The sequence below is a fragment of the Rutidosis leptorrhynchoides genome, chromosome 10, assembly GCF_046630445.1.
Source record: "Rutidosis leptorrhynchoides isolate AG116_Rl617_1_P2 chromosome 10, CSIRO_AGI_Rlap_v1, whole genome shotgun sequence".
Lineage (NCBI taxonomy): Eukaryota > Viridiplantae > Streptophyta > Magnoliopsida > Asterales > Asteraceae > Rutidosis > Rutidosis leptorrhynchoides.
The window spans coordinates 38,322,663-38,394,751 of record NC_092342.1 but is presented as its reverse complement, the minus strand read 5'-3'; the positions used below and the strand labels follow the sequence as shown (position 1 = coordinate 38,394,751).

The window sequence follows — 72,089 nt, the reverse complement described above, 5'->3', positions numbered from 1 at the left end:
CTTACTAATGTATCCTAACGACTTATCAGTTAGACACACTAATGCAAACCTGGTTCGCTAAGACCACCGCTCTGATACCACATGTCATAACCCGTCCTTAACCATAAGAACGTGTTAGATAACGTATGATTTCATTGCGAGGTATTGACCTCTATATGCGACATTTTTAAAAGAGAAACTGCATATATTATACATTACAAACCATAACCATTATTTTTGTTACAAACTTTAGACAATAAAAAGATGATTATCATTTAGCGATAATCTTCGACTTACAAACTTTACATATAATGATAACAACACGATTTCGAGCATATTTTACAACACAAATCCTTGGGTATGCAGTTTTATTTTTGACACAAATATGCGTACGCAAGATCCTGCTCAAATTCAACATAATGCAGCGGAAGCTTTAGTAATCACCTGAGAATAGACATGTTTTAAAAGGTCAACATAAAGTTGGTGAGATATAGGTTTAATGCCGGCAGCAATATATATATATAGACCACAAGATTTCGTATATAAACAGTTTAATAAAAATATTCTAAGTGGTTGAGCACTTGGTAACCATACTTAACATTTAATCACGTCGCATATTCCCTTTATTATGAAATCTTACTACACCGTACCAAGTGTAGTCACGAAACGAAGTACTGTGCAACCGTTGAATACTGGTCGTCCAGTCCGGTTGGGGTTGTCAGGCCCGATAGATCTATCAACAGGATTCGCGTTTACAATACCGCTGTAAATAACAGTTACCAAGCTACAGGGAAGTATGCCAGTGGTACAACTCAACGTAGAATATATTTTTCAGTTACTTGTGTCCATAACGTAAAACATAAAATACATGTATTCTCATCCCGAAATATTTAGAGTTTAAAAGTGGGACTATATACTCACTTTCGTCTTGAAGATATATATATAATTTGACTTGGTCTCCGGTTGATATCACGAACCTATCCATATATAATATATCAATACCTTTTCTTTTTAAACAAACGTCACATATATATACTTGTTATACTTTTAATACTTTGAATAATTCCTTAGTCCGTAGTTAGCAGTTCGTTGTTAGTAATTCAATTTTAATGGTTCATTTTTAGATGTTTAATATACCCGCAATGAAATAAATAAAACCCCCAACGAAATAAATAAAACCCCATCGTATATGTATTGGTCGAGATTAATCTTGACCCACGGTACCGGTGTTGTCAAATGACGTGTTGCGTACATAAAGTACCGGTGTTGTCAAATGACGTGTTGCGTACAATCATGGGATCTTATGATTAATCTTCTCGTGTTGTTTACGGGTGATCCTGAACCATATAAAATTGAATTATAAGTACATATATATAAAATATCATGTTAACTTAAAAAGATGTGATTTATTTAATTTTTTCCCAATTATTTTCGTGGCTAAACTAGTCTTGGATATCCGATTTTGTTTCGGTCATAGTTTCTTCGTTACAACTCCGTTTTCGTTGATTCAACTTGCCATCTCCTTGGATCGAGTCCCTCTTTAAGACTATGAACTGTAAATACCTTAGTTTGTATTCAAAATCACACGGCATAGGTCAAACTTTAGTGAAACTTATGAAGTTAATCATTTTCCATCATGTAAACAACCTTAAATGATTATTTTTCTGAAAATACTTATACTTTGAGTTAAATCATGAAATTTTTATGTGTTATCATATTCATAGTAAAAATCATTTTTCCAGAAAATAAACCTCCAATTCAAAGTTTAAGATGGTTTTTAATTATCCAACCCAAAACAGCCCCCGGTGGCACTCCGACGTCGTAAAAACAGTTTTTAAGATAATCTTTGAAAAACCAAGTTATACCTTGTTAAATTAGCATATATTTAAGTTATATTACAGGTCTTGGAGTATTTTAAAAGTTAAGTTAGAAGGATCTATTTAGTTTGCAAACAAGTTTGAAAACATTCAAACTATGTTCTTGTTGTTAAAATTTTATACCACAAAATAAGATAGCTATATATATATGAATCGAATAAGGTTATGAACATAGATTCTACCTCAAGTTCCTTGGACAAGGTTGTTGTAAAAGAGGAGTAAGAACCTAGAACCAAAAGGGTGATGGAAGTGGATGAAAGATTGGAAGTAAGTTGGTGTTCTTGGAAGGATTTCTTGAAGTGTTTTTGTAAGATTTTCTTATGAGGTTTAAGTGTTGTTTTTGAAGCTAAATGATGGGGAAAATGCTTGGAGATGATCAAGTATGAAGTTAAGAGTATTTTGAGAGAGAAATGGAAGTGTAAGTATGAGAAAATGGGGTGAAGAAATGGTGTGCATGCATAAAAACGTTTTTAGGTTATAAAGGAAAAAAAAGATACCTAACTTTGTTTTCTTGCTAAATAATTCATGCTACTTGACAAATGGTTGGTTCCACATGTTTCTTAATCATTTAAGGCTGCTAAGGAGCAGATTTTTATTGGTATATACCAATAGTAAATACATCTAGAAGCTGCGTATGATACGGGTACATATACCCTAGGTATACGTATAGAAATCTTTGAGAAAACGGAACGAGGACTCAAATATAGTTATCTTTTGTAAATATACTTATATTGTTTTATGTATTTAAGTCTTTAAAAGTGATTAAATACATTACTTATACGATATATGTATAAACATTATAGGTCATAAGTATTTAAGTCAAATAACGTTACGTATGGTTATCGTTTTGAAAACTTAAGTTAGTAGTTTCAAAATATACTTATAACTTATTGTTATTAATACAAAATGAGATATTAAAACATCCTTAAATCATGTTAAATATGTATATATACATATATATACACAAACGTATAATTATCATATATTGTATAGTTCGTGATATCATCGGTCAAACTAGACGGTCAAACGTTGTGTAAAACTCATTTCAAAAACATAAGTCTCAACAATTTGGATTGCTTATCATGTTGGTAAGGTTTAATTTATGTAAATATTAATCTTATAAGTATAGAATGATCGAAAAAGTGCGGGTCGTTACATCTTCCTTCCTCAATACTTCTAACACCTTTCTCAAATGTTCACCGTGTTCTTGGTCATTCTTTGAGTAAATAAGTATGTCATCAATGAAAACAATGACAAACTTGTCAAGGTATGGTCCACACACTCGGTTCATAAGGTCCATGAACACAGCTGGTGCATTAGTTAAACCAAACGGCATGACCATAAACTCGTAATGACTGTAACTTGTTCTGAAAGCAGTCTTTGGAATATCATCTTCTTTCACCCGCATTTGATGATACCCGGAACGTAAGTCAATCTTTGAATAAACAGACGAGCCTTGTAGTTGATCAAATAAGTCGTCGATTCTCGGTAGTGGGTAGCGGTTCTTGATGGTAAGTTTGTTCAACTCTCGGTAGTCGATACATAACCTGAATGTACCATCTTTCTTCTTGACAAACAAAACAGGAGCTCCCCACGGTGATGTGCTTGGTCGAATGAAACCACGCTCTAAAAGTTCTTGTAATTGGCTTTGCAGTTCTTTCATCTCGCTGAGTGCGAGTCTTTAAGGAGCACGAGCTATTGGTGCAGCTCCTGGTACAAGATCTATTTGAAATTCAACGGATCGATGTGGGGGTAATCCCGGTAATTCTTTCAGAAATACATCGGAAAATTCTTTTGCAATGGGAACATCATTGATGCTCTTTTCTTCAGTTTGTACTTTCTCGACGTGTGCTAGAACAGCATAGCAACCTTTTCTTATTAGTTTTTGTGCCTTCAAATTACTAATAAGATGTAGCTTCGTGTTGCCCTTTTCTCCGTACACCATTAAGGGTTTTCCTTTTTCTCGTATAATGCGAATTACATTTTTGTAATAAACGATCTCTGCTTTCACTTCTTTCAACCATTCCATACCGATTATCACATCAAAACTACCTAACTCTACTGGTATCAAATCAATCTTAAATGTTTCGCTAACCAGTTTAATTTCTCGATTCCGACATATATTATCTGCTGAAATTAATTTACCATTTGCTAATTCGAGTAAAAATTTACTATCCAAAGGCGTCAATGGACAACTTAATTTAGCACAAAAATCTCTACTCATATAGCTTCTATCCGCACCCGAATCAAATAAAACGTAAGCAGATTTATTGTCAATAAGAAACGTACCCGTAACAAGCTCCGGGTCTTCCTGTGCCTCTGCCGCATTAATATTGAAAACTCTTCCGCGGCCTTGTCCATTCGTGTTCTCCTGGTTCGGGCAATTTCTAATAATGTGGCCCGGTTTTCCACATTTATAACAAACTACATTGGTATAACTTGCTCCGACACTACTTGCTCCGCCATTACTCGTTCCGACACCATTTGTTCCTTTCGTTCTATTAACCCTTGGTCCGTAGACCTCACACTTCGCTGCACTATGACCATTTCTTTTACACTTGTTGCAAAATTTGGTGTAGAACCCCGAGTGATACTTTTCACACCTTTGGCATAGCTGGTTCTGATTGTTGTTGTTGTTATTGCGGTTATTATTGTTGTTGGGATGATTGTTGTAGTTTCTGTTGTTGTTGTTGTTGTTGTTGTTGTTGGGCCGTTTGTTGTAGTTGCGATTGATGTTGCGATTGTTGGGATAATTGTTGCGATTATTGTTGTAATTGCTGTTGTTGTTGTATTGGTGATTCTAATCACCGTTTTCCTCCCACTTTCTTTTGACTTGCTTCACATTGGCCTCTTCAGCAGTCTGTTCTTTAATTCTTTCTTCAATCTGGTTCACTAGTTTGTGAGCCATTCTACATGCCTGTTGTATAGAGGCGGGCTCGTGTGAACTTATATCTTCTTGGATTCTTTCCGGTAATCCTTTCACAAACGCGTCGATCTTCTCTTCCTCATCTTCGAATGCTCCCGGACATAATAGGCACAATGCTGTGAATCGTCTTTCGTACGTGGTAATATCAAATCCTTGGGTTCGTAACCCTCTAAGTTTTGTCTTGAGCTTATTGACCTCGGTTCTGGGACGGTACTTCTTGTTCATCAAGTGCTTGAATGCTGACCACGGTAGTGCGTACGCATCGTCTTGTCCCACTTGCTCTAGATAGGTATTCCACCATGTTAACGCAGAACCTATGAAGGTATGCGTAGCGTACTTCACTTATTCCTCTTCAGTACACTTACTTATGGCAAACACCGATTCGACCTTCTCGGTCCACCGTTTCAATCCGATCGGTCCTTCGGTTCCATCAAATTCCAAAGGTTTGCAGGCAGTGAATTCTTTGTAGGTACATCCTACACGATTTCCTGTACTGCTAGATCCAAGGTTATTGTTGGTATGTAGCGCAGCCTGTACTACGGCTATGTTTGAAGCTAGAAAAGTACGGAATTCCTCTTCATTCATATTCACGGTGTGTCGAGTAGTCGGTGCCATTTCCTTCAAAATAGTCAAATGGAACAAGTTAATCATACAGAATATTAAGAGTAGTTAATAGTATTTCGTAGCATAATATGAACTCATTTATAAAAGCTTTTTCTTCATATTAGCGTTTTATAAGTTTAAATTCGGGTAGTACCTACCCGTTAAGTTCATACTTAGTAGCTAATATACAATTCAACTACTACAATTCTATATGAAAAACTGATTATAATTATTTCGCGTTCAAACTTTTACACAATATTTTACAAACTTACAATACCGCTTATTTTACTTATAGCATGAAATATAGCACACAATAAATTTGATACAAGATGGTTGTGAAGATAATTCTAGCTAGTACACAAGTCGTTCAGCAAAGGCAATAAAGACACGTAATTCATACGTCCAGAAACAAGTCATGCATTCTGGTTTTACTAGGATTACTTCCCATCCTTGGTCTTGTGGAACATAACCGTTATGGCCGTTGATAAGACAGCGTGTTGTAACGTCGTCAAAGGGACGAGGGTTACGTAATGTCCAATAGTCCCGTAACAATCTAAAAAACTCATTTTTACCCCAATTACCGACTCCATCACTTGTGGGAACGTTTTGTTTAATAGTTGTAGCCCGATGTTCTTGTTCTCACTTTGGTGAGAAGCGAACATTACTAATCCGTAAGCATAACATGCTTCTTTATGTTGCATGTTAGCCGCTTTTTCAAAATCACGAAGTCCAATATTCGGATATATTGAGTCAAAATAATTTCTTAACCCATTGCGTAAAATAGCATTTGGGTTCCCCGCAATATATGCGTCAAAGTAAACACATCGTAACTTATGGATTTCCCAATGTGATATCCCCCATCTTTCGAACGAAAGCCTTTTATAAACCAAGGCATTCTTGGAACGTTCTTCGAATGTCTTACAAACTGATCTCGCCTTAAATAGTTGTGCCGAAGAATTCTGACCGACTCTAGACAAGATTTCATCAATCATGTCTCCGGGTAGGTCTCTTAAAATATTGGGTTGTCTATCCATTTTGTGTTTTTATACTGTAAAATAGACAAGAGTTAGATTCATAAAAAAAAATACTTATTAATACAAGCAATTTTTACATATATCATAAAGCATAAGCACACTATATTACATATATTACACCACACGAATACAACTATCTTATTCCGACTCGCTTGTTTCTTCTTCTTCGGTTTTGGTTCGTTTTGCCAAGTTTCTAGGGATATATGATGTTCCCCTAATACGAGCCGTCGTTTTCCACATTAATTTAGAAAAACCTGGTGGTTTAGAGGTTCCCGGGTCATTGTTACAACTTAAGGACTTCGGGGGTTGACGATACATATAAAGTTCATCGGGGTTGGAATTAGATTTCTCTATTTTTATGCCCTTTCCCTTATTATTTTCTTTTGCCTTTTTAAATTCAGTTGGGGTAATTTCTATAACATCATCGGAATTCTCGTCGGAATCCGATTCATCGGAGAATTGGTAATCCTCCCAATATTTTGCTTCCTTGGCGGAAACACCATTGACCATAATTAACCTTGGTCGGTTGGTTGAGGATTTTCTTTTACTTAACAGTTTTATTATTTCCCCCACCGGTTCTATTTCTTCATCTGGTTCCGATTCTTCTTTCGGTTCCGATTCTTCTTCCGGTTCCGACTCTTCTTCCGGTTCCTCTTCGGGAACTTGTGAATCAGTCCACGAATCATTCCAATTTACATTTGACTCTTCATTATTATTAGGTGAGTCAATGGGACTTGTTCTAGAGGTAGACATCTATCACATAATATCAAACGCGTTAAGAGATTAATATATCACATAATATTCACATGTTAAAAATATATAGTTTCCAACAAAATTTGTTAAGCAATTATTTTTCAAGTAAACACGGTCGAAGTCCAGACTCACTAATGCATCCTAACAAACTCGATAAGACACACTAATGCAAAATTCTGGTTCTCTAAGACCAACGCTCGGATACCAACTGAAATGTCCCGTTCTTATTGATTAAAAACGTTCCATATTAATTGATTTCGTTGCGAGGTTTTGACCTCTATATGAGACGTTTTTCAAAGACTGCATTCATTTTAAAACAAACCATAACCTTTATTTCATCAATAAAGGTTTAAAAAGCTTTACGTAGATTATCAAATAATGATAATCTAAAATATCCTGTTTACACACGACCATTACATAATGGTTTACAATACAAATATGTTACAACAAAATAAGTTTCTTGAATGTAGTTTTTACACAATATCATACAAGCATGGACTCCAAATCTCGTCCTTATTTAAGTATGCGACAGCGGAAGCTCTTAATAATCACCTGAGAATAAACATGCTTAAAACGTCAACAAAAATGTTGGTGAGTTATAGGTTTAACCTATATATATCAAATCATAATAATAGACCACAAGATTTCATATTTCAATACACATCCCATACATAGAGATAAAAGTCATTCATATGGTGAACACCTGGTAACCGACATTAACAAGATGCATATATAAGAATATCCCCATCATTCCGGGACACCCTTCGGATATGATATAAATTTCGAAGTACTAAAACATCCGGTACTTTGGATGGGGCTTGTTGGGCCCAATAGATCTATCTTTAGAATTCGCGTCAATTAGGGTGTCTGTTCCCTAATTCTTAGATTACCAGACTTAATAAAAGGGGCATATTCGATTTCGATAATTCAACCATAGAATGTAGTTTCACGTACTTGTGTCTATTTTGTAAATCATTTATAAAACCTGCATGTATTCTCATCCCAAAAATATTAGATTTTAAAAGTGGGACTATAACTCACTTTCACAGATTTTTACTTCGTCGGGAAGTAAGACTTGGCCACTGGTTGATTCACGAACCTATAACAATATATACATATATATCAAAGTATGTTCAAAATATATTTACAACACTTTTAATATATTTTGATGTTTTAAGTTTATTAAGTCAGCTGTCATCGTTAGTAACCTACAACTAGTTGTCCAAAGTTAGATGTACAGAAATAAATCGATAAATATTATCTTGAATCAATCCACGACCCAGTGTATACGTATCTCAGTATTGATCACAACTTAAACTATATATATTTTGGAATCAACCTCAACCCTGTATAGCTAACTCCAACATTCACATATAGAGTGTCTATGGTTGTTCCGAAATATATATAGATGTGTCGACATGATAGGTCGAAACATTGTATACGTGTCTATGGTATCTCAAGATTACATAATATACAATACAAGTTGATTAAGTTATGGTTGGAATAGATTTGTTACCAATTTTCACGTAGCTAAAATGAGAAAAATTATCCAATCTTGTTTTACCCATAACTATTTCATTTTAAATCCGTTTTGAGTGAATCAAATTGCTATGGTTTTATATTGAACTCTATTTTATGAATCTAAACAGAAAAAGTATAGGTTTATAGTCGGAAAAATAAGTTACAAGTCATTTTTGTAAAGGTAGTCATTTCAGTCGAAAGAACGACGTCTAGATGACCATTTTAGAAAACATACTTCAACTTTGAGTTTAACCATAATTTTTGGATATAGTTTCATGTTCATAATAAAAATCATTTTCTCATAATAACAACTTTTAAATCAAAGTTAATCATAGTTTTTAATTAACTAACCCAAAACAGCCCGCGGTGTTACTACGACGGCGTAAATCCTTTTTTACGGTGTTTTTCGTGTTTCCAGGTTTTAAATCATTAAGTTAGCATATCATATAGATATAGAACATGTGTTTAGTTGATTTTAAAAGTCAAGTTAGAAGGATTAACTTTTGTTTGCGAACAAGTTTAGAATTAACTAAACTATGTTCTAGTGATTACAAGTTTAAACCTTCGAATAAGATAGCTTTATATGTATGAATCGAATGATGTTATGAACATCATTACTACCTTAAGTTCCTTGGATAAACCTATTGGAAAAGAGAAAAATGGATCTAGCTTCAACGGATCCTTGGATGGCTCGAAGTTCTTGAAGCAGAATCATGACACGAAAACAAGTTCAAGTAAGATCATCACTTGAAATAAGATTGTTATAGTTATAGAAATTGAACCAAAGTTTGAATATGATTATTACCTTGTATTAGAATGATAACCTACTGTAAGAAACAAAGATTTCTTGAGGTTGGATGATCACCTTACAAGATTGGAAGTGAGCTAGCAAACTTGAAAGTATTCTTGATTTTATGTAACTAGAACTTGTAGAATATATGAAGAACACTTAGAACTTGAAGATAGAACTTGAGAGAGATCAATTAGATGAATAAAATTGAAGAATGAAAGTGTTTGTAGGTGTTTTTGGTCGTTAGTGTATGGATTAGATATAAAGGATATGTAATTTTGTTTTCATGTAAATAAGTCATGAATGATTACTCATATTTTTGTAATTTTATGAGATATTTAATGCTAGTTGCCAAATGATGGTTGCCACATGTGTTAGGTGACTCACATGGGCTGCTAAGAGCTGATCATTGGAGTGTATATACCAATAGTACATACATCTAAAAGCTGTGTATTGTACGAGTACGAATACGGGTGCATACGAGTAGAATTGTTGATGAAACTGAACGAGGATGTAATTGTAAGCATTTTTGTTAAGTAGAAGTATTTTGATAAGTGTATTGAATTCTTTCAAAAGTGTATGAATACATATTAAAACACTACATGTATATACATTTTAACTGAGTCGTTAAGTCATCGTTAGTCGTTACATGTAAGTGTTGTTTTGAAACCTTTAGGTTAACGATCTTGTTAAATGTTGTTAACCCAATGTTTATAATATCAAATGAGATTTTAAATTATTATATTATCATGATATTATCATGTATGAATATCTCTTAATATGATATGTATACATTAAATGTCTTTACAACGATAATCGTTACATATATGTCTCGTTTAAAAATCATTAAGTTAGTAGTCTTGTTTTTACATATGTAGTTCATTGTTAATATACTTAATGATATGTTTACTTATCATAGTATCATGTTAACTATATATATATCCATATATATGTCATCATATAGTTTTTATAAGTTTTAACATTCGTGAATCACCGGTCAACTTGGGTGGTCAATTGTCTATATGAAACATATTTCAATTAATCAAGTCTTAACAAGTTTGATTGCTTAATATTTTGGAAACATTTAATCATGTAAATATCAATTTCAATTAATATATATAAACATGGAAAAGTTCGGGTCACTACATTACATTCAAGGGTAATTGGTGTAATTGTTAACAAAGTAGTAAAACCTTGGACTACACGCAGTCGATAACCTGGTGTATTCATTAAACAAAGTATTAAGACCTTGTTACAATTCGAATCCCCAATTTGTTGATATTTACATGATTAAATGTTTCCAACATGTTAAGCAATCAAACTTGTTAAGACTTGATTAATTGAAATATGTTTCATATAGACAATTGACCACCCAAGTTGACCGGTGATTCACGAACGTTAAAACTTGTAAAAACTATATGATGACATATATATGGATATATATATATATATAGTTAACATGATACTATGATAAGTAAACATATCATTAAGTATATTAACAATGAACTACATATGTAAAAACAAGACTACTAACTTAATGATTTTTAAACGAGACATATATGTAACGATTATCGTTGTAAAGACATTTAATGTATATATATCATATTAAGAGATATTCATACATGATAATATCATGATAATATAATAATTTAAAATCTCATTTGATATTATAAACATTGGGTTAACAACATTTAACAAGATCGTTAACCTAAAGGTTTCAAAACAACACTTACATGTAACGACTAACGATGACTTAACGACTTAGTTAAAATGTTTATACATGTAGTGTTTTATTATGTATTTATACACTTTTGAAAGACTTCAATACACTTATCAAAATAATTCTACTTAACAAAAATGCTTACAATTACATCCTCGTTCAGTTTCATCAACAATTCTACTCGTATGCACCCGTATTCGTACTCGTACAATACACAGCTTTTAGATGTATGTACTATTGGTATATATGAAATGTCCCGTTCTTATTGATTAAAAACGTTCCATATTAATTGATTTCGTTGAGAGGTTTTGACCTCTATATGAGACGTTTTTCAAAGACTGCATTCATTTTAAAATAAACCATAACCTTTATTCCATCAATAAAGGTTTAAAAAGCTTTACGTAGATTATCAAATAATGATAATCTAAAATATCATGTTTACACACGACCATTACATAATGGTTTACAATACAAATATGTTATAACAAAATAAGTTTCTTGAATGCAGTTTTTACACAATATCATACAAGCATGGACTCCAAATCTTGTCCTTATTTAAGTATGCGACAGCGGAAGCTCTTAATAATCACCTGAGAATAAACATGCTTAAAACGTCAACAAAAATGTTGGTGAGTTATAGGTTTAACCTATATATATCAAATCATAATAATAGACCACAAGATTTCATATTTCAATACACATCCCATACATAGAGATAAAAATCATTCATATGGTGAACACCTGGTAACCGACATTAACAAGATGCATATATAAGAATATCCCCATCATTCTGGGACACCCTTCGGATATGATATAAATTTCGAAGTACTAAAGCATCCGGTACTTTGGATGGGGCTTGTTAGGCCCAATAGATCTATCTTTAGGATTCGCGTCAATTAGGGTGTCTGTTCCCTAATTCTTAGATTACCAGACTTAATAAAAAGGGGCATATTCGATTTCGATAATTCAACCATAGAATGTAGTTTCACGTACTTGTGTCTATTTTGTAAATCATTTATAAAACCTGCATGTATTCTCATCCCAAAAATATTAGATTTTAAAAGTGGGACTATAACTCACTTTCACAGATTTTTACTTCGTCGGGACGTAAGACTTGACCACTGGTTGATTCACGAACCTATAACAATATATACATATATATCAAAGTATGTTCAAAATATATTTACAACACTTTTAATATATTTTGATGTTTTACGTTTATTAAGTCAGCTGTCCTCGTTAGTAACCTACAACTAGTTGTCCACAGTTAGATGTACAGAAATAAATCGATAAATATTATCTTGAATCAATCCACGACCCAGTGTATACGTATCTCAGTATTGATCACAACTCAAACTATATATATTTTGGAATCAACCTCAACCCTGTATAGCTAACTCCAACATTCACATATAGAGTGTCTATGGTTGTTCCGAAATATATATAGATGTGTCGACATGATAGGTCGAAACATTGTATACGTGTCTATGGTATCTCAAGATTACATAATATACAATACAAGTTGATTAAGTTATGGTTGGAATAGATTTGTTACCAATTTTCACGTAGCTAAAATGAGAAAAATTATCCAATCTTGTTTTACCCATAACTTCTTCATTTTAAATCCGTTTTGAGTGAATCAAATTGATATGGTTTCATATTGAACTCTATTTTATGAATCTAAACAGAAAAAGTATAGGTTTATAGTCAGAAAAATAAGTTACAAGTCGTTTTTGTAAAGGTAGTCATTTCAGTCGAAAGAACGACGTCTAGATGACCATTTTAGAAAACATATTTCCACTTTGAGTTTAACCATAATTTTTGGATATAGTTTCATGTTCATAATAACAATCATTTTCTCAGAATAACAACTTTTAAATCAAATTTTATCATAGTTTTTAATTAACTAACCCAAAACAGCCCGCGGTGTTACTACGACGGCGTAAATCCGGTTTTACGGTGTTTTTCGTGTTTCCAGGTTTTAAATCATTAAGTTAGCATATCATATAGATATAGAACATGTGTTTAGTTGATTTTAAAAGTCAAGTTAGAAGGATTAACTTTTGTTTGCGAACAAGTTTAGAATTAATTAAACTATGTTCTAGTGATTACAAGTTTAAACCTTCGAATAAGATAGCTTTATATGTATGAATCGAATGATGTTATGAACATCATTACTACCTTAAGTTCCTTGGATAAACCTACTGAAAAAGAGAAAAATGGATCTAGCTTCAACGGATCCTTGGATGGCTTGAAGTTCTTGAAGCAGAATCATGACACGAAAACAAGTTCGAGTAAGATCGTCACTTGAAATAAGATTGTTATAGTTATAGAAATTGAACCAAAGTTTGAATATGATTATTACCTTGTATTAGAATGATAACCTACTGTAAGAAAAAAAGATTTCTTGAGGTTGGATGATCACCTTACAAGATTGGAAGTGAGCTAGCAAACTTGAAAGTATTCTTGATTTTATGTAACTAGAACTTGTAGAATATATGAAGAACACTTAGAACTTGAAGATAGAACTTTAGAGAGATCAATTAGATGAAGAAAATTGAAGAATTAAAGTGTTTATAGGTGTTTTTGGTCGTTGGTGTATGGATTAGATATAAAGGATATGTAATTTTGTTTTCATGTAAATAAGTCATGAATGATTACTCATATTTTTGTAATTTTATGAGATATTTCATGCTAGTTGCCAAATGATGGTTCCCACATGTGTTAGGTGACTCACATGGGCTGCTAAGAGCTGATCATTAGAGTGTATATACCAATAGTACATACATCTAAAAGCTGTGTATTGTACGAGTACGAATACGGGTGCATACGAGTAGAATTGTGGATGAAACTGAACGAGGATGTAATTGTAAGCATTTTTGTTAAGTAGAATTATTTTGATAAGTGTATTGAAGTCTTTCAAAAGTGTATAAATACATATTAAAACACTACATGTATATACATTTTAACTGAGTCGTTAAGTCATCGTTAGTCGTTACATGTAAGTGTTGTTTTGAAACCTTTAGGTTAACGATCTTGTTAAATGTTGTTAACCCAATGTTTATAATATAAAATGAGATTTTAAATTATTATATTATCATGATATTATCGTGTATGAATATCTCTTAATATGATATATATACATTAAATGTCTTTACAACGATAATCGTTACATATATGTCTCGTTTAAAAATCATTAAGTTAGTAGTCTTGTTTTTACATATGTAGTTCATTGTTAATATACTTAATGATATGTTTACTTATCATAGTATCATGTTAACTATATATATATATATATATATATATATATATATATATATATATATATATATATATATATATATATATATATATATATATATATCCATATATATGTCATCATATAGTTTTTACAAGTTTTAACGTTCGTGAATCACCGGTCAACTTGGGTGGTCAATTGTCTATATGAAACATATTTCAATTAATCAAGTCTTAACAAGTTCGATTGCTTAACATGTTGGAAACATTTAATCATGTAAATATCAATCTCAATTAATATATATAAACATGAAAAAGTTCGGGTCACTACAGTACCTACCCGTTAAATAAATTTCGTCCCGAAATTTTAAGCTGTTGAAGGTGTTGACGAATCTTCTGGAAATAGATGCGGGTATTTCTTCTTCATCTGATCTTCATACTCCCAGGTGAACTCGGGTCCTCTACGAGCATTCCATTGAACCTTAACAATTGGTATCTTGTTTTGCTTAAGTCTTTTAACCTCACGATCCATTATTTCGACGGGTTCTTCGATGAATTGAAGTTTTTCGTTGATTTGGATTTCATCTAACGGAATAGTGAGATCTTCTTTAGCAAAACATTTCTTCAAATTCGAGACGTGGAAAGTGTTATGTACAGCCGCGAGTTGTTGAGGTAACTCAAGTCGGTAAGCTACTGGTCCGACACGATCAATAATCTTGAATGGTCCAATATACCTTGGATTTAATTTCCCTCGTTTACCGAATTGAACAACGCCTTTCCAAGGTGCAACTTTAAGCATGACCATCTCTCCAATTTCAAATTCTATATCTTTTCTTTTAATGTCAGCGTAGCTCTTTTGTCGACTTTGGGCGGTTTTCAACCGTTGTTGAATTTGGATGATCTTCTCGGTAGTTTCTTGTATAATCTCCGGACTCGTAATCTGTCTATCCCCCACTTCACTCCAACAAATCGGAGACCTGCACTTTCTACCATAAAGTGCTTCAAACGGCGCCATCTCAATGCTTGAATGGTAGCTGTTGTTGTAGGAAAATTCTGCTAACGGTAGATGTCGATCCCAACTATTTCCGAAATCAATAACACATGCTCGTAGCATGTCTTCAAGTGTTTGTATCGTCCTTTTGCTTTGCCCATCAGTTTTTGGATGATAGGCAGTACTCGTGTCTAGACGAGTTCCTAATGCTTGCTGTAATGTCTGCCAGAATCTTGAAATAAATCTACCATCCCTATCAGAGATAATAGAGATTGGTATTCCATGTCTGGAGACGACTTCCTTCAAATACAGTCGTGCTAACTTCTCCATCTTGTCATCTTCTCTTATTGGCAGGAAGTGTGCTGATTTGGTGAGACGATCAACTATTACCCAAATAGTATCAAAATCACTTGCAGTCCTTGGCAATTTAGTGATGAAATCTATGGTAATGTTTTCCCATTTCCATTCCGGGATTTCGGGTTGTTGAAGTAGACCTGATGGTTTCTGATGCACAGCTTTGACCTTAGAACACGTCAAACATTCTCCTACATATTTAGCAACATCGGCTTTCATACCCGGCCACCAAAAATGTTTCTTGAGATCCTTGTACATCTTCCCCGTTCCAGGATGTATTGAGTATCTGGTTTTATGAGCTTCTCTAAGTACCATTTCTCTCATATCTCCAAATTTTGGTACCCAAATCCTTTCAGCCCTATACCGGGTTCCGTTTTCCCGAATATTAAGATGCTTCTTCGATCCTTTGGGTATTTCATCCTTTAAATTTCCCTCTTTTAAAACTCCTTGTTGCGCCTCCTTTATTTGAGTAGTAAGGTTATTATGAATCATTATATTCATAGATTTTACTCGAATGGGTTCTCTGTCCTTCCTGCTCAAGGCATCGGCTACCACATTTGCCTTTCTCGGGTGGTAACGAATCTCAAAGTCGTAATCATTCAACAATTCAATCCACCTACGCTGCCTCATATTCAGTTGTTTCTGATTAAATATGTGTTGAAGACTTTTGTGGTCGGTATATATAATACTTTTGACCCCATATAAGTAGTGCCTCCAAGTCTTTAATTCAAAAACAACCGCGCCTAATTCCAAATCATGCGTCGTATAATTTTGTTCGTGAATCTTCAATTGTCTAGACGCATAAGCAATCACCTTCGTTCGTTGCATTAATACACAACCGAGACCTTGCTTTGATGCGTCACAATAAATCACAAAATCATCATTCCCTTCAGGAAATGACAATATAGGTGCCGTAGTTAGCTTTTTCTTCAATAACTGAAACGCTTTCTCTTGTTCATCATTCCATTCAAATTTCTTCCCTTTATGCGTTAATGCAGTCAAGGGTTTTGCTATTCTGGAAAAGTCTTGGATGAACCTTCTGTAGTAACCAGCTAGTCCTAAAAACTGGCGTATGTGTTTCGGAGTTTTCGGGGTTTCCCACTTTTCAACAGTTTCTATCTTTGCCGGATCCACCTTAATACCTTCTTTGTTCACTATGTGACCGAGGAATTGAACTTCTTCCAACCAAAATGCACACTTTAAAAACTTAGCGTACAATTCTTCCTTCCTCAATACTTCTAACACCTTTCTCAAATGTTCACCGTGTTCTTGGTCATTCTTTGAGTAAATAAGTATGTCATCAATGAAAACAATGACAAACTTGTCAAGGTATAGTCCACATACTCAGTTCATAAGGTCCATGAACACAGCTGGTGCATTAGTTAAACCAAACGGCATGACCATAAACTCGTAATGACCGTAACGTGTTCTGAAAGCAGTCTTTGGAATATCATCTTCTTTCATCCGCATTTGATGATACTCGGAACGTAAGTCAATCTTTGAATAAATAGACGAGCCTTGTAGTTGATCGAATAAGTCGTCGATTCTCAGTAGTGGGTAGCAGTTCTTGATGGTAAGTTTGTTCAACTCTCGGTAGTTGATACACAACCTGAATGTACCATCTTTCTTCTTAACAAACAAAACAGGAGCTCCCCACGGTGATGTGCTTGGTCGAATGAAACCACGCTCTAAAAGTTCTTGTAATTGGCTTTGCAGTTCTTTCATCTTGCTGGGTGCGAGTCTGTAAGGAGCACGAGCTATTGGTGCAGCTCCTGGTACAAGATCTATTTGAAATTCAACGGATCGATGTGGGGGTAATCCCGGTAATTCTTTCAGAAATACATCGGGAAATTCTTTTGCAATGGGAACATCATTGATGCTCTTTTCTTCAGTTTATACTTTATCGACGTGTGCTAGAACAGCATAGCAACCTTTTCTTATTAGTTTTTGTGCCTTCAAATTACTAATAAGATGTAGCTTCGTGTTGCCCTTTTCTCCGTACACCATTAAGGGTTTTCCTTTTTCTCGTATAATGCGAATTGCATTTTTGTAACAAACGATCTCTGCTTTCACTTCTTTCAACCAGTCCATACCGATTATCACATCAAAACTCCCTAACTCTACTGGTATCAAATCAATCTTAAATGTTTCGCTAACCAGTTTAATTTCTCGATTCCGACATATATTATCTGCTGAAATTAATTTACCATTTGCTAATTCGAGTAAAAATTTACTATCCAAAGGCGTCAATGGACAACTTAATTTAGCACAAAAATCTCTACTCATATAGCTTCTATCCGCACCCGAATCAGATAAAACGTAAGCAGATTTATTGTCAATAAGAAACGTACCCGTAACAAGCTCCGGGTCTTCCTGTGCCTCTGCCGCATTAATATTGAAAACTCTTCCGCGGCCTTGTCCATTCGTGTTCTCCTGGTTCGGGCAATTTCTAATAATGTGGCCCGGTTTTCCACATTTATAACAAACTACATTGGCATAACTTGCTCCGACACTACTTGCTCCGCCATTACTCGTTCCGACACCATTTGTTCCTTTCGTTCTATTAACCCCTGGTCCGTAGACCTCACACTTCGCCGCGCTATGACCATTTCTTTTACACTTGTTGCAAAATTTGGTGCAGAACCCCGAGTGATACTTTTCACACCTTTGGCATAGCTGCTTTTGATTGTTGTTGTTGTTGCGGTTATTATTGTTGTTGGGATGATTGTTGTAGTTGCTGTTGTTGTTGTTGTTGTTGTTGTTGGGCCGTTTGTTGTAGTTGCGATTGATGTTGCGATTGTTGGGATAATTGTTGCGATTATTGTTGTAATTGCTGTTGTTGTTGTATTGGTGATTCTTATCACCGTTTTCCTCCCACTTTCTTTTGACTTGCTTCACATTGGCCTCTTCAGCAGTCTGTTCTTTAATTCTTTCTTTAATCTGGTTCACTAGTTTGTGAGCCATTCTACATGCCTATTGTATGGAGGCGGGCTCGTGTGAACTTATATCTTCTTGGATTCTTTCCTGTAATCCTTTCACAAACGCGTCGATCTTCTCTTCCTCATCTTCGAATGCTCCCGGACACAATAGGCACAATTCTGTGAATCGTCTTTCGTACGTGGTAATATCAAATCCTTGGGTTCGTAACCCTCTAAGTTCTGTCTTGAGCTTATTGACCTCGGTTCTGGGACGGTACTTCTCGTTCATCAAGTGCTTGAATGCTGACCACGGTAGTGCGTACGCGTCATCTTGTCCCACTTGCTCTAGATAGGTATTCCACCATGTTAACGCAGAACCTGTGAAGGTATGCGTAGCGTAGTTCACTTTATCCTCTTCAGTACACTTACTTATGGCAAACACCGATTCGACCTTCTCGGTCCACCGTTTCAATCCGATTGGTCCTTCGGTTCCATCAAATTCCAAAGGTTTGCAGGCAGTGAATTCTTTGTAGGTGCATCCTACACGATTTCCTGTACTGCTAGATCCAAGGTTATTGTTGGTATGTAGCGCAGCCTGTACTGCGGCTATGTTTGAAGCTAGAAAAGTACGGAATTCCTCTTCATTCATATTCACGGTGTGTCGAGTAGTCGGTGCCATTTCCTTCAAAATAGTCAAATGGAACAAGTTAATCATACAGAATATTAAGAGTAGTTAATAGTATTTCGTAGCATAATATGAACTCATTTATAAAAGCTTTTTCTTCATAATAGCGTTTTATAAGTTTAAATTCGGGTAGTACCTACCCGTTAAGTTCATACTTAGTAGCTAATATACAATTCAACTACTACAATTCTATATGAAAAACTGATTATAATAATATTTCGTGTTCAAACTTTTACACAATATTTTACAAACTTACAATACCACTTATTTTACATATAGCTTGAAATATAGCACACAATAAATTTGATACAAGATGGTTGTGAAGATAATTCTAGCTAGTACACAAGTCGTTCAGCAAAGGCAATAAAGACACGTAATTCATACGTCCAGAAACAAGTCATGCATTCTGGTTTTACTAGGATTACTTCCCATCCTTAGTCTTGTGGAACATAACCGTTATGGTCGTTGATAAGACAGCGTGTTGTAACGTTGTCAAAGGGACGAGGGTTACGTAATGTCCAACAGTCCCGTAACAATCTAAAAACCTCATTTCTTACCCCAATTACCGACTCCGTCACTTGTGGGAACGTTTTGTTTAATAGTTGTAGTCCGATGTTCTTGTTCTCACTTTGGTGAGAAGCGAACATTACTAATCCGTAAGCATAACATGCTTCTTTATGTTGCATGTTAGCCACTTTTTCTAAATCACGAAGTCCTATATTCGGATACATTGAGTCGAAATAATTTCTTAACCCGTTGCGTAAAATAGCATTTGGGTTCCCCGCAATATATGCGTCAAAGTAAACACATCGTAACTTATGGGTTTCCCAATGTGATATCCCCCATCTTTCAAACGAAAGCCTTTTATAAACCTAGGCATTCTTGGAACGTTCTTCAAATGTCTTACAAACTGATCTGGCCTTAAATAGTTGTGCCGAAGAATTCTGATTGACTCTAGACAAGATTTCATCAATCATGTCTCCGGGTAGGTCTCTTAAAATATTGGGTTGTCTATCCATTTTGTGTTTTTATATTGTAAAATAGACAAGAGTTAGATTCATAAAAAAAAAATACTTATTAATACAAGAAATTTTTACATATATCATAAAGCATAAGCACATTATATTACATATATTACACCACACGAATACAACTATCTTATTCCGACTCGCTTGTTTCTTTTTCTTCGGTTTTGGTTCGTTTTGCCAAGTTTCTAGGAATATATGATGTTCCCCTAATTCTAAACTTGTTCTCAAATGTTCTAAACAAACTTGTAATCACTAGAACATAGTTTAGTTAATTCTAAACTTGTTCGCAAACAAAAGTTAATCCTTCAAACTTGACTTTTAAAATCAACTAAACACATGTTCTATATCTATATGATATGCTAACTTAATGATTTAAAACCTGGAAACACGAAAAACACCGTAAAACCGGATTTACGCCGTCGTAGTAACACCGCGGGCTGTTTTGGGTTAGTTAATTAAAAACTATGATAAACTTTGATTTAAAAGTTGTAATTCTGAGAAAATGATTTTTATTATGAACATGAAACTATATCCAAAAATTATGGTTAAACTCAAAGTGGAAGTATGTTTTCTAAAATGGTCATCTAGACGTCGTTCTTTCGACTGAAATGACTACCTTTACAAAAACGACTTGTAACTTATTTTTCTGACTATAAACCTATACTTTTTCTGTTTAGATTCATAAAATAGAGTTCAATATGAAACCATAGCAATTTGATTCACTCAAAACGGATTTAAAATGAAGAAGTTATGGGTAAAACAAGATTGGATAATTTTTCTCATTTTAGCTACGTGAAAATTGGTAACAAATCTATTCCAACCATAACTTAATCAACTTGTATTGTATATTATGTAATCTTGAGATACCATAGACACGTATACAATGTTTCGACCTATCATGTCGACACATCTATATATATTTCGAAACAACCATAGACACTCTATATGTGAATGTTGGAGTTAGCTATACAGGGTTGAGGTTGATTCCAAAATATATATAGTTTGAGTTGTGATCAATACTGAGATACGTATACACTGGGTCGTGGATTGATTCAAGATAATATTTATCGATTTATTTCTGTACATCTAACTGTGGACAACTAGTTGTAGGTTACTAACGAGGACAGCTGACTTAATAAACTTAAAACATCAAAATATATTAAAAGTGTTATAAATATATTTTGAACATACTTTGATATATATGTATATATTGTTATAGGTTCGTGAATCAACCAGTGGCCAAGTCTTACTTCCCGACGAAGTAAAAATCTGTGAAAGTGAGTTATAGTCCCACTTTTAAAATCTAATATTTTTGGGATGAGAATACATGCAGGTTTTATAAATGATTTACAAAATAGACACAAGTACGTGAAACTACATTCTATGGTTGAATTATCGAAATCGAATATGCCCCTTTTATAAAGTCTGGTAATCTAAGAATTAGGGAACAGACACCCTAATTGACGCGAATCCTAAAGATAGATCTATTGGGCCTAACAAACCCCATCCAAAGTACTGGATGCTTTAGTACTTCGAAATTTATATCATATCCGAAGGGTGTCCCGGAATGATGGGGATATTCTTATATATGCATCTTGTTAATGTCGGTTACCAGGTGCTCACCATATGAATGATTTTTATCTCTATGTATGAGATGTGTATTGAAATATGAAATCTTGTGGTCTATTGTTACGATTTGATATATATAGGTTAAACCTATAACTCACCAAAATTTTTGTTGACGTTTAAAGCATGTTTATTCTCAGGTGAATACTAAGAGATTCCGCTGTTGCATACTAAAATAAGGACAAGATTTGGAGTCCATGTTTGTATGATATTGTGTAAAAACTGCATTCAAGAAACTGATTTCGATGTAACATATTTGTATTGTAAACCATTATGTAATGGTCGTGTGTAAACAGGATATTTTAGATTATCATTATTTGATAATCTACATAAAGCTTTTTAAACCTTTATTTATGAAATAAAGGTTATGGTTTGTTTTAAAATGAATGCAGTCTTTGAAAAACGTCTCATATAGAGGTCAAAACCTCGCAACGAAATCAATTAATATGGAACGTTTTTAATCGATAAGAACGGGACATTTCAGTTGGTATCCGAGCATTGGTCTTAGAGAACCAGAATTTTGCATTAGTGTGTCTTATCGAGTTTGTTAGGATGCATTAGTGAGTCTGGACTTCGACCGTGTTTACTTGAAAAATGATTGCTTAACAAATTTTGTTGAAAACTATATATTTTTAACATGTGAATATTATGTGATATATTAATCTCTTAACGCGTTTGATATTATGTGATAGATGTCTACCTCTAGAACAAGTCCCATTGACTCACCTAATAATAATGAAGAGTCAAATGTAAATTGGAATGATTCGTGGACTGATTCACAAGTTCCCGAAGAGGAACCGGAAGAAGAGTCGGAACCGGAAGAAGAATCGGAACCGAAAGAAGAATTGGAACCGGATGAAGAAATAGAACCGGTGGGGGAAATAATAAAACGGTTAAGTAAAAGAAAATCCTCAACCAACCGACCAAGGTTAATTATGGTCAATGGTGTTTCCGCCAAGGAAGCAAAATATTGGGAGGATTACCAATTCTCCGATGAATCGGATTCCGACGAGAATTCCGATGATGTTATAGAAATTACCCCAACTGAATTTAAAAAGGCAAAAGAAAATAATAAGGGAAAGGGCATAAAAATAGAGAAATCTAATTCCAACCCCGATGAACTTTATATGTATCGTCAACCCCAGAAGTCCTTAAGTTGTAACAATGGCCGGGAACCTCTAAACCACCAGGTTTTTCTAAACCAATGTGGAAAACGACGGCTCGTATTAGGGGAACATCATATATCCCTAGAAACTTGGCAAAACGAACCAAAACCGAAGAAGAAGAAACAAGCGAGTCGGAATAAGATAGTTGTATTCGTGTGGTGTAATATATGTAATATAGTGTGCTTATACTTTATGATATATGTAAAAATTGCTTGTATTAATAAGTATTTTTTTTATGAATCTAACTCTTGTCTATTTTACAGTATAAAAACACAAAATGGATAGACAACCCAATATTTTAAGAGACCTACCCGGAGACATGATTGATGAAATCTTGTCTAGAGTCGGTCAGAATTCTTCAGCACAACTATTTAAGGCGAGATCAGTTTGTAAGACATTCGAAGAACGTTCCAAGAATGCCTTGGTTTATAAAAGGCTTTCGTTCGAAAGATAGGGGATATCACATTGGGAAATCCATAAGTTACGATGTGTTTACTTTGACGCATATATTGCGGGGAACCCAAATGCTATTTTACGCAATGGGTTAAGAAATTATTTTGACTCAATATATCCGAATATTGGAATTCGTGATTTAGAAAAAGCGGCTAACATGCAACATAAAGAAGCATGTTATGCTTACGGATTAGTAATGTTCGCTTCTCACCAAAGTGAGAACAAGAACATCGGGCTACAACTATTAAACAAAACGTTCCCACAAGTGACGGAGTCGGTAATTGGTGTGACGACCCGAGAATTTCCGACCAAATTCAAACTTAATCTTTATATGTTCTGACACGATAAGCAAAGTCTGTAATGTTGAAATCTCAGAAACTTTGAAAACTATGTTCATGTGTTCAATTAACCTTTGACCATTTCCGACGATTCACGAGCAACTATTTGTAATAGATACATATATATTTTTATTATATATATAGATTGTATGTATTTGAATTATAATTAAAAATATCGTATGCTTTAATTAACTAGGTAGTATAAAAATAAAATATGATATTATGATAATTATTATTTAAAACACATCTATATAAATAAAGTGTGTTAAATATATATTTTTTTGATTTCGAATCTATTTAGTAAAACGACAAGAACACTCAGTTGTCATTCGTTTGATATTAAGCAAGTTAAATTCAAACTATTGTAATTTTAAAATAAACGGTGATACGAAAATGAGTTCTATAAATTTTAGGCTTACTAGAATTATATTTAGGACCTAGTTATTAAATTTCAATATTTTTCACCCATAAATGAGAGGGACAGTTGAGGTAATTTTTATTTAACAAGTTAATGTTCGAATCTTATACCATAATGACCAAAATAAATAAATATAGTTAATTTAAAATTTTGAAATTTTTCTATGAACTTTTATCCACCACTAATTAACAACGAGGCATGATATTGCACTCCGTAGAAAATGTAGTATAATCAAATAATTTTAATTTGAAAGGTTGTACGTAATTGAAAAAAAAAAATCAATCAAATCAACTTTTGGAACGCAAATACTACGGAATTCAGAAATCATATGAGATGGCAATTTTTTTTATAAACTTTAATTTCTTTGAGCACAATATCTTGTGGAATATTTTGTGGACCTTTTGTCACTAGTGATTCATATGCAATTTTAATTCTAAATATAACTAATAATTGAGCTAATGGACATAATCTATTATTAATAATCTATGGAATAATAAAAGGCGGCTAAATTGATGCATGTTATTTACTTGATTGATGATTATATTAATTAATATATTACTATTATTATGATTATTCTAATTCTAATTCTAATGTTGAGGAGCATTTGAATGATTCACACACACACCAACTGCTCCACTCATCAACTCTTATATTCCTTTTTATTATTCAAATAATTCAATCTACTTGATTTCTATGTACATGATCGACACAAAAGTCACCCCAAAAACTGTTCAACTGTTTTCCTTGACTTTAATAAAATGATTGATAGTGTGATTAAGAGTTGCTACTGTAATTGTTTCTGGCCTCTTTACATTAAATATATACATTCACATTACATAGAATACAAGAGAGATATATATTCCATTACCTTGTTTTCTCCTCTCCTGGGAAACACCAAGTTACCCACCTCCTCTTTTGTTGTTCTGAATCACACAACTCCACCATAACCTTAAACCACCACCTTGAACAACCCATCAACAAACCACCACTTAACCGTCTTCGATCATCAACCGAAACCCAACCTCACCGAATAATTTTTCTTATTCATTATGATATACGAAACCCGTCAACCACAAAAAAAAAAAAAAAAAAAAAAAAAAAAAAAAAAACTGTTCGATGCTATTGTCCAGGATCAAATTTGAAGTTATGTGCTGCTACAACATTCGAGTACCACACAAACACCACCACCTTTGTAAAAATTACTACAGTTTACCTACTGCTACAGTCGTGGTTTCTTTTTCCAGTTTTACCACAACCGTCACCATCATGATCCTCACGGAGGAGGAGATGAACAGTGACAGAAATGTTGAAACATACAACGAGGATGATAACCGTAATGTTATGATGATTGTGATATTAATGATGATGTATGATATCATTATGTTAATGATGGCATTAGAACGATGTTGATGACGATAAAGATGACGGCAAAGTTACAAGATGATGATGATGAAACCGTAATAATTAGGATTGATGATGATGATCTTATATGGTGATGTTATGATTAGGTCGTGATGATGATGATGATGTTACGAAGAAGATGTTGATTTCGATGATGAACGAAGACGTGGAATAAGGATGTTCATGAAATGAATTTAGTGAAGAAGAAGGATATAGAGATAAGGTTTAAGATAATTAAGTGTTGATACATTTCCGAAAAGAGCAAGCAGATCAGTTGGTTAAAGCGTTGTTGGTTTAGCCAAGAGGTCACGAGATCAATCCTAATCTGCGGCGTTTTATTTTTTCATTATTTTCTTTTAAATGAAGAGAAAAGAAATTGTGCTACCATTTGCAGTTGGGCCGAAGTTTTAAATGATTGGCCATGGTTCATCGGGCCGCACCTTGTTTTCCATTAGGCCGAATTAATACAAAAACATTGTTGGACTTGAAAATAAAAATACGAGTTATATGATATAAATCATGAATAAAAATAGAAATTCTCTAGCAGTTCAATGGTTATTAGCATGCTTGATAAGCGACAGGTCGTGGGTTCGAATCCGGACAGAAGGGTTTATTTTTTTTGAAGACTTGTTACTTAAGGTAGTATTGTTAAGTTATATTATTATTATTATTATTATTATTATTATTATTATTATTATTATTATTATTATTATTATTATTATTATTACTATACTAGCATAAATATTATAGTTATTATTATTATTATTATTATCATTAAACTGAGTATTATGATTATCATTACTATTATTATTATTATTACTATTATTATTATTATTATTAATACCATTATTAATATTATCATCAAAATATTCATTTTTAAAATTATTATTTGTAACAAAAGTATTTTATTAAATTATCATTTTCATTATTATTATAAATATGGTTATCATTAAAAACTATCATTATTGTTATTATCAACATTACTACTAATATTACTATCATTATAAGTATTATTATTTTTAGAATCATAATTATTATTATTATTATTATTATCATTATTAAGTATATTTACTAATATTACTATTATAAAATAATACAAATTTTATTTAATATTATTAACAGTATTTTATCAAATGAAAATGATTTTTAGTTATATAAACATTATAGTTAATACATATAACATATCTATATTAACGTTTTATAATAAATAATAATTATTTAGTTAAAATACATAAAATAGAAATATTTAAATTATTTATTGATAAAACATATAATTTATTAAAATAACAATTAAATCACCAACTTAAATATAAAATTGTTCGATTACCATTACATGTGTTAATATACATAATTGAATATAGGTTCGTGAATCCGAGGCCAACCCTATACTTGTTCAGTATCGTCATAAGTATTTTTACTACAAAATACAGTATGGTGAGTTTCATTTGCTCTCCTTTTACTTTTATATTTTTGGGCTGAGAATACATGCGCAATTTTTATAAATGTTGTACAAAATAGACACAAGTAATCGAAACTACATTATATGGTTGAATGATCGAAATCGAATATGCCCCTTTTTATTAAGTCTGGTAATCTAAGAATTAGAGAACAGACACCCTAATTGACGCGAACTCTAAAGATAGATCTATCGGGCCCAACAAGCCCCATCCAAAGTACCGGATGCTTTAGTACTTCGAAATTTATATCATGTCCGAAGGAGGATCCCGGAATGATGAGGATATTCTTATATGCATATTGTGAATGTCGATTACCAGGTGTTCAATCCATATGAATGATATTTTTGTCTCTATGTATGGGACGTATATTTATGAGAAATGAAAATCTTGTGGTCTATTAAAATGATGGAAATGATTATTTATGTTAAACTAATGAACTCACCAACCTTTTGGTTGACACTTTAAAGCATGTTTATTCTCAGGTATGAAAGAAATCTTCCGCTGTGCATTTGCTCATATTACATGGAGTCGTTCATGGCATATAGAGGTCAGAACCTCGCAATGGGACCAACTGTTGAAGACTTCGTCCAGATGGATTAGGACGGGTCACGTCAGTTGGTATCAGAGCGGTGGTCTTAGCGAACCAGGTCTTGCATTAGTATGTCTAACTGATAGTTGTTTAGATGCATTAGTGAGTCTGGACTTCGACCGTGTCTGCATGTCAAAAGTTTTGCTTATCATTTAGTGTCAAAAATTATTTGCTTATCATCCTTAAAGTCTAGACACATCTTACTGCCTCTATTGCATAGACTGTGTATAGATAAATTCATATCTTATCGTATCTGCTAATTTATATATTAGCGTATCTGTTATTGTTACCTTTACCTAACAGCTTCCGTAGATTCATCCGTAACTTATGGGATTTTAGTATTATATATGCATATGTAAATTATGTATTGCAGGGTACTAATCTACATCCTATAATCTATTTCTTATCGAAAATCCTTCATCTGATCGTACGAAATGAATCCCTCAACCAGCTCGAATTCCTTGGATTCCGACAGCTATTCCGATATGGAGTTTCACTGAAGCTCCGAAAGCAGTGTCACCAGAATGAATCAACCAATCATCCATCCCTAATTCATCTGATGAGTTCGTAGTTAACTTAATCAATGGAGACGCGAAGAAGGCGATCCTTTTCACCAACCAAATTTATCTCTTGGCGAAGAACCTGAAGCACTTATCAGCGAACCAGTCCGAAACACCATTTTCACCCTCATTTCCCAAATATCTCACCACGATTATATTCTATCTAAAATTCTAAACCTTATTCATCTGTTCGTTCTGACCGGCAATCATCCCGGAATAATAGAAGAAGTCAACAAACTTCGAGCTCGAGAAACAAATTTGGAAAATATGGTGCAAAATGTACCAGCTTCAACAACATCACCGGCACCAACAGTACCATCAGTAACAGCACCAGTACCATCAACAATCCTTGCCTCAATATCTCATTCTGTACCTCGAGTATAATTATCGTTCCACGAATCGTTCTACATCATTTATCTTCATTCGACATGGCGATTATATAATCTCTAATGTTTTAGAGATTATATATTCTTATTCTAACGGTAAATCAAATGAGTCTAATATCATATTGACTCATTAAATCCATGATTACATATGAAAAAAATATATATGTATATATGTTTTCATAAAGATTGTAATTAAAAATTGTTTTGTACAAACTGTTAATGATGAAAATATTTTAACGGGTAGGTAATACCCGAAGAATATTTAAAATTTCACATTAATAAGTACACTGTACATTCTTTTAAATCTAATTCAACAGTCATTTACTATCCTATTTACAACCACCGATATACGTATCCGTTCACCGCAGAATAACCATTTTCATTCAATTTCATATTTGAATTTTGTCCTATCAGAATCCAACAAGTGGCATAATGAAGAAAATATTGGACAAAATAAAATTTGTTAGAAACAAACGAATTAACTAATTGAAATATTGTTAAGAATCCACACTAACTGTTCCTAGCTAACTGGTTACATTTTATTTATCGCAATTTAATTATCGCAATTTTATTTATCATCATTTAATTTCTGTTATTTATTTTACGCACTTTAAATACCGGGACACGTATACAAGGTTTTGACATATCATATCGACGCATGTATATATATTATTCGAAATAACCATAGACACTCTATATGCGGTAATGCGGGAGTTAGCTATACAGGGTTGAGGTTGATTCTACAATAATATATATACTTTGAGTTGTGATCGAGTCCGAGACATATACACGGGTCACGATAAATATTATTTAATTCGAATGTTATATATTAAACTATATATGAATTATTGAATTGTTAACTGTGGACTATCAACAGAGGACTACCAATATTGGACAATTAAAATGAATTAAAATATTGATTATAAAATATGAAACTAAACAATTCTTCAAGTTTGCCACTTAATTTCATCTTAAACTTCATTTGTATCTTGACAATTACAATATGCGTTCAAACCTTCCATGATTCTGAAAAACACCTCAATCGAGAGGATGAACCAACCACACTTCATATATAGAAAGAAAGATTGATGCGTATAGTTATGCACCTGAAAACTCTCGAAAACTGAGTAAACGTTTAACGCGTAGCTGTGCAAATTCCTTTAGCGTTATTATTACCGAAAATAACTTTGCAATCTCTTTCCAAATTAGTCAATTTTGTCACAGCTCCAGCAAGTCAACTTCGGCTTTTCATTCGAAACAATCTTGTTATACCCTTGATATATAAGTTTACCTTTCGTCATTGTTACCGTGGAACCTTTTATATTCCACCACATTACCATCAGCGTTTAATCATCTAAAAATACAATTCTCTTGAAACCACCTCGGATTGATAATCGACGATTTAGATATGGTTGCATCAAATGCAGAGAAAACAGTAAAATTGTAGATGGTCTAAATGGCCAAGAGTTTGATGATAAAGAATGAAGTATTGGGAACGTTTGATAGAAAATTTGGTACTGGAAAAAAAACGGATTGAGCTAACCATGAAGGAGACCAAGGATAAATACAAGGACCAAATCCTATATTCAAAGAATCCAGATAATTCTGGATCCGACGAAATCTTAGAGAATATCTTGCTCCGTAACCACGTTAAAATCTTGCGGAAAATTTTCTTCATCAATCTCAGAACTTAGAAAATTCCAAAATATCATCATAAATATCTTCGATATTTCTGAGGATATTTTCATAAATATTCTTGTCCGAATTATCTACCTCTTCGTATTTTCAGTATTCCATTATATTGGAAACTTCTGTAAAATTTAAGTATAAACTATGAATGAATTGTGAGGAAGTGTTGGGAATTGAAGCATGGATTAGTATAATATAATGACGCTTGGCCAACGTGATTATATTAAAGTAAGTCATGCTGGAAATTCTATTGGAGCATGATGATTCACAGATCATAACGTCATCATGTGCCATGTTACATAACTCTTTCATTCTACTTAACTCCTGAACATATCAAGAAAATGTATTCTTGATGGTTCGATCTTCCGTGATGTTGATAAATTTAAAAATCAAATTGTGCTATCACGTTTCTTCCTGCTTAGAACATTATGATCATTCGAAACTTTATATCTACGAGTTCTGGACCATTATTCGCTTGACTTAAAGTCGGGGAGAGAAAACAAAAGTATGAAACTCCAAAATATAAGGGGGAATATAAAGCTCGATAACAACACATAAAATTACAAACCGTGTATATCCATGTTTATCGCAACATAAAGACACGGGAGAATTAAAAACATTACAACCCCAAGGGCGAAGTAGAAGAAAACAGATTCCTCCGGGGGTAAATGAAAAAGGAGAATGATTGTTGCGATAGTGAGGATAAGAACAAGAATCAGAACTGGATTAAGCATTTTCACAATCTTTTGAATTTAGGAATTGAGTATAGAAGTGGTGAAAGTAATGGAACGGAAGAGTTTAATTTATAAAGGAAATATCAGACATAGCAATCGAGGCAGACCATTGCATTTAATTGAAGATATCTTAATCTCCTTAATCAGATCTTATAGATTTCATAGATTTTCTTTAAATCCCTTGAATTCCGGAATTCAACCAAGACAACGTCAAAAGTTAAGACAAAACTTTAGTTCCCATTTCATTCCTTTAGGATAGCTTCATTCGTACGTTTCACATAATCGAATCTTTTTATCCATATTAATCAATAATAATAAAACTCTATTTATCAGCTCATATTCGTCATGAAAGCATTTTTATTGTTAACCATGACCACCTCACTCAAATTTCGGGACGAAATTTCTTTAACGGGTAGGTACTGTGACGACCCGAGAATTTCCGACCAAATTCAAACTTAATCTTTATATGTTCTGACACGATAAGCAAAGTCTGTAATGTTGAAATCTCAGAAACTTTGAAAACTATGTTCATGTGTTCAATTAACCTTTGACCATTTCCGACGATTCACGAGCAACTATTTGTAATAGATACATATATATTTTTATTATATATATAGATTGTATGTATTTGAATTATAATTAAAAATATCGTATGCTTTAATTAACTAGGTAGAATAAAAATAAAATATGATATTATGATAATTATTATTTAAAACACATCTATATAAATAAAGTGTGTTAAATATATATTTTTTTGATTTCGAATCTATTTAGTAAAACGACAAGAACACTCAGTTGTCATTCGTTTGATATTAAGCAAGTTAAATTCAAACTATTGTAATTTTAAAATAAACGGTGATACGAAAATGAATTCTATAAATTTTAGGCTTACTAGAATTATATTTAGGACCTAGTTATTAAATTTCAATATTTTTCACCCATAAATGAGAGGGACAGTTGAGGTAATTTTTATTTAACAAGTTAATGTTCGAATCTTATACCATAATGACCAAAATAAATAAATATAGTTAATTTAAAATTTTGAAATTTTTCTATGAACTTTTATCCACCACTAATTAACAACGAGGCATGATATTGCACTCCGTAGAAAATGTAGTATAATCAAATAATTTTAATTTGAAAGGTTGTACGTAATTGAAAAAAAAAATCAATCAAATCAACTTTTGGAACGCAAATACTACGGAATTCAGAAATCATATGAGATGGCAATTTTTTTATAAACTTTAATTTCTTTGAGCACAATATCTTGTGGAATATTTTAATTCTAAATATAACTAATAATTGAGCTAATGGACATAATCTATTATTAATAATCTATGGAATAATAAAAGGCGGCTAAATTGATGCATGTTATTTACTTGATTGATGATTATATTAATTAATATATTACTATTATTATGATTATTCTAATTCTAATTCTAATGTTGAGGAGCATTTGAATGATTCACACACACACCAACTGCTCCACTCATCAACTCTTATATTCCTTTTTATTATTCAAATAATTCAATCTACTTGATTTCTATGTACATGATCGACACAAAAGTCACCCCAAAAACTGTTCAACTGTTTTCCTTGACTTTAATAAAATGATTGATAGTGTGATTAAGAGTTGCTACTGTAATTGTTTCTGGCCTCTTTACATTAAATATATACATTCACATTACATAGAATACAAGAGAGATATATATTCCATTACCTTGTTTTCTCCTCTCCTGGGAAACACCAAGTTACCCACCTCCTCTTTTGTTGTTCTGAATCACACAACTCCACCATAACCTTAAACCACCACCTTGAACAACCCATCAACAAACCACCACTTAACCGTCTTCGATCATCAACCGAAACCCAACCTCACCGAATAATTTTTCTTATTCATTATGATATACGAAACCCGTCAACCACAAAAAAAAAAAAAAAAAAAAAAAAAAAAAACTGTTCGATGCTATTGTCCAGGATCAAATTTGAAGTTATGTGCTGCTGCAACATTCGAGTACCCCACAAACACCACCACCTTTGTAAAAATTACTACAGTTTACCTACTGCTACAGTCGTGGTTTCTTTTTCCAGTTTTACCACAACCGTCACCATCATGATCCTCACGGAGGAGGAGATGAACAGTGACAGAAATGTTGAAACATACAACGAGGATGATAACCGTAATGTTATGATGATTGTGATATTAATGATGATGTATGATATCATTATGTTAATGATGGCATTAGAACGATGTTGATGACGATAAAGATGACGGCAAAGTTACAAGATGATGATGATGAAACCGTAATAATTAGGATTGATGATGATGATCTTATATGGTGATGTTATGATTAGGTCGTGATGATGATGATGATGTTACGAAGAAGATGTTGATTTCGATGATGAACGAAGACGTGGAATAAGGATGTTCATGAAATGAATTTAGTGAAGAAGAAGGATATAGAGATAAGGTTTAAGATAATTAAGTGTTGATACATTTCCGAAAAGAGGAAGCAGATCAGTTGGTTAAAGCGTTGTTGGTTTAGCCAAGAGGTCACGAGATCAATCCTAATCTGTGGCGTTTTATTTTTTCATTATTTTCTTTTAAATGAAGAGAAAAGAAATTGTGCTACCATTTGCAGTTGGGCCGAAGTTTTAAATGATTGGCCATGGTTCATCGGGCCGCACCTTGTTTTCCATTAGGCCGAATTAATACAAAAACATTGTTGGGCTTGAAAATAAAAATACGAGTTATATGATATAAATCATGAATAAAAATAGAAATTCTCTAGCAGTTCAATGGTTATTAGCATGCTTGATAAGCGACAGGTCGTGGGTTCGAATCCGGACAGAAGGGTTTATTTTTTTTGAAGACTTGTTACTTAAGGTAGTATTGTTAAGTTATATTATTATTATTATTATTATTATTATTATTATTACTATACTAGCATAAATATTATAGTTATTATTATTATTATTATTATTATTATTATTATTATCATTAAACTGAGTATTATGATTATCATTACTATTATTATTATTATTACTATTATTATTATTATTATTAATACCATTATTAATATTATCATCAAAATATTCATTTTTAAAATTATTATTTGTAACAAAAGTATTTTATTAAATTATCATTTTCATTATTATTATAAATATGGTTATCATTAAAAACTATCATTATTGTTATTATCAACATTACTACTAATATTACTATCATTATAAGTATTATTATTTTTAGAATCATAATTATTATTATTATCATTATTAAGTATATTTACTAATATTACTATTATAAAATAATACAAATTTTATTTAATATTATTAACAGTATTTTATCAAATGAAAATGATTTTTAGTTATATAAACATTATAGTTAATACATATAACATATCTATATTAACGTTTTATAATAAATAATAATTATTTAGTTAAAATACATAAAATAGAAATATTTAAATTATTTATTGATAAAACATATAATTTATTAAAATAACAATTAAATCACCAACTTAAATATAAAATTGTTCGATTACCATTACATGTGTTAATATACATAATTGAATATAGGTTCGTGAATCCGAGGTCAACCCTATACTTGTTCAGTATCGTCATAAGTATTTTTACTACAAAATACAGTATGGTGAGTTTCATTTGCTCTCCTTTTACTTTTATATTTTTGGGCTGAGAATACATGCGCAATTTTTATAAATGTTGTACAAAATAGACACAAGTAATCGAAACTACATTATATGGTTGAATGATCGAAATCGAATATGCCCCTTTTTATTAAGTCTGGTAATCTAAGAATTAGGGAACAGACACCCTAATTGACGCGAACTCTAAAGATAGATCTATCGGGCCCAACAAGCCCCATCCAAAGTACCGGATGCTTTAGTACTTCGAAATTTATATCATGTCCGAAGGAGGATCCCGGAATGATGGGGATATTCTTATATGCATATTGTGAATGTCGATTACCAGGTGTTCAATCCATATGAATGATATTTTTGTCTCTATGTATGGGACGTATATTTATGAGAAATGAAAATCTTGTGGTCTATTAAAATGATGGAAATGATTATTTATGTTAAACTAATGAACTCACCAACCTTTTGGTTGACACTTTAAAGCATGTTTATTCTCAGGTATGAAAGAAATCTTCCGCTGTGCATTTGCTCATATTACATGGAGTCGTTCATGGCATATAGAGGTCAGAACCTCGCAATGGGACCAACTGTTGAAGACTTCGTCCAGATGGATTAGGACGGGTCACGTCAATTGGGGTAAGAAATGAGGTTTTTAGATTGTTACGGGACTGTTGGACATTACGTAACCCTCGTCCCTTTGACGACGTTACAACACGCTGTCTTATCAACGGCCATAACGGTTATGTTCCACAAGACCAAGGATGGGAAGTAATCCTAGTAAAACCAGAATGCATGACTTGTTTCTGGACATATGAATTACGTGTCTTTATTGCCTTTGCTGAACGACTTGTGTACTAGCTAGAATTATCTTCACAACCATCTTGTATCAAATTTATTGTGTGCTATATTTCATTCTATATGTAAAATAAGCGGTATTGTAATTTGTAAAATATTGTGTAAAAGTTTGAACGCGAAATATTATTATAATCAGTTTTTCATATAGAATTGTAGTAGTTGAATTGTATATTAGCTACTAAGTATGAACTTAACGGGTAGGTACTACCCGAATTTAAACTTATAAAACGCTAATATGAAGAAAAAGCTTTTATAAATGAGTTCATATTATGCTACGAAATACTATTAACTACTCTTAATATTCTGTATGATTAACTTGTTCCATTTGACTATTTTGAAGGAAATGGCACCGACTACTCGACACACCGTGAATATGAATGAAGAGGAATTCCGTACTTTTCTAGCTTCAAACATAGCCGCAGTACAGGCTGCGCTACATACCAACAATAACCTTGGATCTAGCAGTACAGGAAATCGTGTAGGATGCACCTACAAAGAATTCACTGCCTGCAAACCTTTGGAATTTGATGGAACCGAAGGACCGATCGGATTGAAACGGTGGACCGAGAAGGTCGAATCGGTGTTTGCCATAAGTAAGTGTACTGAAGAGGACAAAGTGAAGTACGCTACGCATACCTTCACAGGTTCTGCGTTAACATGGTGGAATACCTATCTAGAGCAAGTGGGACAAGATGATGCTTACGCACTACCGTGGTTAGCATTCAAGCACTTGATGAACGAGAAGTACCGTCCCAGAACCGAGGTCAATAAGCTCAAGACAGAACTTAGAGGGTTATGAACCCAAGGATTTGATATTACCACGTACGAAAGACGATTCACAGAATTGTGTCTATTGTGTCCGGGAGCATTCGAAGATGAGGAAGAGAAGATCGACGCGTTTGTGAAAGGATTACCGGAAAGAATCCAAGAAGATATAAGTTCACACGAGCCCGCCTCCATACAACAGGCATGTAGAATGGCTCACAAACTAGTGAACCAGATTGAAGAAAGAATTAAAGAACGGACTGCTGAAGAGGCCAATGTGAAGCAAGTCAAAAGAAAGTGGGAGGAAAACGGTGATAAGAATCACCAATACAACAACAACAACAATTACAACAATAATTGCAACAATTATCCCAACAATCGCAACATCAATCGCAACTACAACAAACGGCCCAACAACAACAACAACAACAACAACAACAATAACAACAACAACAACAACAACAACAACAACAACAACAACAACAACAACAACAACAACAACAACAACAACAACAACAACAACAACAACAACAACAACAACAACAACAACAACAACAACAACAATAACAACAACAACAACAACAACAACAACAACAACAGCAACTACAACAATCATCCCAACAACAATAATAACCGCAACAACAACAACAATCAGAAGCAGCTATGCCAAAGGTGTGAAAAGTATCACTCGGGGTTCTGCACCAAATTTTGCAACAAGTGTAAAAGAAATGGTCATAGCGCGGCGAAGTGTGAGGTCTACGGACCAGGGGTTAATAGAACGAAAGGAACAAATGGTGTCGGAACGATTAATGGCGGAGCAAGTAGTGTCGGAGCAAGTTATGCCAATGTAGTTTGTTATAAATGTGGAAAACCGGGCCACATTATTAGAAATTGCCCGAACCAGGAGAACACGAATGGACAAGGCCACGGAAGAGTTTTCAATATTAATGCGGCAGAGGCATAGGAAGACCCGGAGCTTGTTACGGGTACGTTTCTTATTGACAATAAATCTGCTTACGTTTTATTTGATTCGGGTGCGGATAGAAGCTATATGAGTAGAGATTTTTGTGCTAAATTAAATTGTCCATTGACGCCTTTGGATAGTAAATTTTTACTCGAATTAGCAAATGGTAAATTAATTTCAGCAGATAATATATGTCGGAATCGAGAAATTAAACTGGTTAGCGAAACATTTAAGATTGATTTGATACCAGTAGAGTTAGGGAGTTTTGATGTGATTATCGGTATGGACTAGTTGAAAGAAGTGAAAGCAGAGATCGTTTGTTACAAAAATGCAATTCGCATTATACGAGAAAAAGGAAAACCCTTAATGGTGTACGGAAAAAAGGGCAACACGAAGCTACATCTTATTAGTAATTTGAAGGCACACAAACTAATAAGAAAAGGTTGCTATGCTGTTCTAGCACACGTCGAGAAAGTACAAACTGAAGAAAAGAGCATCAATGATGTTCCCATTGCAAAAGAATTTCCCGATGTATTTCCGAAAGAATTACCGGGATTACCCCCACATCGATCCGTTGAATTTCAAATAGATCTTGTACCAGGAGCTGCACCAATAGCTCGTGCTCCTTACAGACTCGCACCCAGCGAGATGAAAGAACTGCAAAGCCAATTACAAGAACTTTTAGAGCGTGGTTTCATTCGACCAAGCACATCACCGTGGGGAGCTCCTGTTTTGTTTGTCAAGAAGAAAGATGGTACATTCAGGTTGTGTATCGACTACCGAGAGTTGAACAAACTTACCATCAAGAACCGCTACCCACTACCGAGAATCGACGACTTATTTGATCAAATACAAGGCTCGTCTGTTTATTCAAAGATTGACTTACGTTCCGGGTATCATCAAATGCGGGTGAAAGAAGATGATATTCCAAAGACTGCTTTCAGAACACGTTACGGTCATTACGAGTTTATGGTCATGCCGTTTGGTTTAACTAATGCACCAGCTGTGTTCATGGACCTTATGAACCGAGTGTGTGGACCATACCTTGACAAGTTTGTCATTGTTTTCATTGATGACATACTTATTTACTCAAAGAATGACCAAGAACACGGTGAATATTTGAGAAAGGTGTTAGAAGTATTGAGGAAGGAAGAATTGTACGCTAAGTTTTCAAAGTGTGCATTTTAGTTGGAAGAAGTTCAATTCCTCGGTCACATAGTGAACAAAGAAGGTATTAAGGTGGATCCGGCAAAGATAGAAACTGTTGAAAAGTGGGAAACCCCGAAAACTCCGAAACACATACGCCAGTTTTTAGGACTAGCTGGTTACTACAGAAGGTTCATCCAAGACTTTTCCAGAATAGCAAAACCCTTGACTGCATTAACGCATAAAGGGAAGAAATTTGAATGGAATGATGAACAAGAGAAAGCGTTTCATTTATTGAAGAAAAAGCTAACTACGGCACCCATATTGTCATTGCCTGAAGGGAATGATGATTTTGTGATTTATTGTGACGCATCAAAGCAAGGTCTCGGTTGTGTATTAATGCAACGAATGAAGGTGATTGCTTATGCGTCTAGACAATTGAAGATTCACGAACAAAATTATACGACGCATGATTTGGAATTAGGCGCGGTTGTTTTTGCATTAAAGACATGGAGGCACTACTTATATGGGGTCAAAAGTATTATATATACCGACCACAAAAGTCTTCAACACATATTTAATCAGAAACAACTGAATATGAGGCAGCGTAGGTGGATTGAATTGTTGAATTATTATGACTTTGAGATTCGTTACCACCCGGGGAAGGCAAATGTGGTAGCCGATGCCTTGAGCAGGAAGGACAGAGAACCCATTCGAGTAAAATCTATGAATATAATGATTCATAATAACCTTACTACTCAAATAAAGGAGGCGCAACAAGGAGTTTTAAAAGAGAGAAATTTAAAGGATGAAATACCCAAAGTATCGAAGAAGCATCCTAATATTCGGGAAGACGGAACCCGGTATAGGGCTGAAAGGATTTGGGTACCAAAATTTGGAGATATGAGAGAAATGGTACTTAGAGAAGCTCATAAAACCAGATACTCAATACATCCTGGAACGGGGAAGATGTACAAGGATCTCAAGAAACATTTTTGGTGGCCGGGTATGAAAGCCGATGTTGCTAAATACGTAGGAGAATGTTTGACGTGTTCTAAGGTCAAAGCTGAGCATCAGAAACCATCAGGTCTACTTCAACAACCCGAAATCCCGGAATGAAAATGGGAAAACATTACCATGGATTTCATCACTAAATTGCCAAGGACTGCAAGTGGTTTTGATACTATTTGGGTAATAGTTGATCGTCTCACCAAATCAGCACACTTCCTGCCAATAAGTGAAGATGACAAGATGGAGAAGTTAGCACGACTGTATTTGAAGGAAGTCGTCTCCAGACATGGAATACCAATCTCTATTATCTCCGATAGGGATGGTAGATTTATTTCAAGATTCTGGCAGACATTACAGCAAGCATTAGGAACTCGTCTAGACATGAGTACTGCCTATCATCCACAAACTGATGGACAGAGCGAAAGGACGATACAAACGCTTGAATACATGCTACGAGCATGTGTTATTGATTTCGGAAACAGTTGGGATCGACATCTACCGTTAGCAGAATTTTCCTACAACAACAGCTACCATTCAAGCATTGAGATGGCGCCGTTTGAAGCACTTTATGGTAGAAAGTGCAGGTCTCCGATTTGTTGGAGTGAAGTGGGGGATAGACAGATTACGGGTCCAGAGATTATACAAGAAACTACCGAGAAGATCATCCAAATTCAACAACCGTTGAAAACCGCCCAAAGTCGACAAAAGAGCTACGCTGACATTAAAAGAAAAGATATAGAATTTAAAATTGGAGAGATAGTCATACTTAAAGTTGCACCTTGGAAAGGCGTTGTTCGATTTGGTAAACGAGGGAAATTAAATCCAAGGTATATTGGACCATTCAAGATTATTGATCGTGTCGGACCAGTAGCTTACCGACTTGAGTTACCTCAACAACTCGTGGCTGTACATAACACTTTCCACGTCTCGAATTTGAAGAAATGTTTTGCTAAAGAAGATCTCACTATTCCGTTAGATGAAATCCAAATCAACGAAAAACTTCAATTCATCGAAGAACCCGTCGAAATAATGGATCGTGAGGTTAAAAGACTTAAGCAAAACAAGATACCAATTGTTAAGGTTCGATGGAATGCTCTTAGAGGACCCGAGTTCACCTGGGAGCATGAAGATCAGATGAAGAAGAAATACCCGCATCTATTTCCAGAAGATTCGTCAACACCTTCAACAGCTTAAAATTTCGGGACGAAATTTATTTAACGGGTAGGTACTGTAGTGACCCGAACTTTTCCATGTTTATATATATTAATTGAGATTGATATTTACATGATTAAATGTTTCCAACATGTTAAACAATCAAACTTGTTAAGACTTGATTAATTGAAATATGTTTCATATAGACAATTGACCACCCAAGTTGACCGGTGATTCACGAACGTTAAAACTTGTAAAAACTATATGATGACATATATATGGATATATATATATATAGCTAACATGATACTATGATAAGTAAACATATCATTAAGTATATTAACAATGAACTACATATGTAAAAACAAGACTACTAACTTAATGATTTTTAAACGAGACATATATGTAACGATTATCGTTGTAAAGATATTTAATGTATATATATCATATTAAGAGATATTCATACATGATAATATGATGATAATATAATAATTTAAAATCTCATTTGATATTATAAACATTGGGTTAACAACATTTAACAAGATCGTTAACCTAAAGGTTTCAAAACAACACTTACATGTAACGACTAACGATGACTTAACGACTTAGTTAAAATGTATATACATGTAGTGTTTTATTATGTATTTATACACTTTTGAAAGACTTCAATACACTTATCAAAATACTTCTACTTAACAAAAATGCTTACAATTACATCCTCGTTCAGTTTCATCAACAATTCTACTCGTATGCACCCGTATTCGTACTCGTACAATACACAGATTTTAGATGTATGTACTATTGGTATATACACTCTAATGATCAGCTCTTAGCAGCCCATGTGAGTCACCTAACACATGTGGGAACCATCATTTGGCAACTAGCATGAAATATCTCATAAAATTACAAAAATATGAGTAATCATTCATGACTTATTTACATGAAAACAAAATTACATATCCTTTATATCTAATCCATACACCAACGACCAAAAACACCTACAAACACTTTCATTCTTAAATTTTATTCATCTAATTGATCTCTCTCAAGTTCTATCTTTAAGTTCTAAGTGTTCTTCATAAATTCTACAAGTTCTAGTTACATAAAATCAAGAATACTTTCAAGTTTGCTAGCTCACTTCCAATCTTGTAAGTTGATCATCCAACCTCAAGAAATCTTTGGTTCTTACAGTAGGTTATCATTCTAATACAAGGTAATAATCATATTTAAACTTTGGTTCAATTTCTATAACTATAACAATCTTATTTCAAGTGATGATCTTACTTGAACTTGTTTTCGTGTCATGATTCTGCTTCAAGAACTTCGAGCCATCCAAGGATCCGTTGAAGCTAGATCCATTTATATCTTTTCCAGTAGGTTTATCCAAGGAACTTAAGGTAGTAATGATGTTCATAACATCATTCGATTCATACATATAAAGCTATCTTATTCGAAGGTTTAAACTTGTAATCACTAGAACATAGTTTAGTTAATTCTAAACTTGTTCGCAAACAAAAGTTAATCCTTCTAACTTGACTTTTAAAATCAACTAAACACATGTTCTATATCTATATGATATGCTAACTTAATGATTTAAAACCTGGAAACACGAAAAACACCGTAAAACCGGATTTACGCCGTCGTAGTAACACCGCGGGCTGTTTTGGGTTAGTTAATTAAAAACTATGATAAACTTTGATTTAAAAGTTGTTATTCTGAGAAAATGATTTTTATTATGAACATGAAACTATATCCAAAAATTATGGTTAAACTCAAAGTGGAAGTATGTTTTCTAAAATGGTCATCTAGACGTCGTTCTTTCGACTGAAATGACTACCTTTACAAAAACGACTTGTAACTTATTTTTCTGACTATAAACCTATACTTTTTCTGTTTATATTCATAAAATAGAGTTCAATATGAAACCATAGCAATTTTATTCACTCAAAACGAATTTAAAATGAAGAAGTTATGGGTAAAACAAGATTGGATAATTTTTCTAATTTTAGCTACGTGAAAATTGGTAACAAATCTATTCCAACCATAACTTAATCAACTTGTATTGTATATTATGTAATCTTGAGATACCATAGACACGTATACAATGTTTCGACCTATCATGTCGACACATCTATATATATTTCGGAACAACCATAGACACTCTATATGTGAATGTTGGAGTTAGCTATACAGGGTTGAGGTTGATTCCAAAATATATATAGTTTGAGTTGTGATCAATACTGAGATACGTATACACTGGGTCGTGGATTGATTCAAAATAATATTTATTGATTTATTTCTGTACATCTAACTGTGGACAACTAGTTGTAGGTTACTAACGAGGACAGCTGACTTAATAAACTTAAAACATCAAAATATATTAAAAGTGTTGTAAATATATTTTGAACATACTTTGATATATATGTATATATTGTTATAGGTTCGTGAATCAACCAGTGGCCAAGTCTTACTTCCCGACGAAGTAAAAATCTGTGAAAGTGAGTTATAGTCCCACTTTTAAAATCTAATATTTTTGGGATGAGAATACATGCAGGTTTTATAAATAATGTATAAAATAGACACAAGTACGTGAAACTACATTCTATGATTGAATTATCGAAATCGAATATGCCCCTTTTATAAAGTCTGGTAATCTAAGAATTAGGGAACAGACACCCTAATTGACGCGAATCCTAAAGATAGATCTATTGGGCCTAACAAACCCCATCCAAAGTACCGGATGCTTTAGTACTTCAAAATTTATATCATATCCGAAGGGTGTCCCGGAATGATGGGGATATTCTTATATATGCATCTTGTTAATGTCGGTTACCAGGTGTTCACCATATGAATGATTTTTATCTCTATGTATGGGATGTGTATTGAAATATGAAATCTTGTGGTCTATTGTTACGATTTGATATATATAGGTTAAACCTATAACTCACCAACATTTTTGTTGACGTTTAAAGCATGTTTATTCTCAGGTGAATACTAAGAGCTTCCGCTGTTGCATACTAAAATAAGGACAAGATTTGGAGTCCATGTTTGTATGATATTGTGTAAAAACTGCATTCAAGAAACTGATTTCGATGTAACATATTTGTATTGTAAACCATTATGTAATGGTCGTGTGTAAACAGGATATTTTAGATTATCATTATTTGATAATCTACATAAAGATTTTTAAACCTTTATTTATGAAATAAAGGTTATGGTTTGTTTTAAAATGAATGCAGTCTTTGAAAAACGTCTCATATAGAGGTCAAAACCTCGCAACGAAATCAATTAATATGGAACGTTTTTAATCAATAAGAACGGGACATTTCACATAATTTATATATTTCATATTTAATTGCACTTTTAATTATCGCACTTTTATTTATTTTTATTTTATTTAATTGCATTTTTAATTATCGTGCTCTTTAATTATCACAATTTTATTTTATCGTATTTTTATTTATCGTAATTTCATTATTGTTATTTACTTTACGCTTAAAATTAAGTTATATTTATTTTTAATATTTTACATTAGGTTTTAACTGCGACTAAAGTTTTAAAAATCGACAAACCGGTCATTAAACAGTAAAAACTCCCTTTTATAATAATAATACTACTTATATATATATTTGTATTTTTACAATTATAAGTTACAAATATAGCGTTAAGCTTGGCTAGAGTTCCCTGTGGACGAACCGGACTTACTAGAAACTACACTACTGTACGATTAGGTACACTGCCTATAAGTGTTGTAGCAAGGTTTAGGTATATCCACTATATAAATAAATAAATCACTTGTGTAAAATTGTATCGTATTTAATAGTATATCCTTGTAAAATTAATACTATTTCATATACCCCTCGCGTAACATCAGTACCACAAAATCATGGCGTTCTTAAAACAAACACTTGGTGCAACATCATCAAATCATGACAAAGTGATTGCATTATATGAAACTACTCGAAAATGTGTTTAGTTGAGATCAATTACACAAATCATTATTGATTCTTGTGGACTAGAACGCTATAAAAGATCAACAACTATCTTCACCAACAACTATATATGAAGATAATGCAGCTTGCATAATACAAATGAAAGAAGAGTATCAAAAGTGACAGAATAAAATATAAATGCTGACGAGGCGCCAAAGCCATAGACGGTCTAAGCAGTCATAAGTTTGATGGAAAAGAATAGTATGTTGGTAAGGCTCAGAAAAGACTGAAAGGGAATAAGAATTGAAACAAGGGTTTGAGCAAACCATGAAGGAGACTGTAGACAAATTACAGGGGCTAAACTTGTACATAAAAGATTTAGATGATGCAGTTTCAGATGAACAAGATCTCGTAAAAGACAACCAGATTAAAATGAGATACGTTCAATCAACAACTATGCTGATCTTTATACCAAAGCACTGTCAACCGATGTTTTCAGAACACACGTTCACAATATTAGCATGAGGCAAGTTCAAAAGATGTGACGACTCAGCGATGTCTACTTGAGGGGGAGTCAACTCTATACTGCACTCTTTTTCCCTTGACTAAAGTTTTTATCCCAATGGATTTTTCTTTAGCAAGGTTTTAACAAGGCAGTACTAGTTGCTCTATAATGAACTAAAAATTATCATCCAATGGAGAGTGTTATAAAAGTCAGAAAAAGTGTCTGCCAATTTTCAATACTTACCTCGTGATCATTTTACATTCACATGGATTTGATGTAGACACCATACCAACTTCTCATTGTTATTTGCTATAAATAAGCATACTACTAGCAGATAAATGTATCCGAAATATACTAAGTTTTAATATATCATTTCATCTCATTATTCTTAGAGTATGAGAAGATATCATAAATAATAGACTACTAAAGGTAGCTGTAAAACCACGATATTATAACAGTTTGGTTGTTGTTTTGTTAGTTGGTACATTTTTTTATATTTTTATAAATTGTAGTTTGTTCGTTGGCTCTCGGCGAGGCTCGAATTTAGTTAGCTTTTGCTCGGTTTTTTGTCGTTAAATTTACATCCAAGTGATACTACTACTGAAACACCTATAATTCTATAAAACTTAAAGGTACTGAAAACTACAATGTTTGGAGTAGATCAATGTTTTTTGCATTGGGTACTAGAAACAAACTTGATTTTATAAATGAAAATTGTGTAAAAAATTCTACCAATAATGTTCTTGCAAGTCAATGGAATAGGTGTAACACACTAGTCTTATTTTGGATTCTTAGAACTTTATCTAATGAACTTTATTCTGGTCAACAGTAGTGTTATTTTGGATTCTTAGCACTTTATCTTTGGTACTAATGACATAACTGTTTGGAATGATTTAAAAAAAAACTTATGATAAATTTGATGGATCTGTAGATCAAAAAAGTAATTCTCTAAAACAAAATGATAGTTCTCTATCTGAATATTATCATAATCTTAATAGTTTTTGAAAACAATATGATGCAATGCTGACTTCACCACCCTGCACTTGTGGTGCAAATGTTGCAGTTGTGAAGCATCCACTTCTGTCACTCAATAATAATAACATAATGAAATTAATGTAGTTCTAGGAGTGAAATTGACTAGGTCAACTGAGCATTTGCGGGGCACCCGTAGTTCTTAATGAGTATAAATGACATATACATGTCTGTAAGAAGTAATTCTCTCTTAAGAGATCCACTTCCTAATGTTAAAAGTTCTTATATTATCTTATCTAGAGAAGAATAACACCGATTTGATGTCTCAAATTTTAATTGAGGTCTTAATCTAAAACTAAATCATCTGCTTTTGTTCACATGCACCAAATAAAACCAACAATAACATCAATAATAATAATGTCTCAAATTTTAATAGAGGTCTTAATCCAAACTTAAAATGCGAGAAATGCAATAAAATTGGACATACTATTGACATGTGCTTTGAAGTTGTTGGTTATCCACCAAATTTTAAAAGAAAGTTAATAATCAGAATAATTTTAATAATCAGAACGAAAACTTTAAATAATCAGAATAATTTTACAAATGTTTCTAACAATCATGCTGCTTCAAATGAAGCAAGCACATCTTCTCCTATGTCTTTCTCAAATGAGCAGATGCTCAAAATTTTAAGTCTTATCAATGATACTCCTGCAAGTGCTCCTGCAACTGCAATGTATAATATGAGAGGTATATTCTACAATTCTAGTGTTAAATTTAACACAAACTTCAATAAGTTCTTCAATTCTAATCTTTCTCAATCAAAACCCATTCACAAATGATGGATTATCGATTCTGGAGCCAATCAATACATGACTGTTTCCAACAATGGTTTAAGTGATGTTGATATTTCTGGCTTAAATCTAACAGTAGGACATCCTAATGGCACACAAGCCTTAATAAAAGGAATTGGTAATCTTGTATTAAACAAGTTTACCACCTTAAAAGATGTTCTCATTGTTCCTGAATATTGTGTCAGTCTTATGTCTGTGAGCAAACTTTCTAAAGACAATAAACTTATTGTTAGCTTCAATGAATCTAACAGTCTTGGTCTTAAAGACTTCCAAGCTAAGCTTGAGGGGGCGTGTTTAAATTATATATTAATATCAAGCTTAGTTTAGACCATGTAATGTATATTGTTTTCTTATTTATGGTTTCTAGCAATTGCAGGTTGTAGATGATATTTGAGTAAAGGTGAAGGACTGCAGTTGTCAAAGTCACAAATTAAAGAACTGAGCTTGTGGACTTACTTGTTGGATGGGCTAAAGAGTTGTTGTTTTAAGTTATTGGGCTTGAGCATAAACCTTGTATATATAATCCTATTATCTCAATAGGGTTACACACTTTTGCAATCGGCTCTCTTTTTACTCTCTACACCTGATCTAGGGTTTCTGTTCTGTGATTTGCTTTTTCATCTTTTTGATGATCTAACTGGTGATTTCTGTATTAATTCTGAGTTTTAGTTTGATCTTCTTGATAGTTGTAATAAGTAGAGAGCAGTTTCTATATTTCTAAACTTCAATTGTACGAATTTGTGATAGTTTGTTGGTTTATGAATGCATTGAACTCCTGTGATTGGAGGTTTTATATGTTTTTACATTCACAATAGATTATAACAAATGTAAATATTTAATATTTATGTTTTGATTTGTTATACACTTTTTGATTGAAATTTGTCGTCAATTATAAATTTAATTGAATAAAATATATTATATAAGTGAATATACTTTTAAACTAATCTAAATATGTAACTTCGAATACAGTTAATAAAAATTTAATAATTGTGAATATGATGATAACCCTTATTTTCGTTAATAATTTAAAATTTTGTACGTTATATGTATGTGTATATTGATATATAGATGTATGTGCATATATTTTAGTACGTATATATGTATATATAGATTTATTTCGATTGGTTATGAATATATCCATGAATGATAAATTGTCATCCGTATCCGATCCACGAAATAATTAGATCATCCATATCCCATATCCATTATTCGTTCATTTACATCATCTATATCCATTATAAATGAATCGGATCGGGTGAATATCTATGAATATAATATCCATTGCCATTCCTAGAATTAAGTCATGTTTCCATTTCATGTTAATGAGAAGGAGTGTCTGATTCTATGTCTATATAAACTGAACCAATTTTTATATTAAGTGACAAATTAAGTAACAAATTAAGAGCTGTACAGGAAAAAAAAAATTATTAAATGAAAAGTAAACAAACCTTGAAACTAATGTTCTAACTATTTGACCTCTAGCAAGACAAGTTGCACAAATTTTTTCTATCAACATGTAAAATATCAATTGATAATGGTACATTGATCAAAAGCTATTTATTCGACTTTATTAGTAATTTAAATACAGCCAACTTAGGAAACTTTATACATAATTCATGTGAGACATTTGGCAATAATCATAACAAAAAATAATTCAAAGAATCATCACAAACAGCCTAATAGGGAGAAATGATGACCGGATAACCCGATTATGGTGCATAAATCTAAATAAAAATACTCACATTTTCCTAGTAACCTATAAAGAAAAAACCTCATCCGTTTAAATAATAGTTTCAAGAGTACATAAAGCTAGAAATTTTACTGTTCCAGTCACAAACTTCATATGTCAAGAATACATACAAACACAAAACAGAAACACATAAAGATGCACACGAAAAATGAACCTGAAACCGGCTAAAGCTCTTAAGAAAAAAGCTTTCTTTAATGATACAAGCAAAAGACACTTTCTTTAGATCATTCAGCTTATTGAAAACTCAAACCATATTGGGTTTATCTGTTACACTATAAGGGGTTGAACTTCAAAGACTCTTTCCAAATGAGTTCTTTCACGTCATCCTCACTTAACGACGCTTGCTCAAAATCAAAGACGAAAGGAGATGGGCAGATTGGCTCCTCGTTAATTTCATGTAGATTTCGCACCATGGGGTGATTTAGTGCTTCCTCAACTATTACACATTTCATTGAATTGTAAGTTTATTAGAAATGAGGCCATCAATTGATTTTTCTCATACATTTTTTCTAGAGGTGACAACCTGGGTGGGTCAGACAGATCAAGCAACTGGTCAAAACAAGCCAAGTTTGGAATTATTTGTGTTCTATAGTCATATATGATTACAAAAACATGTCCTTTCAATAATAGTTCAATTTAATAGGTCAAACCCAAACTGACGCGACTGGTTAATGCTACTTTTTATGTCAATAATGGAAGTAGGCTTACCAGTAATGCGTTTGGCTGGGTCAAAAACTAGCATTCTCTGTGCAAGATCCATCGCCACTGGGGACACGTTTGGAAACTTTTGCTGAAAAGTCTTCTTCGGGACATGAGGGAGCTGTTTAACGTACCTACGAGCAGTATCACTTCTAAGAAATCCAAGATCTGAATCGTCTGGAGAACCTAACAGCTGATAAAAAACAGTACAAACACATTCCAAAAACCATAAGTATTTGTTCTTGGTTATTCTCGAAGCATCCGTATTGCTAAAACGCTTTTAAGGACATTTTTGGATGCATTTCATATCACAATAGTATTTTAAAAGTGCCTATTCGTTCAAACTAAACATTAAATGGTCCAACGCTGAATGCTAAACCATTCAGCATTCAAAGCGTTTGTTTCTAACCCTCTCAATGACATACGGTGCTGAATAGCATTCAGTGCTGAACCATTCAGAGTTAAAATACTCTCTTAATTAAGCATTAAGCACCGAAATTTTGTGTAATATCCTCTTTAAATTATTTCAAGAACATTTATTAAACTATAATGTTTTTTTATTAATGCAAAAGGTCAATAAGGTAATTTTACACCATTCACATTGTTTATTCAAAATGATTATCAAACAGGTTATTGTCATTTAGAACAAACTTTATTCACAAACTTTAATCCACAAATTATGAATCATTCAGCGCTTAATCATTCAGTTTTATCAAACACACCCTAAACATGATTTGATTCGCATGAGGCTTCGGGGAATCGAGATGTTAAACATTTTTCATTGCAGAAGCTTAAAAGGTGGCAAAATGGGATAGTTAGGAAAGTCGGGTAATGGGTCAAAATGGGTAAAACATTAATATGAGTTAATTCAAAACATTTTCAAGGTGAACAGATCAAAATGGTCCACTGTATTTATTATCGACCAAGATTTGTGTAAGAAGTTAAATAGGGCAGAGTGGGTACCTCGGTTATGAGCGATAACTGTTGAATATAGTCTTTTCCAGGAAACAGAGGTTCCCTTAACAGAATCTCCATTAAAATGCAACCGACTGACCAGATATCAATGGCTGCAGTATACTCTGAACAGTTTAGCAACAATTCAGGGGCTCTATACCATCTCGTCACAACATATTCGGTCATGAAATCTGTCTCAGCCGTAGTTCTCGCAAGACCAAAGTCACAGATCTTAAGGTCACAGTTGGCATCAAGTAGCAGGTTACTAGGTTTCAAATCACGGTGCAAAACGTTTGCTGAATGTACATATTTCAATCCACGCAATAACTGATACAGAAAGTACTGACACCAAACAAAAGATTTTAATCAATACCAACAATGTAACTAAAATTTAATGTTGGAATAGAAGGATACTTTTATCTATACTTAACAACCGGGTCGGGTTGGGTCAAGATTTAAATGGGTTTGGGTCAAAACAGGTCATGGATCAAAATGTGTCAGCTTTCAAATAGGTCGAACGGGTTGGGTCAAGACTGGTTGGGTCGAGACCCATTTTCATCTTAAAAGTTTTGGGTCGGCTTGGACCCATTTGAAGCATACATACGACCCATTGGACCCCTTTAAATAAGAGGTATTAAATGGATCTTATCATTATTTCTCCTATTATGGGAATGGACCCAATGGGTCTATTATTTCAGCCCACTTGACCTTTTTTAGTATATGGGTCTTGATTGCAGGTATTATTTTAACTTAGAATCTTTCAAACGAATTAAAAGTTGCAATATTCTTACGACATAAATAAATAGTACGGAGTAATATCTTTATTTTAACCTTACCTGACAGTGGTCATCTGTTAGTGTCTGAGAAGAACGAATAATTTGATGCAGATCAGTATCCATTAACTCATATACGATATACACATCATTGAACTTCTCTTTATCTGGTGGCCTTATGATGTCCTTAATTTTCACAATCTGCAATTACTGACAACTTAAAACACTTTTTTACTTCAAAAACGTTAAAAAAATGCAGTCTTGATTAGGTAATGATGTGCGTACATTCTCATGATCCATATGGCAGAGGAGTTTGATTTCTCGTAACGTTCTCTTAGCGTCAATCCGATTATCAAATGCATTTCCAATTTTCTTGATTGCAACGTCTTCCTTTGTTTCAGAATTTTTAATGCAACTAGTAACATTCAATTATAAAGATACTTAATAAGTAAGAACAAATGTACCACAAAAGAAAGTATATGCAAATATCAAAAATGGTAACTTCACCAATTGCAATTAGTAAGTAGTAACACTTTCATGACCAGACAAATATCAAATTTAATGCTATAAGAGTATTAATTAATAATTAATGTTTTATCATCTCTGTTCAAATAGGAACATTACATTAGTTCATTTGGCTTCTATAGTTCAAAATTATCTATATACATCTATTCTAATTATATAGCCATCTTAAGTAGCTCAACGCAAAGCCAACCTTTTTCCATATGAGGAATGAACTTGTAAAAATTTGGAATCCACTAATAATTTTCGATCGAAAATACATGAGGATTTTCATAATTTTACTAATGTTTTCCACCACCTCTTTAGTTGTTGCTAATTTTTAGCCTAAGAAGAGGATTGCTACACTTACAAAGTTCAAAAATTGATTTGCCACAATTCCATTTGTTTACATTTTCCCACCCTTCAAACTATTGGTGACATCTCATTTTAAAAGTTTTGTAAAAAATTGTAAGCAAATCATTTCTCAAAAAGAAATGGTTATAAATAAGGGTGCGTTTGTTTACCTCTGGAATGGTTCAGCGCTGAATGCTGAACCATTCAGCATTCAGCGCGTTTGTTTTTTACCTATGAATGACCTATGTTGCTGAATGATTCAGAATTCAGTGTTGAATCATTCAGAGATGAAATCTTCTCTTAACCATTAAGAGCTTGAATTTTATGTAATATTCTTCTCAAAACATATACCGAACACTTAACCAACAAGTATATTAAAAAATTTTATTCATGTCACACATTAATAAGATAATTTTACTCAGTTTATATCATTCATTCTAAATGATTATCAAACAGCTTATTTTCATTCAGAACAAACTTTATTCATAGGCTTTGAATCATTCAGATTCTGAACCATTTAGCGCTAAATCATTCAATTTTATCAAACGCACCCTAAGTTATCCTACAAATGAATAAGCATCAGTTTATTCCTTATATTTATATAATTAAGCATGTGCATGGCAAAGTCGTAACAGTCGCTAGTGTGAACCTTCCGAGGACTAGTCGGCCAAGTCAGGACTACTCGAATTTTGACCATAAAACTTGTGCTTGTGTGACCGATTAGCCGATTATCTCAGAAGAGTCTGAAAACTTAATCAACATTGACTTTGACCAACTTTAAACGACTTCGACTAAATCTGACTTTTGACAGACTAAATCTGACTTTGAACGGTGTTTGACATATTTTGACCTGTTGACCGACCAGGGCCTAGTCTGGTCAGACCACCTCACAAAACGACTAGTAATTCGACTTCTAAAAAAAAAATTCATTAAAAAAAAAATCCTACAAAAGAAACACTTTTTCTGCATCAGAAACAATCAAAAGTAAAAAAAAAAAAAAAGTTAAAATCAAGGTGATGGAAAAAGTGGATACCAAACGATGCCATAAGCACCACGGCCAACAGGTTGAATTGGAGGAACATATTTAGCAGAAACTTCAAACAGGTTTCCAAGAACACTGTAATGAATATATTTACCGCCGTACGCCGGAACTCCTTTCAACACCACCATACCACCACCGCTTTTCGATTCCCCTCCTTCCATTATTAAAATTGAAATTGTGAAATTGAAATTGGTGTGTTGATGATGAGTACTTTGATTTAGGTTTTATTTTAATAAATAAGAAGTGAGTAAGTGGAATTTTGAAATTGAAAATGAAATTGGGGGATTGTTAATGGAATTGGAAATTTGAAATGTTGAATTATATGTGGGTCTAAAAGGTGGGAAAGCTCTTGTGAAGTGGTGGTTGCTTTCTTGTAGTCAACATGATTGACGTTACGAAATTAAAAGGAAGCCTACCAAACATATAGAAGTATATATATAGTTGACGCCAGGCTCCAGTGGGCTACCGGGGACCGCTGGATGGGTTGACAAAGTCAACACAGGGCTAATATGTCCCTGCCGATACACATGTTTTGAAACAATATAGTTGACGCATAGACTCATGAGTCATGGGTGACTCATTTTGTTGGTGAGTTTCTTTGGCGGCGTAAACAACTTGAGTAGCCGAGTATAAGAGAGGTCTCAACCATGACAAATTTATAATTCAATTCAATACTAATTCAGTACTAAACACTACCAACAATGACATACTTTCTAATAAAAATTGGGTACCCATTATATATTTTAATTAATTAAGTGTACAAGTATACAAGCAAAAAATACCACATATTTAAGCATATCATCCGTCCACAAATATTTCACACAAGGACTGAAAGAGAGACAAGATGGAGGGCGGACCCATGGGCGGTTTACTGCCATCAGCTTCCTCTTGGGCGGAAGGCTGGGCGGGTGTGGAGAAGGGCTGTTGGGACCAGCCTAAGTAGTTCGCGAGTGACTAGATTTATCGTACTTACACCTCTATCAATGTAATCAAGAGAACGGGTATCCTTTTCTATTGAGCAATACTATAACTATAATGGGTTTAGGTTGATTAGTGTTGATATAAGATTATTTTGGAAATATGCGTAGTTTTTTTTATATATACACGTATAAGTCTCTAATTTATTAGTCGTTTATTACATATTATGTTGACTTGGATGTCTAGTAGTGTAACATCCCAAATCTAGCAAACAGGTTCAAATGTTAACAGCTCAATGTTAACAGCTCAGGTGTGGACCGGCGGTCCAATTTGGTCCGACGGTCCAAATTTAACATAAACTGGAAACAGGTGCAACCTGGACCGACGGTCCACTTTGGACCGGCGGTCCAGCATGGAATTCTTGAAATAGGTAGGTCAGGAGTGGACCGGCGGTCCACAGCGAATTTTTGTGCAGTTTAGTTGTTGTGTAAAAATAAGAAGGGGCATTTTAGTCAATTCACTTGGGTGTCGGTTTGGAGCCTTCAAAGCTGATCTATATCCCATTTTGGATCTCATTTCACCCACACAAAACCATCTCATCCTATCTTAGAGTGAGAAAGAGAGTTTAAAGAGAGAGAGAGAGATTTGAGGAAGAAGAAGAGTGAATTGGGTCAAGTCGCAAGAGTTAAAGTTGTTCATCTCACTCCTAGCTACTTTTTGGTTGTTGTGGTAAGTTCTAACTCTGAATTTCATTGTTTGATTTGATGTTCATGTTAGGGTTTGAACTAGTGGGTTCTTGAGGAAACCCATCTAGCTTATTAATTGGAGATTTAAGCTAATAAATGCTGTTGATGACCCTTGTTGGTGGGTTTTGGGTTGGATGATGAAATTAATGATTTTATGATCATGTTTGGGTGTTGAAATCACTAGCTAACTTAGGTTGTTAGTGATTAAAGGTGTAAGCTTGCAAGATTTGGTGTTTTGACTTGAGTTTAGGTCCAAATGGGTTTTGTGTCAAAATAGTGCAAGTAGGCGATTTGATGATTAAACATTGAGTAAAATGTGTTATTGGAATATAATCATTTGTTGGTTGTGATTATGAGTGGTTTGGGTGAGATTTGACTTAGTCAAAATGGAAGTAAGTGCAAACGGGTCGAAATTGCACTTATGGTGATTTTGGGCATACGCTATAGTGTTTAGCTTAATTGTTGTGAATTACTTAGGTGATTTACATTTGGACGACTTGGAGCTCAAGCGGGATTAACTCCTCAAGTAATCGAGGTGAGTGAAATATTTATACATGTATGTATGTAGTTTATTTACTCGTACGCGATGTGGGCCTTAGGTGCCACATCGTGAGTATTGGTGTTATGTCACAAGTCAGTGACTTATTGATAGTATGGGTGATGAGAACTACGGGTCGGTAGTGTCTTCGTAGGTGATTCACAAGTCGGTGACACCTCATGGTGGTTCACAAGTCGGTGACCCCCTATGTCTTCGTAGGTGATTCACAAGTCGGTGACACCTCATGGTGGTTCACAAGTCGGTGACCCCTTATCTTGGTAGGTGTTCCACAAGTCGGTGACACCTCTTGGTGGTTCACAAGTCGGTGACCTCTTATGTATTGGCGGGTGATTCACAAGTCGGTGACACCCTATGGTGATTCACAAGTCGGTGACACCTTATGATGATTCACAAGACGGTGACATCTTTGCGAGTTGGACTCGACGTTATTGGTCGACTACAAGTCGGTAGTTCCAAAGCGGGGGAAATGGTTAAGAATGTTTATGCCTTATTATGTTTAGCTTATATTCGTGGTGAATTATATACTAACGTTGTTGCTAGTTGTATGTTTGGTGATGCTAACTTGCTTATGCGTTATTTGCATGGTATTTGTAAGTGGGTGCGCGTAGGTGAACTATATATGTATATGTATAAGTATTGCATTCACTAAGCAATTAACTTACCCTCTCGTTGTTTACATTTTTAGGTTCGAAAGCGGACGTGGCGAGGGTATGCTCGGGATTTAGATGATTTCCCTTTTGTTGCTTGCTTGGATTACTTTTGGATTCGGCCTAGGATTGGGTAGTTTATCCCCAAACATCATGCTCGGTTTTGGTTGTAAAGTAAACTAGTCGGGTCAAGGTTTATCTTTTGGTTAAGTCAAACGGGTCTTGGGTTGTATGCGCGTTTTGTAATTCAATTCATGTATTGTATATTTTAAAGATGTTTAAACTTAATATTGTAATGAAGATGCTTTTAGAAATATAATTTGGACCTAATGTTGTAAATATTATTATGTTAAAAAAAAAGTGTCATGTTTTTGGTAAAACGAAGTTGGGTCGTTACAAGTGGTATCAGAGCATGGTCTAAGGGATTTAGGTGACTTGAGATAGGCGCCTAGACTTAGACTTTTTGTGTGTACTATTATGCGGGACTTGTAGGATTACGGGTCTATTCGGGTCTTAATTAGTGCCTTAGAGAATAGGTGAACTAGCTATGTGTTGATTATGTTGTTACTAATCATGTTGTTTTGTGTTGGACATCTAGCGAGATGGTTGTTGTATTTATGAGCTCGGCATGGCATGTGACCGTAATAGTGATTCGTGACCATTATTACCGTTGCTAGCCAGGTCAAGCGAGTGATGTAGAATAAGTATTGAACTAGATGGGATGTACGGATGGTGGTATATATATAGTGTAAATATAATTTGTGACGGTGTATTTGGTTTACTTGTGTTGCGTTCCTAATCGAGTTTGTTTCTTAGTATGAAGACGAGGAACGGACATGATAATGAAGACCAAAGCGATGAGAGCGATTTCACGGCCAAGGTAGAGGCCATCTTCAAACGTCACAAAGCGGAATTTCTCACGGACATTAGGAGGGTTTTTCAAGAATCGATTGATGAACAAGTGACCGATATGATAAAGGAGCAAATGAGTGCTATCATCCAAGGGGAGTTTGATAAGAGGTTCCCAAAACCACAAGGGGTGTATGTTGAAAACGATGTGGGTGATGTGGGAAGGAGGGATTTCCTTTACAAGAACTTTAAAATTTCTCAACCTCCCACCTTTGATGGTGAAAGAGACCCGCTCAAGAGTGCTCGTTGGATTTTCGACATGGAGGGGGCTTTCCACACTAGTGAATGCCCTCTCGATAAGAAAAATAGGTTCGGAAGTAGCATGTTGAGGGGTGACGCAAAGTTGTGGTGGGTCGCAAAAATTTGACTTTATGGTGAGGAGCAAAGTATGAGTTTGACTTGGGATGAGTTCAAGTCAGAATTCTTCAAGGAGTACCTAACTCCGGCCGATCTTTCGAGGCTTAAAGATGAGTTGCGTGCTTTGAGGCAAGGGTCGATGGATTTGAACACTCTCAAGTCCACTTTCTTATCGAAAACCCAATCTTGCCCGGAATATGTCGGGAATGATCATATGTTAATGGAAGACTTTTATCGAGCTTTGAACGACGACTTGAAGAACAAAATTAGTAGAGGGTCGGTGGACTCTTTTGAGAAGTTATTTGAAGTGGCGAAGGGTTTTGAGACCATTGTTTCGAAAGGAAGTGGTTCCGATGTTAGTAAGCGGAAGTTCGAAGCTACGATGCATTCGAACAAGAAAAGTAAGAGTGCTTCCGAAGGTGTCGGAAGTGTGAAGATGAGTGGCACGGGTGGCTTTACATTCGCGTGTTATAATTGTGGGCAAATGGGACATAAGTCTCGTGAATGTCTGTTGGGTAAAGTCACTTGTTTTAAGTGTCGGAAGGATGGACACCGACATTCGGAGTGTCCCGAGTTGATTAGTGATGGAGCGCGAAGGTCTAACGACGCTTGATTCAGGTACTATTCGATTTCGGTACCTATTTTTGTGTGTGTGACTTTTTGGGTAATAAGTGAGTTTAACCATGTGATGTAATGACTAGCTAGGTCGAGTTAGTTCATTGAGGTTTGATCAACCGAGTCGGGTTAATATATTGTCGTTAGGGTTTAAATCGAGTCGGGTTGACCAAGTGAGTTTGACTAACCGAGTCGGGTTAATCAATTGTCGTTAGGGGTTTGTCCAAGTCGGGTTGACCAAGTGAGTTTGACTAACCGATTCGGGTTAATCAATTGTTGTTAGGGGTTTAATCGAGTCGGGTTGACCAAGTGAGTTTGACTAACCGAATCGGGTTAATCAATTGTCGTTAGGGGTTTGACCAAGTCGGGTTGACCAAGTGAGTGTAACGACCCGACAAAATCGTCATTGACGGCGCCGTTACTTAGGTCCCGTTACGTGGTCGTAGTCCCTAAATGAGACACGTTTGACCAAAATTATGCCGCATTCATTTGAAACATACAAGATTTGCAAAGTTTAGTTTACCAAACGGATCGACAACAAGTTTAAGTTTACGAAAGTATAGTGTATAATTGAAATAAACTTGCGACATAATATAAGTTGAAAGTCACGGTTGCTATAAATAGCGTAAGTATGTAAACAATATGTTTACATCCAAAGGTACTATCATTAGCGTATGCATGTATGTATGCTTGATTCCAAGCAAGAAATCAGAGTGTATGCATGTATGCTTGACCCCAAGCAAGTATGAGTGTACGCGGAAGCATGTATCAAATAGCCATGTATGAACCTGAGAAACATATAGAAAACTGTCAACGAAAAACGTTGGTGAAATCATAGGTGTATTTGTAAACGTTATATTTTGAACCACAAGATTTAGTATTTCCATCAAGTTGATTATTCAAATCGTTTGCATTCCAAAAGTATGTTTCGCGAGCACCCAATTATCAAGAATTAACGTTTCCTTCCATAGAACCCCATCACAATAGTGTTAGAACATACACTGTTTCTCGAAAATATATTTCATCCGTAGACGGTAGCGAACCGTCCGAAATGAGGGTTTGTCAAACCCGTATGGCCACACAATATAAGTTCTCGTTTACACCCTGCAAGTGTAACTAATGATAATCGAATTGAGGATTTTTGTTCTAACTCGCCGTGGAATGTTTGTTTCATCGTACTTGTGTTCAAAGTATAAAAGTAAGTAGTACAAAATGTAACAAAGTATATGTTTCTCAGCCCACAATTTAAAAGTATAAAAGTTGTTGAAAAGGTGGGACTATGATCTCACCTCGAGTGCACGAGTATAAAGGTACTTCACAAAGTAAACGTGTGCATGAAAGTTGCTTAGCCTTGACCTAAACAAGTAATTTGTATCAATTAATCGGTTACGACACAAGGTCGGGCGAAATGTGTTCAATTAGTCCTATGGCTCGTTATGACTTGATGTTGTAGCGTGAGGGTACGAAATAGTATTATTTTTAATACAAAATACTACAAAATATGACACAAGTTTTATTAATTTACGGATGGGATATACCTAAACCTTGCTACAACACTATAGGCAGTGTACCTAATCGTAGAGTAGTGTAGTTTTTAGTAAGTCCGGTTCGTTCCACAGGGAGCTGGTGATACTTACTATATTTTTAACTATATTTATACAAAATATATATAATTATATAAGTAGTAATATTATTATAAAAGGGGGGTTTTACCGTTTAATGACCGGTTTGTCGATTCTATATTTTAAGCGTAAAGATAAATGATGATAATTAAAGTGCGTAAAATAATGACAATAAATAAAATGACAGTAAATAAAATTGCGAGTAATAAAATGACAGTAAATAAAGATATGATGAGAAATATAATAAAAGAATTATGCTTATTTAAACTTCCGTAATCATGATGTTTGACGTGTTGATTTTAATTTATTACCATGGGTTAATTGTCCTTTGTCCTGGTTTATTTGATACATCTATCTGGTTTTTGTCCATAATAGTCCATCGGTCATAAATATAAAGTGCGAGTATCCTCGTCAAATTACCCTTATACCCGAAGTCAAATATTCCAACTGATTAAGGATTTAAACTGTGACGCAGTTATCACTTCTGTCAACAATTACACCAGTTATCACTGTATGTAATCCACCCCTGTTTTGATTAGATATGAATATTAATTTACCCACTTGATCAGTTTGAATAATCAATTACCCAACCCAATTGATTAATTAAATGATTATAACAGATTCCATATGAACGTCACTAAATAGGACAACCATAATCATTATTAATTATTAGGTTAATTAATTTGAAGATAGGTTCGACAGACTCCAATGAGTTGTCACTCAATTAGACAATACCCCCCATCTATTAATAGTCAATAGTTCAATTTCCACAAGTGTCGGTCTTTTGCCCAAACCTTAATTATGGTCCAAAGTTCAATAACCCCTTCTTAATATTTTAGCCCAACATCACGATTACTTCGGCTCAAATAAGCATAATAATAACTTAGTTACGATACATTAATTTAAAAAGGAAGAACATAGCTTACAGTGGTGATTAATCGCGTAGCGTTACACGGGCAGAGTTTCGACTTTAAAACCCGTAAAATATTTCTTACAATAACCCAATTATTATTAAACTTAAATTAAACTTAATATCATAAATATAAATATATATATTCTTACAGAGGGAAAGAAAGAAAAATGAAGTGAAGGTGTTCTTTTTCATTACTACGTGAATTCCATTTTATAGGCAAATGTTGATTTGAAATTTTCACTTATGACCCCTTAACTATGCTCAATTAACAACTTTTTATTATTTATTATTATTCTTATTATGAATTATTTAAATATTATATTATATTCTTGTGCATAGTTGACTTGTACTTTCAGCTCCGTTGCGTCGAGCGTTGATAGTTGGCTCGGGTACCGGTTCCGGATTTTCGAACGTCCTTTCGTATAATTTAATATCTTGTACTTTGCGTTTTGTAACTTGTACTCTTGTCATTTTTAGACGTTTCTCATCAATAAATTGAACCTTTTGAATTGTATCTTGTACATTTGAGCTTTTTGGACGTTTTGGTCTTTCAAATCTTTGTTTTTGTCTTTAAATCTTCATTTTCGAGCGATTTGCGTCTTTCGTCTTCGCACTTATTTATTTAACTATTACAACTAAAAATAAGGAAATTACATTTAAAAACTTTACATATTGGAACGATATTGCTACTAAATATATGTTCATTTGGAGCACTATCAAATATCCCCACACTTGAGCGTTCCTTGTCCTCAAGCAATACAGAACTTGAAATAAAAACATACATGAATCACTTTTTTATTCATCACATTTTGTACATCAGTGATTTTGATATAGCGGTATAAACAATGACAGTAATGATGGTTAAAGGTGGGTGTGTCATCCACAGTTGCCTCGGGTTTAGGTCAACGACACTTGCAATCAAATAGCCGATTTACTTTTGGTTTCCAAAGCAAAGTGCACATTTGAAAGGTGGTTTACAGTCCCACATGACTATGAAAATGTAGATCCTTAAGGAAATTGGATCTTTATGAAAACATTTGATCTTTTTGAAAATTTAATCTAGCTTTTACCCTAGATAAGTTTTCCGGAATAACCCTTCACCGGTGTTTGCAAAATATTTTTGTGGGTTGTGTGGGTTTCAGATTTGAAAATTTTAGCTCAACACTTGTGGTTTTGTGTTACCCACTTGCTAACCTTGTATTAGGAAAGCAACACGTCCAGTTTACTTGTCCCGTATATTACCTTTCGGCAAACTACCGTCCGGTTGTAAAGGAAAGCGATGAACAAGAAACTGTTAAGGCAATGTCCCGTGACATGCTTTTAATTATGGTCCAAAAACGTGTCGGATGCTTTTACTATCCTTTGTAGGAGCAATAGTAAAGCTCACCCTTATAATTTGTCGGTTTGACACAAGGTCCTGTCTCCGACCATGCTATGCAACCACCGTTCTTATGGTTGACACCCGATTTGGTTCAGGTGACCTAATGAATTCCAATGAATTCTCAGGATTTTACGTTCAATGGTAATGAACGCATTGAAAATAGGTTTTCTGAAAACAAATCGGTTTTATTTTTGATCAAAATATTTTCTCGTTCAAGCTCGAGTTTAGATATCATTGAATTCCATGAGTTTGTAATTCTCAATCTTTAAGGTCAATCTCTAGGATTGAGTAATATCAGTCTTAAAAGCTGATTTTTGATCTTTAAGGAGATTATCCTTTCTGGGGATTTGATTCATTAGTCTTATCAAGCTAATTTGCACGGTGCCCCCCCATTATGCGAGATAAATCCTTCTCATGGTTAGGATAAATCTGACCACATGGCGACCCTGTTTGATGCTGAGGTCCGTGGATTTCCTGCTGATTTTAGAGATGACTTTTCTAGATTTTTCGTCAACCTACAGCTGGTCTGGACGACAACTTCATGACCTAAATCAAGAAGCGCGTGTCTTTTTCGGAAGACTTTACTTCCTTTTAATGATGGAATTGATTCATCGTGTAGATCCATCTTTCTTTCAAATGTATTACAGTAAACCGGGTAAAACTGATTAGTATCGTCCAAAGCAAAAGTACCTGCAATAATCTTGTACAAAAATATGTGATATATGTTTTAAATTGAATAACTTGGTACATTCTCCCCACACTTAGCTTTTATTTATTCTTTTCTTTGCCTTTTTATTCTCTTCTATCCCATTTTAAATGAATTCAAGCGTTTTGGGTTGTTTCTCAATTTATGTCCTCGAGGTAACAATAATTTCGGCATTAACACCTAGTTTTATCGTTCATAAATATGTATAAACATGATTTTGAATTCATTTAGTTGAAATTTTTTTCAAATTTTCACAAAATTTGGCAATTAAAACAAGTGTAAACCCGAAAGAATTTATAACCCTTCCCCACACTTGAGATCTTGCAATGCCCTCATTTGCAAGAAATCAGTAAAAATTTAAATTCATGAGGGTGATTAGTGTAGAAAAATGATTAAAAATACCGAGTTTGCAAACATATTGTTGTTATTTCACATTTGATATTTTGTTTCTTGTCGTCAAAATTAGTACCTTTTTCTGAACTTAATGACAGTATTTGAAAGTGCGTTATTTTACCCTGTTTTGTATATAACATAAAATACAAACATACATAATTTTGAAGTTGGGTATATTACCCCACGTTCAAAAATTTATAAAATCTAATATTTTTTTTTTTTTGCATACTTTAAATCAATTAAATTAAAAATAATGATAACAAAATTTCTCGTCCCGCCCTCAGTTAAAATAATTTCGGTTCAACTACCTAATCTTCAACTCACGACGAATTTTAGAAATCATTTTTTTACTTAATGAAATAAAGTAAATTTTGTTTTTAAATTCACACAAAACTTAAATTTAAAAAGTATATTAATTTCATATAAAACCTACAAAATAAAAAAAAAATCAGAATGGGGGGAGAAAACTAGTTCTTTAGTGTCTGCTAGCGGAAAAGACCAATCGAATTCCATTCTCGGAACTACACGAGAACAGAACAACTAACTCCAAACAGCATTTTCTTTTTAGAATATTTGAATCTCCTCACACTTAGGTAGATGTGGTGTCGAAATTGTGATTAACTTCATCGTTAATTTCTCTTGGACCATAATCAACTTGCATATCTGTGATTTTTGCTTTAAGCCAGTGACCAGCTTTTTCCGTAATATCCACAAATTTAACTAGCTTCGCCTTTTCTTTAGGCGACAGATTGGATACTAACCGGTTATATAACTTAAAGTTTCCCTTACTTTTAGCATCAATAACCCGTTTAAAAAGTTTCTTCATTGAACTGTTAATAACGGGGTTATTTAATTTCGTATCAACTATGGGGTTCTTTATTATCAAGTCATCATTAGGTGTTACTTCATTTTCCCCACACTTAGGCGTTCTATTATTGTTAAGCATTACCTTTGGAGTTGGTAAAACAACATGGTTCTTACCAATCGTTTTTGTCGGTTCAACGGTTTTGGTTTGTGGATATTTAGACTGTCGAATCATAAAGGTGATCGATTTCTCATCATTACTAAGTGTCATTCTACCCTTTCTTACATCAAATAACGCCCCGGTGGACGCTAAGAATGGTCGACCTAAAATTAGAGGAACGTTTGAGTCCTCTTCTATGTCAATGACAATGAATTCGACTAGAAAGGTTAAATTACCTACTTGAACGGGTAGGTTGTCAGCAATTCCAACTGGGTGCTTAATGGTTTGATCAAGGAGTCGAACACTCATATCCGTTGGAGTTAACTCACCTACACCTAATCTCTTATATAATGAAAGAGGCATAACACTCACACTTGAACCTAAATCTGCTAGTGCATCATACATGACACAGTCACTAAGTAGACAAGGAACAATAAATTCACCCGGATCACCTACCCTAGGTGGAGGATTTGGTGGAACTATCTTCACCGGGTTTACTTCTACTGTTTTTGTTTCTTGCACTTTTTTATTCTTCTTCTTCTTCTTTCCAGAGGTATCACAAATTTTATTACCTATTACTTGCTCATACTCAACTCCTTTTCTTGGAAACGGGATGGGTGGTCTGTATGGTGCCACCACTGGCTTTACATACTCGGGTGGTGGTGGTGGTGTAACTTCTTCATTGTTACTTACATCTAAAACTTTCCCATCTTATGGTATTGGTTTTTCAGAATTTGTTGATATCATGTTAACATTTTCATTCCGAGGATTTACTTCAGTATTACTCGGTAGCTTTCCTTGTTCCCTCTCACTCATCATGCTAGCAAGAGTACCTACGTGTTTTTCTAGATTCAAAATGGAAGCTTGTTGAGTTCTTAATGACTGATCAAACCTCTCATTCGTTTGAGTTTGAGTTTCAATAATTTGTGTTTGAGATTCAACTAGCTTAAATACCACTTCTTCCAGATTTGACTTTTTCTCTTCGGTTTGTTGTGGTGGTTTATACAAGCCAGGTCTTTGTTGAATGAAAGTGTTGTTTTGAGTCGGTTGGTTATTCGGACCTTGTTGGTTATACGAGTTATTGTCGGGTCCTTTTGGATTGTAAAGAAGGTTTTAATTTCGATTTAAGTTTAGCCTTGGCGGTTGATAATTATTTTGATAACTATTTTCCAGCCTTTGGTTCATGTAGACAACATTCTCACGTTGTTCCATCGTTTGTTCAATGTGACAGTCTTTCATTAAGTGTGGTCCACCGCATTGCTCACAACTGATTCGTATTGTGTGAATATCTTTATTCATCTTTTCCATTCGTCTCTCGAAAGCATCTATTTTTGCGGAAATGGAATCAAAGTTATGGCTAGAATCAGCTCTAGCTGCTTTAGATGATCTAACGATATCTTTTTCTTGGTGCCACTCATGTGAGTGGGAAGCAGTGTTATCAATAATTTTGTAAGCATCAGTTTCGGTTTTCTTCATAATAGAACCACCAGCTGCTGTGTCGATATCTTTTCGTGTAGCGATGTTTACGCCTTTATAGAAGATTTGCACTATTTGAAAAGTATCTAATCCGTGTTGAGGACATCCTCTCAACAACTTTCCAAATCTTGTCCACGCCTCATATAGAGTTTCATTTGACTTTTGTGTGAACGTAACAATTTCTCCTTGAAGTCTCACGGCTTTAGATGCCGGAAAGAATCTTTTAAGAAATTTCTCAACTAAAACATCCCATGTGTCAATCGTTCCTTCATTAACGATTCTAACCAATCTTTGGCTTCTCCCTTTAAAGTCCAGGGAAACAACATGAGATAGATCTGTTCATCCTCAACTTCTCGGATTTTGAATAGTGTACAGATCCTATTAAACGTACGAAGATGTTCGTTTGGATCTTCCTTCGGCGCACCACTATATTGGCACTGATTAGTTACCATGTGTAGGATTTGTCCTTTGATTTCATAATCTGGCGCATTAATGTCTGGCTTAATAATGGCGTGACCTTGGCCCGTGCGTGTGACTCTCATTCGATCTTCCATACTTAGAGGTTCTAGATTTTCCATGATTGGATTTGTTGTATCCGAATCACTAGAGGATTCTGATTTAAGGGTTTGGGGTTCAGGATCTTGGAATTGTCTTTGAATATCTTCCGGGTTCTTAGTTGTGAAATCGGGTTCAAAAGATGGATTATCGGAAATTTGAATTGGAGTACTTGGTCGACTAGATGACGATTCTAAAGAAAAATCAACGGCGGCGATATTTGTTAAACAATGTCTTGATCGAGTTACAGGTGGTGAACGTATGACCGGCGGTGAACGTCTTGCTCGGTGCATTCACTGAATATCCTATTAGTTTTTAAAAAGGAAAGAAAAATTATATAAGTTATCCAATCAATAGACTTTTCTGATTTTGCCCACGTTTCGAATAGCCAAAAGATGCAGCAGAGGGGCAGGATTCGTTTGGTCTCAATATAATTGAGTACTGTTTGGCTCCAATAACCCGGTCCACGTACAAATCCAACTATTACTACGAACCAGAAAATTTTGATGTCTATCAATTTAACCACTTAAAATAAATTTTCGTAATTTTAAGAAATTTAGATAAGAAGTAGAATAAAAATCTTATCCTAAAACTAAAATAGCGAGAAATAAGAAAGAAAAAGATTGCGCGTCGAAAAAGGTCGAAAAATAAAAGGTCGAAAAATAGGCGTCGAAAAATAAAAATAAGAAAGTAGCGCGAAAAACGGCGTCGCAAAATTCTAAAGCACATAAATCTTAGTCTAAGGAATAAACACTTAAGGGATTTTACGGCAAACCTAAAAATTCTAGAAATAAAAATAACTATGGCAAAACTAAACTTAATACTAAAAATTGTAACTAGAGTCTAAAAATCTAAAGGTAATAAAAAAAAAAACTTTTTTTTTAAATTTTTTTTTTATTTCGTTTTTTAAGGATTTTAATTTTTTTTTTTTTTTTAAAATTTTTTTTTTAAAAAATTTTTTTTTTTAAATTTTTTTTTTTTTTAAAAAAAAAATTTTAAAAAATCGATTTTTTTTTTACAATTTTTTTTTAAAACGAATTTTTTTTTTAAAGAAAAAACAATTTTTTTTTTACACAAATTTTTTTTTTTAAAAAAAACGAAATTTTTTTTTCTTAAAAAAAAATGATTTTTTTTTTTTAAAAACGATTTTTTTTTACAAATTAATAATTTTTTTATAATTATAATTTTTTTTCAAAACTTTTTTTTTAATTCATTTACTATTCATGAATAGTAAATGAAAATAAATTAATTAATTTACTATTCACATGAAAGCGACATGATAGAAATTATTAATTATAAGTTACATAATATACCCCTGAAGTATTTAATAAATACGACTTTTTAAAACTTTACGTATCAAATTTTGATTCTAAAATATTATTATATTATTATATTTTATTTCAATATTATTATATTATTATATTCTATTTCAATATTATTATATTATTATATTTTATTTCAATATTATTATAATTAAAAATATAGCGTTTTTGCGCTCCCCGGCAGCGGCGCCAAAAACTTGATGTTGTAGCGTGAGGGTACGAAATAGTATTATTTTTAATACAAAATACTACAAAATATGACACAAGTTTTATTAATTTACGGATGGGATATACCTAAACCTTGCTACAACCCTATAGGCAGTGTACCTAATCGTAGAGTAGTGTAGTTTTTAGTAAGTCCGGTTCGTTCCACAGGGAGCTGGTGATACTTACTATATTTTTAACTATATTTATACAAAATATATATAATTATATAAGTAGTAATATTATTATTAAAGGGGGGTTTTACCGTTTAATGACCGGTTTGTCGATTCTATATTTTAAGCGTAAAGATAAATGACGATAATTAAAGTGCGTAAAATAATGACAATAAATAAAATGACAGTAAATAAAATTGCGAGTAATAAAATGACAGTAAATAAAGATACGATGAGAAATATAATAAAAGAATTATGCTTATTTAAACTTCCGTAATCATGATGTTTGACGTGTTGATTTTAATTTATTACCATGGGTTAATTGTCCTTTGTCCTGGTTTATTTGATACATCTATCTGGTTTTTGTCCATAATAGTCCATCGGTCATAAATATAAAGTGCGAGTATCCTCGTCAAATTACCCTTATACCCGAAGTCAAATATTCCAACTGATTAAGGATTTAAACTGTGACGCAGTTATCACTTCTGTCAACAATTACACCAGTTATCACTGTATGTAATCCACCCCTGTTTTGATTAGATATGAATATTAATTTACCCACTTGATCAGTTTGAATAATCAATTACCCAACCCAATTGATTAATTAAATGATTATAACAGATTCCATATGAACGTCACCAAATAGGACAACCATAATCATTATTAATTATTAGGTTAATTAATTTGAAGATAGGTTCGACAGACTCCAATGAGTTGTCACTCAATTAGACAATACCCCCCATCTATTAATAGTCAATAGTTCAATTTCCACAAGTGTCGGTCTTTTGCCCAAACCTTAATTATGGTCCAAAGTTCAATAACCCCTTCTTAATATTTTAGCCCAACATCACGATTACTTCGGCTCAAATAAGCATAATAATAACTTAGTTACGATACATTAATTTAAAAAGGAAGAACATAGCTTACAGTGGTGATTAATCGCGTAGCGTTACACGGGCAGAGTTTCGACTTTAAAACCCGTAAAATATTTCTTACAATAACCCAATTATTATTAAACTTAAATTAAACTTAATATCATAAATATAAATATATATATTCTTACAGAGGGAAAGAAAGAAAAATGAAGTGAAGGTGTTCTTTTTCATTACTACGTGAATTCCATTTTATAGGCAAATGTTGATTTGAAATTTTCACTTATAACCCCTTAACTATGCTCAATTAACAACTTTTTATTATTTATTATTATTCTTATTATGAATTATTTAAATATTATATTATATTCTTGTGCATAGTTGACTTGTACTTTCAGCTCCGTTGCGTCGAGCGTTGATAGTTGGCTCGGGTACCGGTTCCGGATTTTCGAACGTCCTTTCGTATAATTTAATATCTTGTACTTTGCGTTTTGTAACTTGTACTCTTGTCATTTTTAGACGTTTCTCATCAATAAATTGAACCTTTTGAATTGTATCTTGTACATTTGAGCTTTTTGGACGTTTTGGTCTTTCAAATCTTTGTTTTTGTCTTTAAATCTTCATTTTCGAGCGATTTGCGTCTTTCGTTTTCGCACTTATTTATTTAACTATTACAACTAAAAATAAGGAAATTACATTTAAAAACTTTACATATTGGAACGATATTGCTACTAAATATATGTTCATTTGGAGCACTATCATGACTCGAATAGTATAGCATGTGAATCACGTTGTCAAGTTTCATGCAATAATCAAGTATAAAAGCACGTTAGAACGATTGCATGAACGTTTGGTTAAGTTTGACTAAAAGTCAAACTCGGTCAAAGTCAAAGTCAACGGGGTTGGGTCGGGTATCCGACAATTTTTATAAGTTATATAATCATATATAAGCATGTTAGAACAAGTTACATATGAATCGGAGGTCCATAGCATAGCAAACATTTTTAGTAAAACGACCAAGCAAAACAGAATCTGACAGGGAAATTGGACGGCGTCCAGAAGGTCTGGACGGCGTCCAAGAGTCTGGACGGCGTCCATATTGGTACACAGACCCTGTTCTGCTGAAAACACACAAGTGCACGAACCAAACATCAAACATTCACAATTTATGATCCGCAAACAATTAAAACATGTATCTTATATCATCGGAAAGGTATTTTGACAAGGAATGCAACTAAACACATATCATCAATCGAGTTCATTATTTACCACAACAAAAACCTCGTCGAAAGATCGTTAAACCTTCAAATCAATGTTTCAAGTTCATGAAATGCATTTCTTGACTCGGGAATCCAATTTACACATACGATACGCCATTTTGAAGGTAATGAAATATACATTACAACTAAACACTTACTAATAACATTTCATGGCATTCAAAGTATCAAAAGTTCATTTTAAAAGCTATCAAACCCTAACCAAAACTCACAAAATCAATAATCATGTTAGTAATGTTTTTCAAATCAACCTACACATCAAATTGAAGCTAATGATGCTAGTAACACTTTTAGTACATGAACTTTAGCATTTAAAAACATTTAATCAACCAAAATTAAGGGTTAAGCACACCCATTTCAAGTGTTCATGTTAGTTACTCAAAACAACAAATCGAGCAAACAAAACATATATTCATGTTACACACGAACTATAGACACTAACTAACATCATTTCAAGTCAAAAACACGAATTTGAGAATATCTAGAGTTTTAGAAATGTTACCCAAATGAGATGAAGTTGGTATCAAATTGTAGAGGATGAAGAGAGGATTCCAAATATGTAATTTGTTTTGTTGCTAGCTCCCTAAACTGAATTTAGATGATGAATTATTGTTTGTGTTCTTGAGAGAAAAAGGAAGTAAGAAAGAAAGAAAAAGGTGGATGAATGAATGGATGAGGAAGGTGTTAACCATTTGACCTAGTCACACCTTTGGTCTCTTAGAAATATTGGTCCCTCACGTTTGTAGTCGGGTACGGGAATTAACCGAACGAATTATTTTGAATTACACGAGAGTACGGGAGATGTTATAATTCGATAACGAGAATATTAAGAATGTTAGCTAACGGAGGATACGAATCTATATACGAAGGTTATTATTAAAAATAAAAAGACGGGCGTTAAAATAATTTAACGAAAAAAATGCGGGATGTTACAGTGAGTTTGACTAACCGAGTCGGGTTAATCAATTGTTGTTAGGGTTTGACCGAGTCGGGTTGACCTAGTGTGTTTGACTAACCAAGTTGGGTTAATCAATTGTCGTTAGGGGTTTAACCGAGTCGGGTTAACCAAGTAAGTTTGACTTAACCAAGTCGGGTTAATCAATTGTTGTTAGGGGCGTTTGACTAACCGGGTCGGGTTAATCATTAGATGTTAGGGGTTGGCAGAGGTAGATTGACCGGACGTGTTTGACTAACCGAGTCGGGTTAATATTTTGGTGTTGAGGGCTTAACCGAGTCAGGTGTAACCGTGAGATGATTAGATGGTTACTTGTATTGCTCTCCATTAAGTGTTAGCGTAGAAATGGTATGCCATTCGAGAGGGTTTACGTTAACCATGTACGTGTACTAGTAGAGTCACGGGAGTTGACCCGCTTCGAAGTGTGTTGATAACCGTGCTGACGATTGCGACAGTGTGCGGGAGAGTGTAAGTCTTGGTGTTTCCAGGCGTCTCATTAGTGATGAGTTAAAAGGTAAATAGGCTAGCTGTGCTGCCTAGGTGGATAGTGACTAGCGGGTGTCGCTAGAAAGTTGTGGGCGTTGCGTAGTAAGGTTCGTTGAATTTGTGTGACCTTGAGTAGTCATGTGACGTTTGATGCCAGGGGTAGACTGTGACAACCCGGAAATTTTCGACCAAATTTAAACTTTATCTTTATATTATTCCGACATGATAAGCAAAGTCTGTAATGTTGAGTCTCAAAATTTTTAAACTGTGTTCATACATTCATTTAAACTCGACCAAATTTCGACGATTCACGAACCATTATATAATTGGATATGAATATAGATGTATATATATATGTATGTATGTATATATATATATTATAACTTGAAAACGTTAACAAAGTATTAGGTATAATACTTTACATGATCGTATTTGTTGACGGAATTAAAAGATAATACCAAATGATTGAGTTATCAGATACATTGTGATATGATTACGGGTCTCTGTAGTGAGATCCACTATGATTTGAGAAATCGTTCATTTTTAACGGTATTCGAAATAATTGGTAAAGTGATTTACAAGTAAGAACAAAAGTGTCAATTAACGGGAACTAGACAAGGGTTAGTGGAGATTCCTATTTGATTTTCAATTCATGCCTTACAATATTTTTCCTCGTAATTTTAATAAGATAACTATTTTAACTTTCATCTTATTTAATGAGAAAGTAGGAACGTGGAATGTAAATAACTTAGACGTTGGATATCAACAAGCTAAGTAAATTGACATTTTATATTAAGATGATTTCATAAGTTTATTTAACCTTTGGTGTAACATCCTGATGTCGGGCCTAGGTAAATTTACCTTTTTACCCTTTAAGTGATTTTACGTGTATTTTAAGTGGTTATTATTTATTATCTATTT

At 33.7% G+C, this 72,089-nt stretch overlaps 1 protein-coding gene across 1 annotated transcript; it reads right to left on the bottom strand.

The window, feature by feature from the left end:
- Positions 1–48,769: 48,769 nt before the first annotated feature.
- Positions 48,770–53,499, bottom strand: LOC139872213 (mitogen-activated protein kinase homolog NTF6-like). Its single transcript, XM_071860053.1, has 6 exons — positions 53,110–53,499; positions 51,507–51,636; positions 51,285–51,422; positions 50,458–50,790; positions 49,504–49,687; positions 48,770–49,231 (listed from the first exon to the last, which is right to left on the bottom strand). The coding sequence occupies exons 1-6, from the start codon at positions 53,277–53,279 to the stop codon at positions 49,068–49,070; spliced, it is 1,119 nt and encodes a 372-aa protein (XP_071716154.1). The 5' UTR covers positions 53,280–53,499; the 3' UTR covers positions 48,770–49,067.
- Between the last annotated feature and the right edge of the window lie 18,590 nt (positions 53,500–72,089).

Excerpts from the sequence above, each read along its gene's own strand:
- LOC139872213 (XM_071860053.1), bottom strand. The coding sequence starts at position 53,279 with ATGGAAGGAGGGGAATCGAAAAGCGGTGGTGGTATGGTGGTGTTGAAA. Across the intron at positions 51,637-53,109 it reads GGTGCTTATGGCATCGTTTG|TTGCATTAAAAATTCTGAAA; the intron begins GTATCCACTTTT and ends GAATGTTACTAG. Across the intron at positions 50,791-51,284 it reads TAACAGATGACCACTGTCAG|TACTTTCTGTATCAGTTATT; the intron begins GTAAGGTTAAAA and ends GTTTGGTGTCAG.